We start from the raw sequence: 72,089 nt of genomic DNA, 5'->3' as shown, positions 1-72,089 counted from the left end.
CAGTCAGTACAGTGACCATTCACAGTGGTGGTGTCCTCTGCTGTCTGCTGCCATATGCCCAGTGCTGCTGTATAATTAGCTGTGTTGTCCTGCATCAGACCAGTGGTAGTGTCCTGTGCATCAGTCAGTCCAGTGACCATTCACAGTGGTGGTGTCCTCTGTTGCCATATGTCCAGTGCTGCTGTATAAATCTAGTCCATTGCAGTGGTGCTGTGTTGTCCTGCATCAGTCCAGTGGTGCTGCCATATAAGTTTAGTGGTGCTGTCCTCTGCTGTATATTATTTAATCCAAATAAAGGGGTTATTAATATTTAATACAAATAATTTTTACAGGGTTTGCCCTGTGAGGTGTAGGGGTACGCTCTCCTGTGCCGCATATTGTGTTATAGTACTCCAGAAAAAAAAATGGAGAACAAAAATTTGGAGGATAAAATGGGGAAAGATCAAGAACCACTTCCTCCTAGTTATGAAGCTGCTGCCACTAGTCATGACATAGATGATGAAATGCCATCAATGTCGTCTGCCAAGGCCAATGCCCAATGCGATAGTAGAGGAGATGTAAAATCCAAAAATCCAAATTTAGGTAAAAAGACCCAAAAAAAGAAATTTAAATGGTCTGAAGAGAAACGTAAACTTGCCAATATGCCATTTACGACACGGAGTGGCAAGGAACGGCTAAAGCCCTGGCCTATGTTCATGACTAGTGGTTCAACTTCACATGACGATGGAAGCCCTCATCCTCCCGCCAGAAAAATGTAAAGAATTAAGCTGGAAAAAGCACATAATAGAACGGTGTATTCTAAGATGGTATCACAAATCCCAAGGAGAGTCCAAGTGGGTTGGGGGTTGCGATGCCTGACCTTTCGAACACTGGACGGGAAGAGGTGGCTCCTTCCACCATTTGCACGCCCCCCGCAAGTGTTGAAAGGAGCACCCACAGTCCAGTTTCTGATACTGAAATTGAAGATATCACTGTTGAAGTACACCAGGATAAGGATATGGCTGTTGCTTGCGCTGAGGAGGAAGTTGATGATGAGGATTATGATGGTGATGTGGTTTGTTTAAATGAGGCACCGGGGGAGTTACCTGTTGTCCATGGGATGAAGAAGACCATTGTGATGCCTGGGCAAAATACCAAAAAAGCCACCTCTTTGGTGTGGAATTATTTCTCCCCAATTCCGCACAACAGGTGTCAAGCCGTGTGTTGCCTCTGTCAATCTGTAATAAGTAGGGGTGAGGATGTTAACCACCCAGGAACATCCTCCCTTATACGTCACCTGCAGCGCATTCATCAGAAGTCAGTGTCAAGTTGTGAAACTTTGGGTAAGAGCATAAGCAGTCCATGACACCTAAATCCATTCTTCCTCTTGTACCCAAGCTCCTGTAAGCCACACCAGCAACTCCCTCAACGTCAACTTCCTCCTCAGCCATGCACGTCAGTAGTCCTGCAGGCAATGTCCCTGGCATGACTGACGAGTCCTCTCTTAACCGGGATTCCTCCGGAGGATCCTTGAGTGATACGCCTGCTGTTGCTGCTACTGCTGTTGTTGCTGCTGGAAATCGATCGTCATCCTAGAGGGGAAGTTGGAAGACCACTTGTACTGCTTCAACTAAGCAATTGACTGTCCAACAGTCCTTTGTGAGGAAGATGAAATATGACAGCAGTCATCCTGTTGCAAAGCGGATAACTGAGGCCTTGACACTTACGTTGGTGTTAGATGTGCATCCGGCATCCACCATTAGTACAGTGGGATTTAGACAATGGATGGAAGTATTGTGCCCCCGGTACCAAATCCCATCTAGGTTCCACTTCACTAGGCAGATGATACCGAGAATGTACAGAGACGTCAGAAAAAGTGTCACCAGTGTCCTAAAAATGTGGTTGTATCCAGTGTCCACTTGACCACGGACATGTGGACAAGTGGAAAAGGGCAGACTAAGGACTATATGACTGTGACAGCCCACTGGGTAGATGTATTGCCTCACGCAGCAACAACAGCAGCAGCGGCACCAATAGCAGCATCTCGCAAATACAAACTCATTTCTAGGCAGGCTACACTCTGTATCACCGCTTTCTGTAAGAGGCACACCGCTGACAACCTTATACGGAAACTGAGGGACATCATTGTGCATTGGCTTACCCCACTTAGACTCTCCTGGGGATTTGTGCTATCGGACAATGCCACCAATATTGGGGGTAATTCCAAGTTGATCGCAGCAGGAAATTTTTTAGCAGTTGGGCAAAACCATGTGCACTGCAGGGGGGGGCAGATATAACATTTGCAGAGAGAGATAGATTTGGGTGTGGTGAGTTCAATCTGCAATCTAAATTGCAGTGTAAAAATAAAGAAGGCAGTATTTACCCTGCACAGAAACAAAATAACCAACCCAAATCTAACTCTCTCTGCAAATGTTATATCTGCCTCCCCTGCAGTGCAAATGGTTTTGCCCAACTGCTAAAAAATGCTGCGATCAACTTGGAATTACCCCCATTGTGCATACATTACAACTGGGTAAATTCCAGCATGTCCCATGTTTTGCACATACAATTAATTTGGTGGTGCAGATTTTTTTTTTAAAATAACAGGGGTGTACAGGAGATGCTGTCGGTGGCCTGAAATTGTGGGCCACTTTCGACATTCTGCCACTTTGTGCCGAAGACTGGAGCACCAGCAAACACTCCTGAACCTGCCCTGACATCAACTGAGGCAAGAGGTGGTAACGAGGTGTAATTCAACACTCTATAGGCTTCAGAGGATGGAGGAGCAGCAAAAGGCCATTAAAGCCTATACATCCTCCTACGATATAGGCAAAGGAGGGGGAATGCACCTGACTCAATTGAAGTGGAGAATGATTTCCGTCTTGTGCAAGGTTCTCCAACCCTTTGAACTTGCCACACATGAAGTCAGTTCAGACACTGCCATCTTGAGTCAGGTAATTCCCCTCATCATGCTTTTGCAGAAGCAGCTGGAGAAATTGAAGAAGGAGCTAAGACAGAGCGATTCCGCTAAGTATGTGGGACTTGTGGATGAAGCCCTTCATTCACTTTGCCAGGATTCAAGGATGGTCAATCTGTTGAAATCAGTGCACTACATTTTGCCCACCATGCTCGATCCTAGGTTTAAAGCCTACATTGTATTGCTCTTTCTGGCAGACACAGGTGTGCAGAGGTGCAAAGACCTGCTGGTAAGTAAATTGTCAAGTCAAGCGGAACGTGACACATCAACAGCTCCTCCTTCAATTTCTCCCACCATGGGGCTGCGAGAAAAATGATAAGATTTCCTAACCCACCCACTGGCGGTGATGCAGGGCAGTCAGGAGTGAAAGCTGACATCTGGTCCGGACTAAAGGACCTGCCAATGATTACTGACATGTCTACTGTCACTGCATATGATTCTGTCACCATTGAAAGAATGGTGGAGGATTATATGAGTGACAGCATCCAAGTAGGCATTTCAGACAGTCTGTATGTATACTGGCAGGAAAAAGAGGCAATTTGGATGCCCTTGCACAAACTGGCTTTATATTACCTAAGTTGCCCCCCCTCCAGTGTGTACTCTGAAAGAGTGTTTAGTGCAGCCGGTAGCCTTCTCAGCGATCAGCGTAGGAAGTTACTTCCACAAAATGTGGAGAAGATGATGTTTATCAAAATGAATTATAAATTCCTCCAGTTAGACCTTGACCAGCAATTGCCTCCAGAAAGTACATAGGGACCGGTGATGGTGGATTCCAGTGGGGACGAATTAATACTCTGTGAGGAGGATGTACAAACTGAAAGGGGTGAGGAATCGGAGGATGAGGATGAGCTTGACATTTTGCCTCTGTAGATCCAGTTTGTGCAAGGAGAGATTGATTGCTTCTTTATTTGGTGGGGGCCCAAACAAACCAGTCATTTCAGTCACAGTCGTGTTTCAGACCCCGTCGCTGAAATGATTGGTTTGTTAAAGTGTGCATGTCCTGTTTATTAGAGATGAGCGCCTGAAATTTTTCGGGTTTTGTGTTTTGGTTTTGGGTTCGGTTCCGCGGCCGTGTTTTGGGTTCGAACGCGTTTTGGCAAAACCTCACCGAATTTTTTTTGTCGGATTCGGGTGTGTTTTGGATTCGGGTGTTTTTTTCAAAAAACACTAAAAAACAGCTTAAATCATAGAATTTGGGGGTCATTTTGATCCCAAAGTATTATTAACCTCAAAAACCATAATTTACACTCATTTTCAGTCTATTCTGAATACCTCACACCTCACAATATTATTTTTAGTCCTAAAATTTGCACCGAGGTCGCTGTGTGAGTAAGATAAGCGACCCTAGTGGCCGACACAAACACCGGGCCCATCCTGTCACGCAGGATGGCCCTTCCAAAAAACCCTCCCCAAACAGCACATGACGCAAAGAAAAAAAGAGGCGCAATGAGGTAGCTGTGTGAGTAAGATTAGCGACCCTAGTGGCCGACACAAACACCGGGCCCATCTAGGAGTGGCACTGCAGTGTCACGCAGGATGGCCCTTCCAAAAAACCCTCCCCAAACAGCACATGACGCAAAGAAAAAAAGAGGCGCAATGAGGTAGCTGTGTGAGTAAGATTAGCGACCCTAGTGGCCGACACAAACACCGGGCCCATCTAGGAGTGGCACTGCAGTGTCACGCAGGATGTCCCTTCCAAAAAACCCTCCCCAAACAGCACATGACGCAAAGAAAAAAAGAGGCGCAATGAGGTAGCTGTGTGAGTAAGATTAGCGACCCTAGTGGCCGACACAAACACCGGGCCCATCTAGGAGTGGCACTGCAGTGTCACGCAGGATGTCCCTTCCAAAAAACCCTCCCCAAACAGCACATGACGCAAAGAAAAAAAGAGGCGCAATGAGGTAGCTGACTGTGTGAGTAAGATTAGCGACCCTAGTGGCCGACACAAACACCGGGCCCATTTAGGAGTGGCACTGCAGTGTCACGCAGGATGTCCCTTCCAAAAAACCCTCCCCAATCAGCACATGATGCAAAGAAAAAGAAAAGAAAAAAGAGGTGCAAGATGGAATTGTCCTTGGGCCCTCCCACCCACCCTTATGTTGTATAAACAAAACAGGACATGCACACTTTAACCAACCCATCATTTCAGTGACAGGGTCTGCCACACGACTGTGACTGATATGACGGGTTGGTTTGGACCCCCCCCCAAAAAAGAAGCAATTAATCTCTCCTTGCACAAACTGGCTCTACAGAGGCAAGATGTCCACCTCATCATCACCCTCCGATATATCACCGTGTACATCCCCCTCCTCACAGATTATCAATTCGTCCCCACTGGAATCCACCATCTCAGCTCCCTGTGTACTTTGTGGAGGCAATTGCTGCTGGTCAATGTCTCCGCGGAGGAATTGATTATAATTCATTTTAATGAACATCATCTTCTCCACATTTTCTGGATGTAACCTCGTACGCCGATTGCTGACAAGGTGAGCGGCGGCACTAAACACTCTTTCGGAGTACACACTTGTGGGAGGGCAACTTAGGTAGAATAAAGCCAGTTTGTGCAAGGGCCTCCAAATTGCCTCTTTTTCCTGCCAGTATAAGTACGGACTGTGTGACGTGCCTACTTGGATGCGGTCACTCATATAATCCTCCACCATTCTATCAATGTTGAGAGAATCATATGCAGTGACAGTAGACGACATGTCAGTAATCGTTGTCAGGTCCTTCAGTCCGGACCAGATGTCAGCATCAGCAGTCGCTCCAGACTGCCCTGCATCACCGCCAGCGGGTGGGCTCGGAATTTTGAGCCTTTTCCTCGCACCCCCAGTTGCGGGAGAATGTGAAGGAGGAGATGTTGACAGGTCGCGTTCCGCTTGACTTGACAATTTTGTCACCAGCAGGTCTTTCAACCCCAGCAGACTTGTGTCTGCCGGAAAGAGAGATCCAAGGTAGGCTTTAAATCTAGGATCGAGCACGGTGGCCAAAATGTAGTGCTCTGATTTCAACAGATTGACCACCCGTGAATCCTTGTTAAGCGAATTAAGGGCTCCATCCACAAGTCCCACATGCCTAGCGGAATCGCTCCGTGTTAGCTCCTCCTTCAATGTCTCCAGCTTCTTCTGCAAAAGCCTGATGAGGGGAATGACCTGACTCAGGCTGGCAGTGTCTGAACTGACTTCACGTGTGGCAAGTTCAAAGGGCATCAGAACCTTGCACAACGTTGAAATCATTCTCCACTGCGCTTGAGACAGGTGCATTCCACCTACTATATCGTGCTCAATTGTATAGGCTTGAATGGCCTTTTGCTGCTCCTTCAACCTCTGAAGCATATAGAGGGTTGAATTCCACCTCGTTACCACTTCTTGCTTCAGATGATGGCAGGGCAGGTTCAGTAGTTTTTGGTGGTGCTCCAGTCTTCTGTACGTGGTGCCTGTACGCCGAAAGTGTCCCGCAATTTTTCTGGCCACCGACAGCATCTCTTGCACGCCCCTGTCGTTTTTTGAAAAATTCTGCACCACCAAATTCAAGGTATGTGCAAAACATGGGACGTGCTGGAATTTGCCCATATTTAATGCACACACAATATTGCTGGCGTTGTCCGATGCCACAAATCCACAGGAGAGTCCAATTGGGGTAAGCCATTCCGCGATGATCTTCCTCAGTTGCCGTAAGAGGTTTTCAGCTGTGTGCGTATTCTGGAAAGCGGTGATACAAAGCGTAGCCTGCCTAGGAAAGAGTTGGCGTTTGCGAGATGCTGCTACTGGTGCCGCCGCTGCTGTTCTTGCGGCGGGAGTCCATACATCTACCCAGTGGGCTGTCACAGTCATATAGTCCTGACCCTGCCCTGCTCCACTTGTCCACATGTCCGTGGTTAAGTGGACATTGGGTACAACTGCATTTTTTAGGACACTGGTGAGTCTTTTTCTGACGTCCGTGTACATTCTCGGTATCGCCTGCCTAGAGAAGTGGAACCTAGATGGTATTTGGTAACGGGGGCACACTGCCTCAATAAATTGTCTAGTTCCCTGTGAACTAACGGCGGATACCGGACGCACGTCTAACACCAACATAGTTGTCAAGGCCTCAGTTATCCGCTTTGCAGCAGGATGACTGCTGTGATATTTCATCTTCCTCGCAAAGGACTGTTGAACAGTCAATTGCTTACTGGAAGTAGTACAAGTGGGCTTACGACTTCCCCTCTGGGATGACCATCGACTCCCAGCAGCAACAACAGCAGCGCCAGCAGCAGTAGGCGTTACACGCAAGGATGCATCGGAGGAATCCCAGGCAGGAGAGGAATCGTCAGAATTGCCAGTGACATGGCCTGCAGGACTATTGGCATTCCTGGGGAAGGAGGAAATTGACACTGAGGGAGTTGGTGGGGTGGTTTGCGTGAGCTTGGTTACAAGAGGAAGGGATTTACTGGTCAGTGGACTGCTTCCGCTGTCACCCAAAGTTTTTGAACTTGTCACTGACTTATTATGAATGCGCTGCAGGTGACGTATAAGGGAGGATGTTCCGAGGTGGTTAACGTCCTTACCCCTACTTATTACAGCTTGACAAAGGGAACACACGGCTTGACACCTGTTGTCCGCATTTCTGGTGAAATACCTCCACACCGAAGAGCTGATTTTTTTGGTATTTTCACCTGGCATGTCAACGGCCATATTCCTCCCACGGACAACAGGTGTCTCCCCGGGTGCCTGACTTAAACAAACCACCTCACCATCAGAATCCTCCTGGTCAATTTCCTCCCCAGCGCCAGCAACACCCATATCCTCCTCATCCTGGTGTACTTCAACACTGACATCTTCAATCTGACTATCAGGAACTGGACTGCGGGTGCTCCTTCCAGCACTTGCAGGGGGCGTGCAAATGGTGGAAGGCGCATGCTCTTCACGTCCAGTGTTGGGAAGGTCAGGCATCGCAACCGACACAATTGGACTCTCCTTGTGGATTTGGGATTTCGAAGAATGCACAGTTCTTTGCTGTGCTGCTTTTGCCAGCTTGAGTCTTTTCATTTTTCTAGCGAGAGGCTGAGTGCTTCCATCCTCATGTGAAGCTGAACCACTAGCCATGAACATAGGCCAGGGCCTCAGCCGTTCCTTGCCACTCCGTGTCGTAAATGGCATATTGGCAAGTTTACGCTTCTCCTCCGACAATTTTATTTTAGGTTTTGGAGTCCTTTTTTTTCTGATATTTGGTGTTTTGGATTTGACATGCTCTGTACTATGACATTGGGCATCGGCCTTGGCAGACGACGTTGCTGGCATTTCATCGTCTCGGCCATGACTAGTGGCAGCAGCTTCAGCACGAGGTGGAAGTGGATCTTGATCTTTCCCTAATTTTGGAACCTCAACATTTTTGTTCTCCATATTTTAATAGGCACAACTAAAAGGCACCTCAGGTAAACAATGGAGATGGATACTAGTATACAATTATGGACTGCCTGCCGACTGCAGACACAGAGGTAGCCACAGCCGTGAACTACCGTACTGTACTGTGTCTGCTGCTAATATAGACTGGTTGATAAAGAGATGTCTATGTAACTATGTATGTATAAAGAAGAAAGAAAAAAAAACCACGGTTAGGTGGTATACAATTATGGACGGACTGCCTGCCGAGTGCAGACACAGAGGTAGCCACAGCCGTGAACTACCGTACTGTACTGTGTCTGCTGCTAATATAGACTGGTTGATAAAGAGATGTCTATGTAACTATGTATGTATAAAGAAGAAAGAAAAAAAAACCACGGTTAGGTGGTATACAATTATGGACGGATTGCCTGCCGAGTGCAGACACAGAGGTAGCCACAGCCGTGAACTACCGTACTGTACTGTGTCTGCTGCTAATATAGACTGGTTGATAAAGAGATGTCGTAGTAGTATGTATGTATGTATAAAGAAGAAAAAAAAACCACGGTTAGGTGGTATACAATTATGGACGGACTGCCTGCCGAGTGCAGACACAGAGGTAGCCACAGCCGTGAACTACCGTACTGTGTCTGCTGCGACTGGATGATAAATGATATAAAAAATATATATATATCACTACTGCAGCCGGACAGGTATATATTATATATTATATAATGACGGACCTGCTGGACACTGTCTGTCAGCAGAATGAGTTTTATTTTTATAGAATAAAAAAAAAAACAACACACAAGTGAAGTCACACGACGAGTGTTTAACTTTTTCAGGCAATCACAATATAAGTATACTACTAACTATACTGGTGGTCAGTGTGGTCAGGTCACTGGTCAGTCACACTGGCAGTGGCACTCCTGCAGCAAAAGTGTGCACTGTTTAATTTTAATATAATATTATGTACTCCTGGCTCCTGCTATAACCTATAACTGGCACTGCAGTGCTCCCCAGTCTCCCCCACAATTATAAGCTGTGTGAGCTGAGCAGTCAGACAGATATATAATATATATAGATGATGCAGCACACTGGGCTGAGCCTGAGCAGTGCACACAGATATGGTATGTGACTGAGTCACTGTGTGTATCGCTTTTTTCAGGCAGAGAACGGATATATTAAATAAACTGCACTGTCTGGTGGTCACTCACTAGTAAACTCTCTGCACTCTCTACACTTCTACAGTACTCCTCCTAGTCCTAATTTCCAGTAAATCTCTCTCTCTTATAATCTAAATGGAGAGGACGCCAGCCACGTCCTCTCCCTATCAATCTCAATGCACGTGTGAAAATGGCGGCGACGCGCGGCTCCTTATATAGAATCCGAGTCTCGCGATAGAATCCGAGCCTCGCGAGAATCCGACAGCGTCATGATGACGTTCGGGCGCGCTCGGGTTAACCGAGCAAGGCGGGAAGATCCGAGTCGCTCGGACCCGTGGAAAAAAACATGAAGTTCGTGCGGGTTCGGATTCAGAGAAACCGAACCCGCTCATCTCTACTGTTTATACAACATAAGGGTGAGTGGGAGGGCCCAAGGACAATACCATCTTGCTCCTCTATTTCTTGTTATCATCATGTGCTGTTTGGGGACTATTTTTTTAAAGTGCCATCCTGTCTGACACTTCCATATATGTCCAGTGGAACTGCCATTTAATTCCAGTGATTTTGCCGTATAATTCCAGTGATTTGGACGTATAATTCCAGTGATTTTGCCGTTAAATTCCAGTGATATTGCCATTTAATTCCAGTGATTTTGCCGTATAATTCCAGTGATTTGGATGTATAATGCCAGTGATTTTGCCATTGAATTCCAGTAATTTGCACGTATAATTCCAGTGATTTGGACATATAATTCCAGTGGGAATTGTTTGTGTCTCTTGGCTTAGTCATACAGGTACCTCATTGCACCTTTTCGACATCTTTGCATGAGGTGCTGTTTGGGGCCTAGTTTTTGAAAAGTGCCATCCTGTCTGACACTGCCATATGAGTCCAGAGGTACTGCTGTATTAGTCCTGGGGTACTGACATATAAGTCCACCAATTGCAGAATTTTTGAAAAATGACAGGGGCGTGCAGGAGATGCTATCAGTGGACCGAAAAATTGCGGCCTACTTTCGACATTCAGCCACTGCGTGACACTACTAGATGGGCCAGGTGGTTGTGTCGCTTAGCTAATCATACAGCAACCTCAGTGTACCTCTTTTTCTTCTTTGCACCATGTGCTGTTTGGGGCCTTTTTTTATATCTGCAATCCTGTCTGACACTGCAGTGCCACTCCTAGATGGGCCAGGTGTTTGTGCCGCACACTTGTGTCGTTTAGCTTAGTCATACAGCCACCTCGGTGCAACCTTTTGGCCTAAAAACAATATTGTGAGGTGTTCAGAATAGACTGGAAATTAGTGGAAATGTATGTTATTGAGGTTAATAATACCGTAGAATCAAAATTACCCCCAAATTCTGTGATTTTAGCCATTGTTATGCTTTTTTCAAAAATCATCCAGATCCAAAACCAAAACACAAAAAGGGTGGTTTTGACAAAACCAAGCCAAAACCAAAACAAGAAAGTGGAATTAGAAGCAAAACCAAAACACGAAAAAGCGACAGCCGCACATCTCTAGTTATTTTGTTTCTGTGCAGAGAAAATACTGGTTGCTTTATTTTTACACTGCAATTTAGATTCCAGTTTGAACACACCCCACCCAAATCTATCTCTCTCTGCACATGTTATATCTTCCCTGCCTGCACTGCACATGGTTTTGCCCATTAGAGAAAGATTTTGCTTTTGCGATCCATGCTGAATTAGGCCCTGTACTCTCACAGTCACTGCGTACAAATTTGAAGCTGTGTATACATTTGCGCACATCTCTAAATCAGGCACAGAGTGTTTGGGATTAAGGTCTTGAAAGCCAAGAATACTACTCTTCTCATTGATATGTGAACTTCCATATCATATGCTGACCCAGTGCCCAAATTCCTTGAAGTTCTGTGGAAAGTCGCAGACCCTGAAATTATTCCCCACCATGCAGGTCAAATTTCTTTTAGAAGTAAAATAAATAGAGATATATCATAGGCTGTAAAGACCACATTACAATGTATTCAGGTCTCCTAAATACAGTATTTGTTCATAATAATATGCTGTATAATTTGAATCTAATATTTTCCTTCTGATGTATAGATGTGTCCTCATATACCATACTGTTATTGAGGTTAGGGACTAGAAGCACCATATTTACCTAGTAAGTATGGGGATCCTGAATGTTGGGATGCCGCAGTTGTATTCTGACCGCCATCATCCCAAGTGCCGGAATTCTGATACCATCCCTTTCTAAGTAGAGTAGCTAAGTAGCTAATACATGATAAGGTCCCTGAGCCCAACTGATTAGCAATGGTGTCACAATGGTGTAAACCTTTCCCAGAAACTTAGTGGAAACAGATAGTTTAAAGTACTGTATTGGACCCTTAGATTCTGCACCATAAATTTATGGTATCAAGTCTCTAGGTCGACCCCTCTTAGGTTGACAGTCACTAGGTCAACCACTACTGGTTGACATGAATTAGGTCGACAGGGTTTCTAGGTTGACATGGTCACTAGGTCGACATGTTCTAGATCAACATGAAAAAAGGTCAACATGAGTTTTTCACAATTTTTTTCATTTTTTAAATTTTTTTCCTACTTTACGATCCACGTGGACTAAAATTGGGAACGGTAACCTGCCCGAAGTATGGCTAGCGAAGCGAGCCATGTGAGGGGACACGGTGCACTAATTAGGGTTCCCAGTCACTCTACGAAGAAAATGACACCAACAAAATAAAAAAAAGTTTGTTATTTATTATACACTAGGTGATTCATCGCGCCCTACGGGTGCTCTTCACACCGTCGTGAGGGGCTCTGCCCCCTTAACCCTTGCACGCTCTTGTGGCGTGCAATAGTTGTATTATATGGAGTATTACGCGGATGGGGGAGGGGTGGTTGTGGGGGTGATGCGGGTGGGGGAGGGTCTGGTGTGGTGGTGGGGGAGGGGCGGGTGCTGCATGTGGGGCTCCAGAGCCACCGCGGGTGTGGGAGGGGTGGGTGCAGGGGTGCTGCGGGTGGGGCCCGGAGGTACTGCCAGTGGGGGAGGGGCGGTAATGCTTCTCCTGCTTCTCCTCCTGGAAGCAGCTAGGCTGCTGTCCTCCTTTTGGCAGTGGCTCTCCCGGAGACTCGCACAGCAGCCAATCACTATTGTTAGCGCCGGTGTCCCAACGCACCACATTACAGGGAAGAAGATGCACTCAATAAACTACAGCTCCCAGCAGCCTTTAGCGCCTGAATGCTTCAACGCTAAGGGTTGCTGGAAGCTGTAGTTTATTTAGTGCATATACTTCCCTGTAATGTGGCGCGTTGGTACACCGGAGCTAACAATAGTGACTGGCTGGCAGAACTGACTGACTCGCTGAATCAATGAAAAAAGGTAAGAGTGCTGTGCAGTGTCAGTGTCAGCATCCAGACATTACTAGTGATGAGCGGGTTCGGTTCCTCGGAATCCGACCCCCCCCCGAACTTCACCCTTTTTACACGGGTCCGAGGCATACTCGGATTCTCCCGTATGGCTCGGTTAACCCGAGCGTGCCCGAACGTCATAATCCCGCTGTCGGATTCTCGCGAGATTAGGATTCTATATAAGGAGCCGCGCGTCGCCGCCATTTTTCACTCGTGCATTGGAAATGATAGTGAGAGGACGTGGCTGGCGTCCTCTCACTTTGTTTCAGGGGGCTGCAGTGCAAATATCTTTATTCTGGGGACCAGCAGTATTATAGGAGGAGTACAGTGCAGAGTTTTGCTGACCAGTGACCACCAGTATACGTTGTCTGCCTGAAAAACGCTCCATATCTGTGCTCAGTGTGCTGCATATATCTGTGCTCACACTGCTTTATTGTGGGGACTGGGGACCAGCAGTATTATATAGGAGGAGTACAGTGCAGAGTTTTGCTGACAACCTCTTACGGAAAATGAGGAACATCATCGCAGAATGGCTTACCCCAAATGGACTCTCCTGGGGATTTGTGACATTGTACAACGCCAGCAATATTGTGCGTGCATTACATCTGGCCAAATTCCAGCACGTCCCATGTTTTGCACATACATTGAATTTGGTGGTGCAGAATTATTTAAAAAACGACAGGGGCGTGCAAGAGATGCTGTCGGTGGCCCGAAGAATTGCGGGCCACTTTCGGCATTCAGGCACCGCGTACAGAAGACTGGAGCACCACCAAACATTCCTGAACCTGCCCTGCCATCATCTGAAGCAAGAGGTGGTAACGAGGTGGAATTCAACCCTCTATATGCTTCAGAGGATGGAGGAGCAGCAAAAGGCCATTCAAGCCTATACATCTGGCCACGATATAGGCAAAGGAGGTGGAATGCACCTGACTCAAGCGCAGTGGAGAATGATTACAATGTTTTGCAAGGTTCTGCAACCCTTTGAACTTGCCACACGTGAAGTCAGTTCAGACACTGCCAGCCTGAGTCAGGTCATTCCCCTCATCAGGCTTTTGCAGAAAAAGCTGGAAACATTGAAGGAGGAGCTAAAACAGAGCGATTCCGCTAGGCATGTGGGACTTGTGGATGGAGCTTTTAATTTGCTTAACCAGGATTCACGGGTGGTCAATCTGTTGAAATCAGAGCACTACATTTTGGCCACCGTGCTCGATCCTAGATTTAAAACCTACGTTGTATCTCTCTTTCCGGCAGACACAAGTCTGCAGAGGTTCAAAGACCTGCTGGTGAGAAAATTGTCAAGTCAAGCGGAACGTGACCCGTCAACAGCTGCTCCTTCACATTCTCCCGCAACTAGGGGTGTGAGGAAAAGGCTAAGAATTCCGAGCCCACCCGCTGGCGGTGATGCAGGGCAGTCTGGAGCGAGTGCTGACATCTGGTCCGGACTGAAGGACCTGCCAACGATTACTGACATGTCGTCTACTGTCACTGCATATGATTCTCTCACCATTGAAAGAATGATCCCATAATACTATGGGATCAAAATGACCCCCAAATTCTATGATTTAAGCTGTTTTTGAGGGTTTTTTGTAAAAAAACACCCGAATCCAAAACACACCCGAATCCGACAAAAAATTTTCAGGGAGGTTTTGCCAAAACGCGTCCGAATCCAAAACACGGCCGCGGAACCGAATCCAAAACCAAAACACAAAACCCGAAAAATGTCCGGTGCACATCACTAGACATTACCCTCCGCGATATCACCCACTCTATCTGTTACATTAGCCATCTCGGGGCTTCCAGGCCGGCCGGCCAAGTGCTGTTTTGCGGAGTCAGGGCCTCTGGGGATCTGGGCGCCGCTGTGGCAGGGAGGCACTTCTGTGACATACCGCGCAGAGGAGGCTCCAAGGCTCAGAGACTATGCGGCGCTGGGAGGGCTATGAAAGCCTTCCGCTGTGCCACTTTTATACACATCTATGCCGATGGCCACAGCAGCTTTTGTTCCATGTGTGCCGCGGCTAGGGAGTGGGGATTGTTGATGCCGGAGGGGGCAGGCGGAATGGCAGCAGGACATAGGGGGTCATTACGACCTGATCATAGCTGTGCTAAATTTAGCACAGCTACGATCACTTTCACTGACATGGGGGGGACGCCCAGCACAGGGCTAGTCTGCCCTGCATGTCAGGCCGGCCCCCCACCTCGCACTAGTACAGAAGCATCACACAGCGGCAATGCTTTTGTACTTGAAGAGTAACTCCCAGTCATTGCAGCTCCTGGGTCGAAGCCGCTGCGTGTGACGTCACACAGCCGCTGCGGCCCGCCCACCTCATTGTCCGGCCACGCCTGCGGACACAAAACGGCGAGCAAACTAAGGCAGAGGTGATCGCTTGGCAATGACAGCCGTTGGCTGTCAGCCATGTGCCGGCGCACTGCGGCATCGGCGCATGTGCAGTTCTGACCTGATCGCTGCACTGCGATGAACTGTAGCGAGTGATCAGGTCAGAATGACCCCCATAGGATGCTACAGTAAAAGGTTTTTTTTTTCCCCATCTACAGCGCAGAGACTTGCTGCAGATGCAGTGGCATACCCTCCAGCTGTAACTTTTTGGCAGGTGCAGTACCTTTTTTTATGGTCTGTACCGATGTTTGGCTCTCCAAACTTCCAGTGAAAGTTTAGGAAAAGGTTTTTGAATTTGTCCCGATTTTTATATGTAAATTGTTGGAGGGTATGTTGCATGTATATGCAGTGGGCTTATTTTGGGGTGTGGAGCTGGAGTTGGAGCTGCAGCTCCATCAGCCCTGTTAATCCTGCTCTGGGAAAACAGCAGCCATAGGGCAGAGCCTCCCATTGGATGTAACCTGTGTGGGAGGGCGTTTCTCGCCCAATCAGCTGTGGACTGGGTGTGATAGACCTGCTGCCAACCCAATGAGAGCTCCTAGCCACGCCCAACGTTAGCCACACAGTCACAGAGTGACAGATCTGGGCAATTATATAGGAGATAGGAGCTTCAGACTACACTATAGATTTACTCCAGGTTTAGAGGGCAGCCTGTTTAATGAAGTTTTAATAAAGAATGTAATTTCCTCTGACTATAATGTAATAGCTGCTTGAATGATAAATATTATCAGGCTGCTATGTTTACTTGTGATCCTGACTGTTATCCTAGGTGGAATCCTTGCAGTTCTCCTGTATTGCAAAAGTATTACTTGTCTCTCTCTTGTCAGGCATCCTCCACATTAACAGATACCCTTAGTTGTTATGATGATGATGATTATTATTATTATTATTATTATTATCCTTTATTGTTTTTTTAAGCTACAGTAGCGGTAAACTACCAGTAAATTCAGTGCTTTGTCACTAGATAGCACTAGACTTGAACGTATTCTGCAGCATAGTAATAGAAGCTGTCTCACTCCAAGGATTTAAACTCTTGCTTGTGTCCCTATATTTTGTTTAGGTTTTCTGTTTTAACTTGGCTAGCAGGCATACAGTGAAGTAAATGGTTAATCTGCCAACTGCACATGGGGGGTAATTCAGAGTTGATCGCAACAGCAAATTTGTTAGCAGTTGGGCAAAACCATGGGGGTAATTCCAAGTTGATCGCAGCAGGATTTTTGATAGCAACTGGGCAAAACCATGGGGGTCATTCCGAGTCGTTCGCTCTGTAATTTTCTTCGCATCGCAGCGTTTTTCTGCTTAGTACGCATGCGCAATGTTCGCACTGCGACTGCGCCAAGTATTTTTGCTATGAAGATAGTTTTTTTACTCACGGCTTTTTCTTCGCTCCGGCGATCGTAATGTGATTGACTGGAAATGGGTGTTACTGGGCGGAAACACGGCGATTTATGGGCGTGTGGATAAAAACGCTACCGTTTCCGGAAAAAACGCGGGAGTGGCTGGAGAAACGGGGGAGTGTCTGGGCGAACGCTGGGTGTGTTTGTGACGTCAAACCAGGAACGACAAGCACTGAACTGATCGCAGATGCCGAGTAAGTCTGAAGCTACTCTGAAACTGCTAAGTAGTTTGTAATCGCAATATTGCGAATACATCGTTCGCAATTTTAAGAAGCTAAGATTCACTCCCAGTAGGCGGAGGCTTAGCGTGTGTTACTCTGCTAAAATCGCCTTGCGAGCGAACAACTCGGAATGAGGGCCCATGTGCACTGCAGGGGACGCAGATATAACATGTGCAGAAAGAGTTAGATTTGGGTGGGTTATATTGTTTCTGTGCAGGGTAAATACTGGCTGCTTTATTTTTACACTGCAAATTAGATTGCAGATTGAACACACCACACCCAAATCTAACTCTCTCTGCACATGTTAAATCTGCCTCCCGTGCAGGTATTCTATATAAAGAGCCGCGCTTCACCGCCATTTTCACTCGTGCATTGGAGATTGAACGGAGAGGACGTGGCAGCGTTCTCTCCCTGAAAAGCTCCGTAATCTGTGCTCAGTGTGCTGCAAATATCTGTGCTCAGTCTGCTGCAAATATCTGTGCTCAGTGTGCTTAAAATATCTACGTTCTCGGCCTGAAAACGCTCCATATTTGTGCTCAGTGTGCTGCAAATATCTGTGCTCAGTGTGCTTTATTGTGGGGACTGGGGACCACCAGTATATAATTAATTATACTTATAGTAGTACAGGACAGTAGGCCATTGCTGTATCTTGCAGCTCTGTGTCACTGCAAGTATCCATTCCATATCTGTACTGCATTTTTGTGAGCAGTATATATAGTATTACAGTGCAGCATTTTGGTGACCCAACAGTATATAGTTGTGTATAGTAGGCCATTGCTGTATCTTGCAGCTCTGTGTCACTGCAAGTATCCATTCCATATATGTGCTGCATTTTTGTGAGCAGTATATAGTATTACAGTGCAGCATTTTGGTGACCCAACAGTATATAGTTGTGTACAGTAGGCCATTGCTGTATCTTGCAGCTCTGTGTCACTGCAAGTATCCATCCATTCCATTTTCTTCCAGTGATTTGGACCAATAATACCACTGATTAGAATGAATAATTCCAGTGATTTTGTAATTTTCTTCCAGTGATTTGGACCAATAATACCATTGATTAGAACGAATAATTCCAGTGATTTTGTCATTTTCTTCCAGTGATTTGGACCAATAATACCATTGATTAGAACAAATAATTCCAGTGATATTGAGGTGTTTGTGTCGCTTAGCTTAGCCGTCCAGCGGCCACAGTGCACCTCTTTTTCTCTTTTCTTTGCATCATGGGCTGTTTGGGGCCAATTTTTTTAAGTGCCATCCTGTCTGACACTGCAGTGCCACTCCTAGATGGGACAGGTGTTTGTGCCGCCCTCTTGGGTCGCTTTGCTTAGTCATCCAGTGACCTCGGTGCAAATTTTAGGACTAAAAATAGTATTGTGAGGTGTGAGATGTTCAGAATAGAATGGAAATGAGTGGAAATTGTGGTTATTGAGGTTAATAATACTATAGGATCAAAATTACCCCCACAATTCTATGATTTAAGCTGTTTTTGAGGGGTTTGGGGAAAAAAACACCCGAATCCGACAAAAAATTTTCAGGGAGGTTTTGCCAAAACGCGTCCGAATCCAAAAACACGGCCGCGGAACCGAATCCAAAACCAAAACACAAAACCCGAGAAATTTCTGGTGCAAATCTCTAATATATAATGACTAAACATAATATTACCAGTTATGCATATGTAATTATATTACCCTAGTCAGAAGGAATCATTATGTGTTACCGGCAGATGATATGCCAGCTGTCAGTATAATGACAGTGCAGTGGCATGCTGTCTGTCGGAATCCCAGCTGGGAGGCAGCTAGTCCCCTTGCGGGCTCACTGCATTTACCACGCTTCAGGCCCGGTGGCTCGCTTCACTCACCACAAGTTATATTCCCACTCGGTTGGTGGCATGGACATACCATCCGAGTGGGAATATTCCGTGTTTGTTGGGATTCTGGCAGGCGGCAGTTCACCGGCTTTCGGGATTCTGGAGTCGATCTTCTGAACGCTGGGATCTCCAGAGCTGATATTTTTACTGCATCCCATGAGAAGTTACAACAACTTCTGAAGTTTTAGACACAGGCTGTCATATAACCTTATTCTTGCATTCCAAGCAGTAGCGGCTCTTGCCACGGGTAAGCAGGCTTTTTGCCCAGGGTGCCGCTACCCTGAGGGCGCCGCCGTGGCAAGAGCCGCTACTATTATCCTCCCTCCCCACTCCCTGGCTCTTGGCCCCCGGCTGCAGCGAGCGCCGTGTACGCCCGCTGCAGCCGGCGTCGCTAACTCTGGCTAGAGTTCAATATTGACCTCTAGTGTCAGTGCAGTACTGCTATGGGCTAGACGTCATGACGTCTCTCCCATAGAGAGGAGTCGGCGCCCGGAGACAGCAGAAACAGCAGAAGCATCGGTCCGGAAACAGGAGCGAGGCTGGTAAGTATTGTGATTTTTCTTTTAGGTTTCAAAGCGGCTACAGGGGGCACATACTGGGGGCACAACTACTGGGGGCACTGCTACAAGGGGCACATACTGGGGGCAAATCAACTGGGGGCACTACTACAGGGGGCACTACTACAGGGGCACTGCTACAAGGGGCACAACTACTAGGGGAACAACTACAGGGGCACTGCTACAGGGGAAACAGCTACTGGGGCACAACTACTGGGGGAAAATCTACAGGGGGCAAATCTACAGGGGGCAAATCTACAGGGGGCAAATCAACAGGGGGCACAGCTACTGGGGGCACTACTACAGGGGCACAACTACTAGGGGAACAACAACAGGGGGCACTGCTACGGGGGAAACAGCTACTGGGGGCAAGTTAACTGGGAGCACAGCTGCTGGGGGCACAACTACTGGGGGCAAATCTACATGGGGGCACAACTACTGGGGGAAAATAAACTAGGGGCACAGCTACTGGGGGCACTACTACATGGGGCACTACTACAGGGGCACTGCTACAAGAGGCACAACTACTAGGGGAACAACTACAGGGGGCACTGCTACAGGGGCACAGCAACTGGGGGCAAATTTACTGGGGGCACAGCTGCTGGAGGCACAACTACTGGGGGCAAATCTACAGGGGGGCACAACTACTGGGGGCATAGCCAGCTAAAGGGGGCAAATCTACTGCGGGGCACAACACTTGGGGCGAATGTGGGGGCACAGCTACTGGGGTAATATCTGTGACCACGACCCTCCCCTATGAAGCCATGCCTCTGTTTTGCAGCGCGGGGGGGGGGGCGCCAGTGGAAACTTTTGCACTGGGCGCCACAAGGTGTAGAACTGGCCCTGATTCCAAGGGCCCATCTCCCACCATCACAGATATAAATGATGATATGTTTCAGTGTGTTAATGTTCCATCCAAGTGTTTCTCTAGTTCAAATATCCTGGCCTCCACACCAAAAAATACTGTGGGCTCTATGTACTAAGACTCCAATTACCATGGAGAAAAAGCCATTCCTGCTTTGCCTGTTATTGTTGCTAAACAGGAGCCGACTAATGCACTATGGACCTGATTCAGTAAGGATTGCAAATTCTGCTAAGTAGCAGAATTTGCAATCCTTTGGATCGGATCGCATGCTGGGGGTCGCCCATCGCGGGTCAAGGCCGCCCAGAATGCTAACTGCTGCCTCCCCCCCTCCCCAAGCACGCTAAAATTGTGGTTGCACCGCAATTTAAGCGTGATCACTAAAAATGGGGTAGCCTTCTACCAGTGCAGCCTGACTGTGACCGCAGGAGGCCCTGCACCATTTTTGTGATCACAGGGGCTGCATGTGATGTCACACAGCAACCCTGATCACGCCCCATTCGCCCCCGTCACACCCCTGTTTATCTGCCATGCCCCCGCAATGCTCCATCTCCACCTTAGAAATGGAGCGTTGACCCCCCTTTGCAGACGCATCCGCAGCATGGGTGCTGCGCATGCGCACAGGGGGAAATCATTAAAATTCAGGTTTGATCGCTCTTTGCGATCCAACCTGAATTAGACCCTATGTACTAATAATAGACCCATTGTGGGGAGTGAACATTAAGTCACCCCCTCAGCGGTGTTAGCAGACAGCAGAGACTGTGGACTCACCCTCTCTCCCATTCAGCGGTAGCAGTGACTGCCAACGAGACTTTTATATTTAAAAAACTTTATTGACAACAGGCTAAAGTGACAGAGAGCTCCTGCTTCTTCCCTGAGTACTGGCAGATAATGGTAGCTAGTGGTGATAAAGCAAGTCCTCGAGAAGAGAGCTGATGGTAAGTGTCCCCTCCCCTTAGTAAATAGCTTGCCATAAGTGCCTACAGCCACACAATAATCTAATTTGCTCTTAGCACTAGCAAGCAGAAGACAGAGAAAACTTTTTAGGACATATCAAGAGGCAATACAGTATGTACAGGGATTTTCTGTCTTTTCATTTGGCCCCCTTATCTCTCCTTTGTACATGGACCCTTGTGTCTGTGACTTTTATATCTATAGTGAATACGGGATCCAAATTATCAAAGTAGCTTGAAACAAAATTCAAGATGTAATGGGCCAAGGTGCTTAGGGCCTGGCTGTGTAAGTCTGAAGGTGGGATCAATCATCGTGAGTTTCAAAGATGTGGTTCTATTCACTCAAAGTTACCCTCCCAATAAGGAAATTACTTTTCAGATCGGAAGTCAAATATTTCACTTAATGGCTTACTGTACTTAATTGCAGTATTTGTTTTTCTTTTTTTGTTAGCTGTTTTCTATTTGTCTATATATGAATGTTTGCAATGTTAATTCTATGAAGTAGTTCAGTTGTTTTTTTTAGCCGTTCATTGAATATAACAAGCAAGAAAACAGAAACAGCAGAATAATTTGACATTGTTTATTTAAACTTCTCATGTAGTCGGGAAAGAAATCTCCTTCCATCAGGATTTGTCTTTGGACTAATGACAAAATGAAAATAAATGAATAGGCTCAAAAATTAGGTAAGCAAAACAGTGAAAATCTCTTGGGCACATTTGTAAATTACTCAGCAGTGTTTATGTTTGCCACCTACAGTTACCATATCAACAAAATCTGAATAAACCCTCTCACACATGGTGTAAGTAAAACTGCCTAGTGATATAATTAACTTTTTTAGATTAAGTTCTAAAGACAGATGTTATATTATATCACAAACTTGCACAGTGGTGCTTCAAAGTTTGTGAACCCTTCAGAGTTTTATATATCTATGCTGAAATTTGGCCTAAAACTACCTCAGTTTTCCACACAAGTCATAAAAGTAGATAAAGACAACTAAATCAAACAAATGAGACAAAAAAGTAGACATGCTCATTTTTTATTGAGGAAAATGATCAAATATCACATATTTGTGAGTGGCAAAAGTATATGAACCTTTGCTTTCAATATCTGGAATGACCCCCTTGTGCAGCAATAACTGAATGTAAATATTTCCAGTAATTGTTGATTAGTCCTGAACATCAGGTTGGAGGAATTTACCCCCTACTCCATAAAAAATAGCTTTAACTCTTTTATGTTGGTGGGTTTCCTCCCATAAACTGTTCGCTTTAGGTCCATCCACAACATTTTGATATGATTAAGGTCAGGATTTTGACTTGGCTATTCCAAAACTTTAAATGTATTCTTCTTTAACCATTCTTTGGTTGAATGACTCTTGTGCTTTGGGTCGTTGTCTTGCTGCATGACCCACGTTCTCTGTAGATGCAGCTCATGGACATATGTCCCGACCGTTTCTTTTAGAATATTCGGGTATAATTCGGAATTCATTGTTCCATTAATTATGTCAATTTATCCTGGGACAGATGCAGCTAACAGGCCCAAACCACATTACCACCACCGTGTTTCACAGATGGTATGAGGTTTTTTTTTGTTTTTTTTTTGCTGGAATGCAGTGTTCTCCTTTCTCTAAACATAGTGCTTCTCATTTAAACCAAAAAGCTCTATTTTTGACTCATCTGTCCACAAAACATTATTCCAATAGACTTCTGGCTTGTCCAGTTGATCTTTAGCAAACTGCAGACGGGCAGCATTGTTCTTTTTGGAGAACAGCAGCTTTCTCCTTGCAATCCTGCCATGCACACCAATGTTGCTCAGTGTCCTCCTGATGGTGAACTCATGAACATTAGCTAATGTGAGAAAGACCTTCAGTTGCTTAGAGGTTACCTTTGGTTCCTTTTTAACCTTGCAAACTATTAGATGCCTTGGTCTTGGCGTGATCTTTGTTGGTTGACCACTCCTGGGAGGGTAATAATGGTCTGGAATTTTCTATATTTGTGCACAATATGTCTGACTGTTGATTAGTGGAGTCCAAACTCTTTAGAGATGGTTTTGTAACCTTTACAGCCTGCTAGGATCAACAACTCTTCTTCTGAAGTCATCAGAAATCTCCTTTGTTTGTGGGGCATGATACACTTCCACAAACATGTTGTGTACATCAGACTTTGATAGATCCCTGGTCTTTTAAAAAGACAGGTTGTCCACTCATACCTGGTTGTCATCCCATAGATTAAAAATACCTGACTCTAATTTCACCTTCAAAATATCTGCTAAGCCTAAAGGTTCACATACTTTCGCCAATCATAGATATTGAACCCTTTTTCTCAATAAAAAAAATGAGCACATCTTTTTTTTGTCTCATTTGTTTGAGTTTGTTCTCTTTATTTACTTTTAGGACTTGTGTGAAAATCTGAGGTAGTTTTAGGCCAAATTTCAGCAGAAATATAGAAAATTATAAAGGATTCACAAGCTTTCAAGCACCACTGTACATAAATGAAAATCTCAAACTTGAACCTTAAATATCGAAATAATCTGACAATATGTTCAGATATGAATGGAGTTGCTATCGCTGCTGCATGGAAATAGCAGCGATAAAACTTACGTGTTTATGCAGCAGGAGGTGTCACACCTTCTGTTTGCATTAGTGATCCAAATTGTGTCCTAGGATGCAGCATCGAATCATCTGCTACACCATCGGCCAACTGCGTGACGCATGGGGTTGTGCAAGTCCGCCACTTCAGATCCAACAAAGAGGCCAGGAAATCTCCGTCATGTGACAGGGATCCTGGCCCTGTCACTCCTTCATAACTGCAATGACACACCTCTGTTTTGGGAAATGGATGCTGTCACCACCACCTCCCCGTCACCAAATGGAAGAAGACTGCATATCACTGACAGTCTGCTGCCGATCTGCACCCAACATCGCAGACCCATACTGCACATGCACAGTATGGGTCTAGTGCATGCATGCAGTACCAAACATCGGTACTTTGTGGCATAGCACAGACACCATGAGTCATTGAACCCTAGTTGTCAACAAGACACCATGCAGGCTGATGGTAATTCCATAATTGTGTGGGATGTATTCACGTGGCATGGGTTGGGTCCACATGTCCACTTGAACATGTCATTGACTGGTAACCACTATGTTCTATTAGTCGTTGACCATTAGCAACCATTCGTGAACTTCATGTACTGTACCTTCACTATGATGGAATATTCCAGCAGGATAATGCACCATGTTATTGGTCCCAAGTTGTCCAGAATTGCTTCGAGAGTATTCTGTAAAGTTTCTATGAATGGTGTGGCCACCACAATCATCTGACATGAACCGTTACCCAATCAAACATTTATGGGACCTGGAGAGGTCCATACGCACCCAAGTTATTGCACCTATGAATACATGGGAGCTGTGGGAATCTATCCAGATGGCATGGGTCAACATCTGTCCACTTGTGGAATCGATGCCTGTACTGCCAGCTTCATTCATGGGTCTTCTCAGTGCAGCAACCAATATGAGGTTTGCTTTATGTTCATATTTCATCTTCTCTAGTAATATCATTTAATCTCCTTTATGACTTGGCAGAATCTTTCTCCATGCTCCTCACTAAGGGATTCAAGATTTTCAAAAAAGTATTCCAACAGGCCATTCAGAAAGTGCACTTTCAAGCTCATTAAACAATGTAACGCTTTTGTATTTTTCTAGCATGTTTTCAACTATTTGCTTGTTGTTTGGATGTTTGCAGGTTCATAAGAACTTCTGTACAACTTCCTTAACAGCATTCCTCTTTCAACAGTTTCCATTTTTTCTTTCAAACTCATTGTTGGAGTTTTTGAATGTCTGGTCCAACAGAAATACATTTGGCTTCCAATTTAGCTTCCACCAGTCACAAAACTTTTAGACAGATAATTCAAATACTACTTTTTTTTGGCAAAACTTTAACAAACTGTTTCATAACAAGTTTGAAGAGGGGATAATAAGGCCTTATGGAGATAGACCAAACTTTGTGAGAGACCATTTTTGTATTCAGGATGTAAATCAGTCCTGCTTGGCTACCCACTGTGACTGGGTTCTGGATGATAGCGTGATAGTCAAAAAGTCGACATTCAGTAGGTTGACCCCATATGGTTGACATGCAGTAGGTTGACAGGTACAAAAGATCAACATTGTCAAAAGGTTGATATGTAAAAGGTTGACAGTGCTAAAGGTCAACATGTACAAAATATCAATAGGTTCAAATGGCTATCATGACAATGGTCAACACATATATGGTCGACAAGTTTTTCATCATTTACCATCTATGTGGGCTACAATTGGGACTAGTAACCTGGCAAGCAAAGCGAGCAACACGAGGGGGCGAAGTACACAAATTGTGGTCACATTTGCTTAATATAGAAAATGATACACCCCCCAAAAAAAATGTTCACCATTTTCATGCCAACCATTTCACTCTGCAGACCTTTTGTATCTGTCAACCTTATTATGTGTCTAACTTTTTCATGTCAACCCATTGGCCCTGTAGACCTTTTGACCCTATCGACCATGTGGTGTCGACATATTAATTGTCAATCTAATTCTGGCTGACCCAGTGATCAACACACACTGTCACTTACTGACCCCATGTCTTCTTTTTGCTTACAAAATAATACTTTTTACAGTAGATTTATCACATGATAGTAAATTCTGTAAACGAAGGGGCTACAATTAAAATAACAGGTTTAAACTCACAAACACTGTAGTTAAATTAATGGATAGTGAGAATAAATGTCAATCTTTTGGAAAAATGGTACATGATGATATTTTTTTAGTGTTTTGCTGAGCACTGCACCCAAACATCTATGGAAAAGTGTGAACAATTTTTTACTCTGTTTTTCTATTGCAGACCTGTGTAATGCATGAAGGAGGATTGAAGGGGGGTTGTTGTTTGAAATGGCTCCTACTGAGACAGATAACAAATGTATTTTGGGCAGTGGGCATCCTTTCTCCCTTTAGTTGTGCATCTCTATGCATATCGTTTAATGTCATGTTTAGTGATGCTTGCATCTCATATGTAACTCCAAGTGGGTAGGTAGCATCATAGACACACTATAGATGTAGAAATTTGTTTACAAATTTGTAGCTGAAAACAAGGTTATTTAGGCTCTGATGTTATTAAAGCTATTGTAGTTGAAGCAGAGTGTACAAAAGAAAAATTAGGTCTCACAGTTCCAAAATTCTAGTACTAAACAGGAGAGCCATGTTGACATAGGTCCTGTGACTGCTAGGAACAGTGACACTGAGCAAATCCTAGCCCTCGGGTTGCAACCGGCAGGGAATAATACAATGTACATCTGGTGCCTGGTACCTTGTTGTGGCTAAAGTCATTCCCTGGGAGCCAACCTTAGGAAGAATGTGTAGGGTAGACAGGTGAGTAATGGGGGAGAGCTGGTTGGAACAGTACAGGAGCACTGACAGCTGGAAGTCACAGAGAGATGGTAAACGCTGGAGAATGAAACACCTGGAGCTGAATTAACAGTGGAAATTTGAAATTCCCATTGAGCTGGATTAACACTGGAGATTTGAAATCACAGTGAGCTGGAACATACTGGAGACTTGGCTATCACTGTGAGTGGGAAAAACACTGGAGACTTGGAAATCACACAGTGAGCTGGAACATATTGCAGACTGTGAAATCTCACTGAGTTTGATCATACTGGTGACTTGGAAATTGCAGTGAGCTGGAACAATTAAGACTTCTAAATCACTGTGAGCTGGAATATACTGGGACTTGTAAATCACTGAGAGCTGGAACATACCAGAGACTTGAAAATCACTATGAGCTGGTAAACATTGGATGCTTGGAAATCACAGTGACCTGGAACACACTGGATACTTGGAAATCACAATGAGCTCGAACACTCTGGATACTTGGAAATCACTGTGAGCTGGAACACACTGTGTACTTGGAAAACACAATGAATTGGAATAACACTGTAGACTTGGAGATCACAGTAATTTGAGACACAGTGGATACTTGAGAATTGCAGACAGCTGGATTAACACTGGAGATTTGGAAATCACAGTGAGCTGGAATTACACTTCAGACTTGGATATTACCGTGGGTTGGAATAACACTGGAGACTTTGAATTCACTGTGAGCCTGAACACACTAGGGACTTGAAAATCACAGTGAGCTGGAAGCCTCACACACACTGGAGGCTTAAATAGGTTGTCCTGGTGAGTGGCCAGGACTCTGGAACTTCTGATTGGCTGGTGTCACATTGGTAGCTAATTGTGGATCCGAATTAGAATCAGAGATATCAGGAGAATTAGATTAATTAAATATAAGATGACCTGGTCGGATAAAAGTTCTTCTCATGGGTTTATTATCCTTTAGACACAAGCATAGAATAGGATTTGAGAATGAATATTGGAGTTCTGGGAAGCGGAGAATAGCATCCGTGATCCGGAACAGACGAAGGAGTTTAGGTGGGTTTGGTGTTGAGCCGAATGACAGGTTAGGCCGCAGGGTCTTCAGCTGACTGCTAAACCAAGAACGACAGTGGTAGCTTCAGGGACAAGGATTTGACTGGCAGGTACTGATGGCAGGTTCAGATGAAGAGGATAGTATTCAGGAGCTGTATTGAGGCTCAGAGAAACACAGAAGATCTGCTGCTAAGCACATAACTAAGCAGGTACTGCTGCGAATCACAGAGAACTGTGGGACACAGTATGACTGTGTGAGACATTGCGCCAGCAATTTCTGCTGCCTCAGCTTCCTGATTAAACCTACTGACCTCACAGGATTGGCTACTGGGGTCAGCTGAGCCCTCCTGCAACTGGATTGGCTCAACCAGTCACATGACTTGTCCAGTTAGATCAAGTGTTTAAAACGTACACCCATTAAGCAGTATATAAAAGGACAGGCTGTAAATTGATGCTTCCTGTTTGAGCAAAAAGATACTAGGTGCACAGACAGTCAATAGTTGGACAGTTCAAACTTAAATGAAAGGCTCAAGCAAGAAAATCCAGCTATGGTGCAATTACCAGTTCCGTGTTCCAGTAAATAGAATCCAAATGGATAAATGGCTTTTACGGCAACGGCAGATGGTGATGAGGGGATCCTGATTCACAGAAGGCAAGCTGGAGCTGAGCAGACTGCCCTTGATATTGGTCCTGTATAAGTATATGTGGTGTTATCTGAATCGGTCCACTAGCCTAGTCCAAGGTGGCTGACGCGTTTTGCTGCTCCAGGCAGCTTTGTCAAAGGTGACGCTTGGTTAGACTGACCCCCCCTTTTATAGGGGAAGTGATGTAATCAGTTGAAAACACATGGTTCCGAAATCATATGACAGTAACCCTTATATATAAAATGCCAGATCTAGCTGGTAATGGACAATCAATTATTTGCTCCCAAAAACCGAGAAACAGACAAAACCTGTCGTTCATACAAATTAGTCAAATCCATGATTTAACCAATTTGTCTGAACAACAGATTTTGTCCATTTTCCAGTGTTTTGGAGCAAATGGTAAATTTTCATTTGCTCTCATCCATTACAAGACTTTTCTTCCAACCAGCCAGATCTGCCATATTATCTGTGAGATTATTATGTGAGTTGTATGCTTACGATTTTGACTATATAGTCCAAATCGTAAGGAAAGTTAGTCAATATCGCACCATGTGTAAACAACTTGCGATACCGATGCATGCTCACGTGGGGTCGGTGTCGTAAGAAAAACCAGACTGTGCAGACAAGGCAATTTTGACTATCTAGTACAAAGTATAGTACAGTCAAAATCGCACATAGCCAATATCTCAAGTAAAGATAGTCAAAATCAGAGACAGTCAATATCTCACCGTGTATAGGAACCTTTAGTCTTTTTCTGTCAAGTGAGTGCCTCTCCCTCCTTTTTGCCATGGAAAGGTGATTCAGTTGTCTAATAAATAAATGGAGTATGTACCATGCTGCATCAGAAGCATTTGACATTCAAGTGTGCTGCTTGCTTATACTTCACTGTATATATTTATGAGTGTTGACAAAGTTAAAAAATTTTAGACAAAACATTTTGTCTACATCCTATAGATACAGCTACATAGCAATTATCAAGATCTGTAATTTTACTTGAAGTCCACAATAGGATACATCAGTCTACAATACTGGACATCTGATATTTTTACAAATAAGCTGAAGCCTAACTTAAATAAAAATGTTTATTGGTTAAAAGCATCATCTTGATAGTCTACGGTTCTGTGCATATACAAATCTATACAGACCAAACATGAAGTACTACACTACATAAAAAAGTACTAAAAATATACTAGGAAAATATTTTAAAAAAACTAATTTTCATAATTTTGCCATAATGTTTTATTCATGATTTTTTTAATTCTGTACATATTTACCTCCTGGTCAACTGCACATATATTTTTTCCATGTGGTAATATGTTGAACTAGCCAAAATGTAGTCTAGGATCCATAATAAAATTGCAATTGTAGCAAATGGCTTCACAACAAGAACACCAGTGCCGGCAGTGTGTGCCAAGAATGCTGGGAAAGGAGCAGCTGCAATGGCTGCACATCCAGAGCCAAAACGTAAAGTGGCTGTGGAAGTAATTTCATTCTCTGGCTTACAAATAAATGAATTGCTAGAGTTGTTGACATGTAAATATTTGTTGAGTTGGCTCATGAACCTGTATAAGTGAACCTGTAGGAATTTCATAAGTATATAGGTATTTTTTTCATTGTAAAAGAAAACTATTTTTCCCAGTGATAAACAGCTGGATTTTCTACAAAAATATCTTTTTGTTTTATATTTATATTTTATTTGTATCCCCCTACTGACTAATATTTATACATATCAGTTTACAGGAAAACACATTCCAGCTGTGGATTAATACTAGAGAAAATATAGATGTGAATTTTCAGCAAGTATTTTGTTGCTTATTGAGGAAGAAAAGAGGATATTATACAAATAAAACATTTTCAATGTGCGTTATAACTGTCTAATTTCTGGGGCTGTCTGAAGGCTCCCACAGGCCCCCAGGAGAGCAGGTTCACCTCCCGCATCCCACGCACATTGTAATGCAATGAACAGGACAGGTATGTGATGCTGCAATTCTCATGGAATCTCCTCATCATAGTAGGCAAATGTATTTGTGGAAATATAGATTTATAGACCATTATGCTCAATTGTTGTTGTTTTTTGGGGGGGGAATGAATCGGCATTGCACCTTCAATATTAATAATTAATAATATTGTTCAAAATTAAAGATTATCTTTGGCAATACTATCCCCTCTGTGTAATGGCGAAAAATGTATTCTGCCCACACCCTACAAACATTTCAGTCTTTACAATGTTACAAGCTACAATACACTTTCTGTATTGGTGCAAGCAGTTTGGTTTTAGAAGTCACAGAATAGCCTACTACTTTACCGTGATGATTTTCATGTCTCTATTGTAAATGAGAAGACTGAAGGCCTGATGCACTGTTTGTTGTTTTTTTGGTTTAGAAATTGATAGCCGCAATGGATATTGTTCTTTTTTTCCCAGGGCAAGGTGGTTAAACTATTTATTACCACTGATTTGTGTTTAGCTCCTGTGAAAATCACTCTGTGTCAATCTCAGTCATTGTTGGGTTTACTCAATTTGGCACACAGACTGGAAACACTTTTCTAATTCGAAAGAGCTGGGTTCTTGTGTTCTGCATTATGGTCTGATAAATAGGCCTCTAGGAAATTGGTTAAGGTTCTTCTTTTTGAACTGTTGCTGTTTATTGTTAGGTTGGAGCTGAGGGGGAACAGATGCTCAAGAAAAGTATAGTGCTGCAATGTGACAACCTCAGAATTGTATGCCATTAACCGGAAGCAGGTCTCATCTCTGTTGATTGTGCATTTGCTTGTGCAGCTAGTGTTGAGGTACTCACAGTACAAGGTAGATTTTAAGGCCTCTCATGTGCTTGGGATAATGGATGCCTTTTCTAAGTGTTTAATGGTCTATATTTAGGTCTTTGGCACCTAAAGCAAATGAAGTTGGTGAGCTTTGCCCTTTTTATGTTTGGCTCATGATCAAGCCAGAATGGAAGGCTTATCAGTAAAGGTTATCGGATTGGCAGGTATGGGAACAGTTTGCATACAGTCACAGAAATAGAGCTAATAGTCCTTTGTATGTGGGTCTCTATGTTTCTGGCTATGGCACTTTTAGGATTTCAGAGCTACTCGCACCCTCCAAGCCAGTTTTAGAATCTGTAATAAGCACAGTTTAGTCAATCATAGTTAGGTTACTTCTGTCTGCTCCAATCAGTCTACTGGTAACCAGTTACCTGTGCAGACTCATTGTCCTGAGTTCTGACTCCTGATTGCTGCTGCTCTAGCTTGGTTCTTTGACTGGTGCTGATTGGATGTTTCAGCCCTTATACCATGTTTCCCTGGACACTCCTGCTCAGCAAAGTTCCTCTCCCGGCATCATTCAGAAAGCCTGCTACCTGCTGATATTTCTCAATGGAGAAGCTGAGATAGACTCTATAAAAGAACATCTAAGTATATTGCTACAGTGCTGTGATTTGTATCTGTTGAAATTAACTGTGTGGCATTTCATAATAGTGCAATTAATCTGGAATAGTCTATCCATTAGCTGTTTGCAAATTGCTGCTATGGAATAAACATGTGCTATTTGAAAAAACTGTGCAATATTTCTATACAAGGTATTTATCTGTGCATGCACAAAAAATATTACTTCTCATAAATTCTCTATTATGGAAAAGACTGGTATTATTTGAGATGATCATACAGTAAATCATTTATTAGTACTGTTTGGAAAACTGAGAAACATACTCTTCAAAGAAGAATGTCCATGCTATCCTGAAGATCTGCCATGCTGTTTTCTAAAGATCTGTCATGCTGAGTGGTGGCTCTTTGCTGATCTATTATGATGGCATGTCAACAACAAAATATTAGTTTTGGTGGGTGCACGGTGTCTGCTGCCTTGAGATTTTGGGTATCCATTCATTTTGTATTTGTGTTGGTGGAGATTGGCAATTTTTTCAGCTAATCTTGAGTTTTAATTAGGTGGCAATTGTCTTCAGAAAATAACATCTTTCGACATAAAGTCTTCTATTGTTAACAATCTTAGCTAAATTTTTCACTGCTTGGGCAACCTGTACAGTGGCATTGTCATACATTATCTCAAAGCAAGGTAGTAGAGAGTTTGCAGGCATAAAAGTTTACAACTGTTTTGTTGACCAATGGTGGTTATGTTGTTCATTAACATTTAATACTTATATAACTGCTCTAAAGGTTTTCATTTAAGTGCAGATGGGTTTCATTTATTTGTTAAAGAACTGTTTAGAGTCACCTGTTAGGTAGGTTATATGTAATTTTCACATTAAAATGATACTACAGTATGTAATAGCATTTGTCAGCAATTTGTAGTATTTCTGATTAGATAAATAATAAATTATGTTGATTATGTTCTATGATATAAAATGCCTCAATATTGGGTAACTTTCTAATATGAGTTACTTACTGTAAACTACAAATGGATAAATGGCATTAGTATGTTGGGTGAGAAATGTGATCTAATCTCTGGTTAAAGAAGGAGAGAAAGACAAAAAAAACTTTTTTTGGGAGCACTCTTTTATATATGTTCGAAGTAATTTGTGTGGTAAGAAATGTTAAAACATAACCTTTAATCAAACCTCGAATAAAAAAACATGATGTTGTCAAGAAAATTAGAAACTCGTGTCTAATGTTGTATGTGTAAAAATCTTATAAATGAGGTATAAGATGAATGAATAGGTGAAAATATCAAAAAGTAGTGGAGGATACCAAGTGGTTTCTTAAAGTCCCGGGTATCCAAGAAATCACTGTGTATGCCTAAATTATGGGTATCATTGATGGAAAATATGAGCAGAACTGCTAAGGTTTAAAGTAAAGCTTGGGATGGAGCTGAAAGAGTGATTGGATTCCCCTGTTAATGGGGGGGGGGGAAGGGGGGAGGGAGGCGAGAGGAAAATGAGGAAAATAAGGGCCCACTGCACCTGGTATTCTCAGGAAGTTGACCGTCCTAATACTGACCAGGCCATGCCTGCTTAGCTTCCGAGATCGAACAAGATCGGGCGTATTCAGGGTAGTATGGCAGTGGGCCAGAGAAGAAGAAGAAAGAGGAAAAAGGGAAAGGAGAAAAAAAAGGAAAAAAGAGAAAGAAACCACCACTGATTCTGTACTCTAATGGATCGGTGCCATAATAGTCTGAAAATGTTTTTCCAAATAAGAGTGTGTGAAAATGATCTGAGTTGGAGTCAGCTCTTATCCTTAAAAATGGCCCACTGCACCTGGTATTCTCAGGAGGTTTCCCTTCCTAATACTGACCAGGCCATGTCTGCTTAGCTTCCGAGATCGGACAAGATCGGGCGTATTCAGGGTAGTATGGCCGTGGGCCGTTGTTTAAGGAAAAAGATGGGTCACACTCTAATTATTGTACTTTACTTGAATCAGAACTAAAATATAGGCCCTCATTCCGAGTTGATCGGTCGCAAGGCGAATTTAGCAGAGTTACACACGCTAAGCCTACGCCTACTGGGAGTGTATCTTAGCTTCTTAAAATTGCGACCGATGTATTCGCAATATTGCGATTACAAACTACTTAGCAGTTTCAGAGTAGCTTCAGACTTACTCTGCCTGTGCGATCAGTTCAGTGCTTGTCGTTCCTGGTTTGACGTCACAAACACACCCAGCGTTCGCCCAGACACTCCTCCTTTTCTCCAGCCACTCCTGCGTTTTTTCCGGAAACGGTAGCGTTTTCATCCACACGCCCCTAAAACGCCGTGTTTCCGCCCAGTAACACCCATTTCCTGTCAATCACATTACGATCGCCGGAGCGATGAAAAAGCCGTGAGTAAAAATACTATCTTCATTGTTAAATTACTTGGCGCAGTCGCAGTGCGAATATTGCGCATGCGTACTAAGCGGATTTTCATTGCGATGCGATGAAAAATACCGACCGATCAACTCGGAATGAGGGCCATAGTCCGAGAGATATTTCCAGATAAGAGTGTGTGGTGGATAAGTGGAATAGAGAGTGAAAGAGGGAGGGAAAGGGGGGATAATGATGGAGAGGTAATGAATATAAATGCGTCAAAGATGGGAGATCTGAAAAGTGAATAATGCTAAAAAAAATGATCAAAACAAAGCCCTAATACTTGCTGGATGATTGTGCAAGGAATATACTCTCAACAAAAACAAGTTGTGTATATATAGCAGGTTTTTGCACACACAGGTAAATTAAGAGCTCAGGGCTGGCTCGCAGGAAATTTGCAAATCAAACACTAGTAATGTGAGCACTAAAGAATGTGCACAGTTGTTTGCTCCATATATACAAGAATATAGCACTGAAAAATGAGCACTGCTGTTTGCTACCATGAATATAGGAGCAAAACATGATCAGAGGGTATGGGTTTAGAGCTCAAGGCTGGCTCACTGGAAACTTGAATTAATCCTTATAACCTCCTGATAACGAGTGACAAAACATATGGAATGTATGAAATATATAGGTCACAAAAGTATTGATTTAGAGCTCAGGGCTGGCTCCACAATATTTGATATTAAAGCTCAGGGCTGGCTCCCAAAAAATTAATTACTTAAACCATAGGAAATGACAGGACATATGATCAAATCGCTGATAAAAAACATGCTCTGGAAAGTTACATTGTCATGAAACTCAATTTGCATAAAGCTAGTTGATATCCGTAATGGCATAGGCGGGGAAACAGTGCAAAATAATGGTACTTAGCACAGTCTTCCTGCAGATGTGAAGTATCGCTGCAGGAGTGAAAATATTGGTGGGGGAGAAGAAATATAGTCAAATGTTGGTAATCCAAAATATACTACCGTGACCGCGCTATGTGCGGCCAGTGTTGATCAGTCATCCCCCATGCATGCACCCGCTGGCAGTGAAGAACGCGGCCACCCGCTTCCGGACTGGGCGTTGCCGCGATGACGTCACAGAGGACGCCGCTCGACGTACGTTTCACCTAGGTAGGCTTGGTCACGAGAGCCTCTCTCTGTTGCTCTCCTGTGACCCGTAGATGAGTACCAGTTTGTCCAATGATAGTCATTAGAAGAAAACAGGTGACCGGGTTGACCAATGGGATCCTTGTGTATGAAGATTGTTTCGGCCATATTGGAAAAGGGCAAGAGTAAGTGAGAGCGGATCGGGAGAAGAGGGAAAGAAAAGGCACATGGGAGGATGTGAATAATGAGTAAAGAGAATGTGTATTGAATTTTGAATTTTATGGGCTAGAACAGGTGGGAAATGAGGGAATGGTTCGAGGGAGGGAGGCTTTTTTAGCACGTAGAAACGGGATGATTAAAATGCAGCACAAAGTGGACAGGAGGGGAGTGAGTGTGTATGGGTCTGGGAAGGGAGACTGTGTGTATGGAATGAAGTGAAAGTCTGGAAAATGGATTGGGATATGTGTATAGAAGTGAAATGATAGTGAAGAAGTGTAAATGAGGAGGGAATGAAATGAAATAAAATAAACATATATATATGAAATGAAGAATATAAATGTATAAAAAATATTGAAGATGGATATAAAAATAAATAATAAATAAAATAAATATAAAAATGAAAATAAATATAAAAATAAAAATAGAAATAAAATTTCAATATAAAAATAAAGATAAAAATGTGAAATAAATGAATATAATAATGGAATGATTGGAATGAGGGGATGTGTGGACGGATGAAAATAGGAGTGAAAGAAGGGAGTGTGAGGGGAAGGAAAGAATAGAAATGTGGGGGGGGGGGGAAGAGAAAAAAGAGTGCCTGGGGGGTGTGGAGTGATAGAAAATGACTGTGGAAAACGTGTGGTGTGATGGACTGAAAAGAAACTAATGTAAGGGGGAGCAAGCGGTGTGTGGATATGAAATTTAATGGAAGATGGTTGGGGGTAAAGTGAATGTGATGAGGGAATATGAAATGTGAGTGTGGTGTGGAGAAAATGAAGGTAGGGTGGGGGACAAGGTAAAGGAAGGGGGAGGAGGAAAAGGGGGAAAAAGGGGATGTGAGAAAAGTGAAGGAAAGATGAAAAGAAGGGGTGTTGATAGTGAGGGTGGGGAAAATGAGGGGGGGGGTTGTTTTTGGGGGGGAGGGGGGGAGAGGGAGGATTGGTGAGAAAAAGTGGAGGAAGGAGAAGTAAAGAAAAGTAAAGAAAAGAGGGTTTTTGGAGTTAAGGTAGATCTTCAAGTAAACCATTCAAGTATGCAGAAAAATGCTGTAGTTGATGTTTTCGTTCAAGCCTTTGGGCATATGAGAGTGTCCAGTTTAAAGATCCATTCTGATTCCTTCTTCTGAAGTGTCACGTTGTAATCTCCTCCTCTCAGGCCCATTTTGATGTGTTCCAGGCCTGAAATGTTCAAATCCTCTACTCGGCTGTCATGGAATCTTAAGAAATGCCTGGCGACTGTAGTGAGCTTCTCGAACTGAGCTGAATCAGATTTGGCGTTCCTTACTGTACTCATGTGTTCAAGTGCCCTAACTTTAAGCATGCGAGATGTCATGCCCACATACCTCAGGTTGCACGTGCAAGTAATGCAATAAATTACATTCTCCGTCCTGCAATTGAAAAAGTCCTTAATTGAGATCAGTTGATTGAATCTGTCTGTTACTTCTGTTAGGTTTGTGATATGAGGACACAGTTTGCAATTGCCACACGGATGGCTGCCTTTCAGAGGTCTTGGCTTTTGTGGGTATGAAAAATAGCTTTTTACAAATTTGTCTTTTAAGTTTGGTGACCTTCTCCAACTCATATTGATATTCTGGCCTATAAGTTCCGAGAGATCAGCATCCATTTTTAGGATATGCCAGTGTGTTTGTAAAATCTTTCTGGCATCTTTCCAATTTGTGCAGAAATCCCCAATAAAGCGTAGGGTGTTCTTGTCTGCTTTAATTTTCTCAGTCGGAAAAATCAAAGAGTCCCTTTCCACTTTTTGTACTTCGGATTTAGCTTTTTTAATAAGTCTGTTGCTGTATCCTCTCTCCTTGAGTCTAGCTGCCAATTCAATGCTTTTGGTCTGAAAGGTGGATTCTTCTGTGCAGTTTCTTTTTAATCTAAGGAATTCACCTTTAGGAATATTATGGATAGTGGGTGGAAAGTGACTGCTGGTTGAATGGAGCAGACTGTTGGTTGAGGTTGCTTTTCTGAAGATTTCTGTTGCTATGGTGTTGGTCTCATCTCGGTATATCCTGAGGTCAAGAAATGGGATGCTGGATTTACTGCTAGTATATGTAAACATCATATTGATCTGATTATCATTGAGGGATCGGATGTACAGGTCCAGTTCTTCTTGTGTGCCATCCCAGATCATGAAGATATCGTCGATGTAAAGTATCCAGATAACAATATGGTCAGTGTACTCTTCTTGGCTGTCACTGAAAACTAATTCTCATTCCCACCAGCCTAAAAAGAGATTTGCATACGTGGGGGCACAAGCCGCCCCCATAGCTTTGCCTCTAGTCTGTATATAGAAACGGTTGTTAAATAAGAAATAGTTATGATGTAGGACAAATTTGAGTAATTCGAAAAGGAATTCTTGAAAATCCCCAAAGTCTCCCATTTGTAAGAAGTATTTCACTGCTGTTAGACCCAGGTCATGTTTGATGGATGTATATAGGGATTCAACATCTAGTCCCACTAGTATGTGGGAATCTTCCAGCTGTATACCTTGAATCTTCTTCAGAACATCTGTTGTGTCCTTTACATATGACGGTAGGCTGAGGACATGTTGTCGCAAGTGGGCGTCGAGGAAACAGCTGGCTTTTTCCAAAAGACCGCCGTTACCAGATATAATAGGTCGTCCAGGTGGATTGTTCAAATTTTTGTGGACCTTAGGTAACAGGTACAATGTTGGTGTTCTGGGATGCGGGGTATTAAGATAGTCCCATTCGGTTTTGGTAATGGTGCCTTGTTGCAGATGTTTGTCAATGATCCGGGAGTAAAGAGTTGAAAAATTCTGTGTTGGATCAAACAAAGTTTAATTGTAACAGGAGGTGTCCTTTAGTTGTTTGTTGGCCTCTTTGAGATATAATGTGGTAGGCCATATGACTATGTTTCCTCCTTTATCAGACATTTTTATCTGTACATCATCCCATTTCTGTATTTCTTTCACAGCTTCCTTCTGATTTCTAGAAAGGTTGCCAATGGTTCTGTGTGATTTCTGACGTCGGTAAAGTGTGTCAAAGTCTCGTGACACCAGATCAAGGAATACCTTAATTTCCGGACATTGATGATCTTGGGGATAGAATGTTGACTTATTTTTGCAGATGGGGCGAGCAGATGTGGAGGGCTGTTCATCGGAAAGTTCTTCTAAGATGGCTAACGCATCCAGTTCCTGTTGTGATAGATTACAAGTATCATTACTGGCCAAAGGTGTATCTTTTTCTTTTTTGGAAAAATGTTTCTTAAGTAGGAGTTTCCGTCCAAAGAGACGAAGGTTTATTTCCCACTTGAAACAATCAAAATGGTTGGTTGGTGAGAAAGAGAGGCCTTTTTCAAGGACACTGGTTTGGTCTTGTGTAAGAACATGTGTAGAAAGATTGATTATTCTGAGCTTATTAAGGCTCCCATTGGTTATTTCTGTTTCCTGGAGGGATATCGTCTCTGCTGGGGTGATCGCCATCTTTGTCTTGGTGCTCTTCCTACCGCCCCACCTGGTTTTTGTTTTGCAGGGTATCCACGGGCTCTGCCCCTGCTTTCCTCTAAAAAAGAGGCCGAAGACGAAGTAGAATGGAGGCTGGAGTCCCTCCTACGGTTGAAAGGATCTCTTGAATCTGTATTAGAGCCAGGGTAATCCTCAGTATCTGAGGGTTCGACTTCGGAGGATGATGGTGTGTACTCCCGTCTCGTCACATCCCTTCTACGGATTTGTTGGGTCCATTTAAAAATATGTCCAGTTGTGAAATCTCGCTTACCTCTTGCGAACTTTGTCTTCTTTCTTTCAATAATAGTATCCTCATAGTTCTCCAGATCCTTTTTTATTTTTCCAATAAGATCTTGGAAAGCAGTATTTCCTTCCCATTGTTCCAATTTCTGACCCAAGTTGTCGATTTCTTTGGTGCATTCTTCCATTATTAGAGGGTTATGTTTTATCAGGATACCCATCAGGTCCTGAGAGCATTTTAGGAGACATTGCTCCCAATCTTTTCGTAGATTTTCAGTGGAGAGTTCAAAGGAGGGAAAGAGTTTAGGTCGTAGACCTCTAGGGGATATTTTTTGTCTACAGTAATGTTCTAGACTGGTTAAATCCCAATCAACTCTAATGCGTCTCTGGAGAGTTCTTTTAAGGTGAGAGAGGTCATTTTCCCAGTTCGCCTCAGGAATGGGATCTGGAATCTTGATGGGGAAAATGATATCCAGGTCATCTATTGATCTTTTATTCTTCAATTCTGTTTTTAGACTGAAGGTACTCATTTAGTCGTGGTTGTTGGGGCCGTGAGAGAGAGAGGGGCCTATGTTTCTTTAAAGCGAAATTTTTTAAAGGGAAGAGCCCAATTATGACAATAATGGGAGAACAAAAAAGTTCTGATATTGGCCTGGACTATGGCCAAAGTGACTGTGCTGGGTCCAAAGAGCTGAGGAAAGAACCTCAGTACCAAATATTGTACAGAAAGTTATTTTTTGTGGAACCGCACTAGTCTGAGAATTATAGTGAATACTGTTATAAATATGGAATGAAATACCAATAGACAAGCAGTTAAACAGTTAACAAATGATTCTTAGACTGCAAATGATTGGCGGTGCTCCCAGGAATTTTGTAGGTGAACTACAATTGAAAAGAAGGAGAGAAAGACAAAAAAAACTTTTTTTGGGAGCACTCTTTTATATATGTTCGAAGTAATTTGTGTGGTAAGAAATGTTAAAACATAACCTTTAATCAAACCTCGAATAAAAAAACATGATGTTGTCAAGAAAATTAGAAACTCGTGTCTAATGTTGTATGTGTAAAAATCTTATAAATGAGGTATAAGATGAATGAATAGGTGAAAATATCAAAAAGTAGTGGAGGATACCAAGTGGTTTCTTAAAGTCCCGGGTATCCAAGAAATCACTGTGTATGCCTAAATTATGGGTATCATTGATGGAAAATATGAGCAGAACTGCTAAGGTTTAAAGTAAAGCTTGGGATGGAGCTGAAAGAGTGATTGGATTCCCCTGTTAATGGGGGGGGGGGGGAAGGGGGGAGGGAGGCGAGAGGAAAATGAGGAAAATAAGGGCCCACTGCACCTGGTATTCTCAGGAAGTTGACCGTCCTAATACTGACCAGGCCATGCCTGCTTAGCTTCCGAGATCGAACAAGATCGGGCGTATTCAGGGTAGTATGGCAGTGGGCCAGAGAAGAAGAAGAAAGAGGAAAAAGGAAAGGAGAAAAAAAAGGAAAAAAGTGAAAGAAACCACCACTGATTCTGTACTCTAATGGATCGGTGCCATAATAGTCTGAAAATGTTTTCCAAATAAGAGAGTGTGTGAAAATGATCTGAGTTGGAGTCAGCTCTTATCCTTAAAAATGGCCCACTGCACCTGGTATTCTCAGGAGGTTTCCCTTCCTAATACTGACCAGGCCATGTCTGCTTAGCTTCCGAGATCGGACAAGATCGGGCGTATTCAGGGTAGTATGGCCGTGGGCCGTTGTTTAAGGAAAAAGATGGGTCACACTCTAATTATTGTACTTTACTTGAATCAGAACTAAAATATAGTCCGAGAGATATTTCCAGATAAGAGTGTGTGGTGGGTAAGTGGAATAGAGAGTGAAAGAGGGAGGGAAAGGGGGGATAATGATGGAGAGGTAATGAATATAAATGCGTCAAAGATGGGAGATCTGAAAAGTGAATAATGCTAAAAAAAATGATCAAAACAAAGCCCTAATACTTGCTGGATGATTGTGCAAGGAATATACTCTCAACAAAAACAAGTTGTGTATATATAGCAGGTTTTTGCACACACAGGTAAATTAAGAGCTCAGGGCTGGCTCGCAGGATAATTGCAAATCAAACACTAGTAATGTGAGCACTAAAGAATGTGCACAGTTGTTTGCTCCATATATACAAGAATATAGCACTAAAAAATGTGCACTGCTGTTTGCTACCATGAATATAGGAGCAAAACATGATCAGAGGGTATGGGTTTAGAGCTCAAGGCTGGCTCACTGGAAACTTGAATTAATCCTTATAACCTCCTGATAATGAGTGACAAAACATATGGAATGTATGAAATATATAGGTCACAAAAGTATTGATTTAGAGCTCAGGGCTGGCTCCACAATATTTGATATTAAAGCTCAGGGCTGGCTCCCAAAAAATTAATTACTTAAACCTTAGGAAATGACAGGACATATGATCAAATCGCTGATAAAAAACATGCTCTGGAAAGTTACATTGTCATGAAACTCAATTTGCATAAAGCTAGTTGATATCCGTAATGGCATAGGCGGGGAAACAGTGCAAAATAATGGTACTTAGCACAGTCTTCCTGCAGATGTGAAGTATCGCTGCAGGAGTGAAAATATTGGTGGGGGAGAAGAAATATAGTCAAATGTTGGTAATCCAAAATATACTACCGTGACCGCGCTATGTGCGGCCAGTGTTGATCAGTCATCCCCCATGCATGCACCCGCTGGCAGTGAAGAACGCGGCCGCCCGCTTCCGGACTGGGCGTTGCCGTGATGACGTCACAGAGGACGCCGCTCGACGTACGTTTCACCTAGGTAGGCTTGGTCACGAGAGCCTCTCTCTGTTGCTCTCCTGTGACCCGTAGATGAGTACCAGTTTGTCCAATGATAGTCATTAGAAGAAATCAGGTGACCTGGTTGACCAATGGGATCCTTGTGTATGAAGATTGTTTCGGCCATATTGGAAAAGGGCAAGAGTAAGTGAGAGCGGATCGGGAGAAGAGGGAAAGAAAAGGCACATGGGAGGATGTGAATAATGAGTAAAGAGAATGTGTATTGAATTTTGAATTTTATGGGCTAGAACAGGTGGGAAATGAGGGAATGGTTCAAGGGAGGGAGGCTTTTTTAGCACGTAGAAACGGGATGATTAAAATGCAGCACAAAGTGGACGGGAGGGGAGTGAGTGTGTATGGGTCTGGGAAGGGAGACTGTGTGTATGGAATGAAGTGAAAGTCTGGAAAATGGATTGGGATATGTGTATAGAAATGAAATGATAGTGAAGAAGTGTAAATGAGGAGGGAATGAAATGAAATAAAATAAACATATATATATGAAATGAAGAATATAAATGTATAAAAAATATTGAAGATGGATATAAAAATAAAGAATAAATAAAATAAATATAAAAATAAAAATAGAAATAAAATTTCAATATAAAAATGTGAAATAAATGAATATAATAATGGAATGATTGGAATGAGGGGATGTGTGGACGGATGAAAATAGGAGTGAAAGAAGGGAGTGTGAGGGGAAGGAAAGAAAAGAAATGTGGGGGGGGAAGAGAATAAAGAGTGCCTGGGGGGTGTGGAGTGATAGAAAATGACTGTGGAAAACGTGTGGTGTGACGGACTGAAAAGAAACTAATGTAAGGGGGAGCAAGCGGTGTGTGGATATGAAATTTAATGGAAGATGGTTGGGGGTAAAGTGAATGTGATGAGGGAATATGAAATGTGAGTGTGGTGTGGAGAAAATGAAGGTAGGGTGGGGACTTTTTCAATTGCAGGACGGAGAATGTAATTTATTGCATTACTTGCATGTGCAACCTGAGGTATGTGGGCATGACATCTCGCATGCTTAAAGTTAGGGCACTTGAACACATGAGTACAGTAAGGAACGCCAAATCTGATTCAGCTCAGTTCAAGAAGCTCACTACAGTCGCCAGGCATTTCTTAAGATTCCATGACAGCCGAGTAGAGGATTTGAACATTTCAGGCCTGGAACACATCAAAATGGGCCTGAGAGGAGGAGATTACAACGTGACACTTCAGAAGAAGGAATCAGAATGGATCTTTAAACTGGACACTCTCATGCCCAAAGGCTTGAACGAAAACATCAACTACAGCATTTTTCTGCATACTTGAATGGTTTACTTGAAGATCTACCTTAACTCCAAAAACCCTCTTTTCTTTACTTTTCTTTACTTCTCCTTCCTCCACTTTTTCTCACCAATCCTCCCCCTCCCCCCCCCCCCAAAACAACCCCCCCCCCCCCTCATTTTCCCCACCCACACTATCAACACCCCTCCTTTTCATCTTTCCTTCACTTTTCTCACATCCCCTTTTTCCCCCTTTTACTCCTCCCCCTTCCTCTACCTTGTCCCCCACCCTACCTTCATTTTCTCCACACCACACTCACATTTCATATTCCCTCATCACATTCACTTTACCCCCAACCATCTTCCATTAAATTTCATATCCACACACCGCTTGCTCCCCCTTACATTAGTTTCTTTTCAGTCCATCACACCACACGTTTTCCACAGTCATTTTCTATCACTCCACACCCCCCAGGCACTCTTTTTTTCTCTTCCCCCCCCCCCCCACATTTCTTTTCTTTCCTTCCCCTCACACTCCCTTCTTTCACTCCTATTTTCATACGTCCATACATCCCCTCATTCCAATCATTCCATTATTATATTCATTTATTTCACATTTTTATCTTTATTTTTATATTGAAATTTTATTTCTATTTTTATTTTTATATTTATTTTCATTTTTATATTTATTTTATTTATTATTTATTTTTATATCCATCTTCAATATTTTTTATACATTTATATTCTTCATTTCATATATATATGTTTATTTTATTTAATTTCATTCCCTCCTCATTTACACTTCTTCACTATCATTTCATTTCTATACACATATCCCAATCCATTTTCCAGACTTTCACTTCATTCCATACACACAGTCTCCCTTCCCAGACCCATACACACTCACTCCCCTCCCGTCCACTTTGTGCTGCATTTTAATCATCCCGTTTCTACGTGCTAAAAAAGCCTCCCTCCCTCGAACCATTCCCTCATTTCCCACCTGTTCTAGCCCATAAAATTCAATACACATTCTCTTTACTCATTATTCACATCCTCCCATGTGCCTTTTCTTTCCCTCTTCTCCCGATCCGCTCTCACTTACTCTTGCCCTTTTCCAATATGGCCGAAACAATCTTCATACACAAGGATCCCATTGGTCAACCCGGTCACCTGTTTTCTTCTAATGACTATCATTGGACAAACTGGTACTCATCTACGGGTCACAGGAGAGCAACAGAGAGAGGCTCTCGTGACCAAGCCTACCTAGGTGAAACGTACGTCGAGCGGCGTCCTCTGTGACGTCATCGCGGCAACGCCCAGTCCGGAAGTGGGCGGCCGCGTTCTTCACTGCCAGCAGGTGCATGCATGGGGGATGACTGATCAACACTGGCCGCACATAGCGCGGTCACGGTAGTATATTTTGGATTACCAACATTTGACTATATTTCTTCTCCCCCACCAATATTTTCACTCCTGCAGCGATACTTCACATCTGCAGGAAGACTGTGCTAAGTACCATTATTTTGCACTGTTTCCCCGCCTATGCCATTACGGATATCAACTAGCTTTATGCAAATTGAGTTTCATGACAATGTAACTTTCCAGAGCATGTTTTTTATCAGCGATTTGATCATATGTCCTGTCATTTCCTAAGGTTTAAGTAATTCATTTTTTGGGAGCCAGCCCTGAGCTTTAATATCAAATATTGTGGAGCCAGCCCTGAGCTCTAAATCAATACTTTTGTGACCTATATATTTCATACATTCCATATGTTTTGTCACTCATTATCAGGAGGTTATAAGGATTAATTCAAGTTTCCAGTGAGCCAGCCTTGAGCTCTAAACCCATACCCTCTGATCATGTTTTGCTCCTATATTCATGGTAGCAAACAGCAGTGCACATTTTTCAGTGCTGTATTCTTGTATATATGGAGCAAACAACTGTGCACATTCTTTAGTGCTCACATTACTAGTGTTTGATTTGCAAATTTCCTGCGAGCCAGCCCTGAGCTCTTAATTTACCTGTGTGTGCAAAAACCTGCTATATATACACAACTTGTTTTTGTTGAGAGTATATTCCTTGCACAATCATCCAGCAAGTATTAGGGCTTTGTTTTGATCATTTTTTTTAGCATTATTCACTTTTCAGATCTCCCATCTTTGACGCATTTATATTCATTACCTCTCCATCATTATCCCCCCTTTCCCTCCCTCTTTCACTCTCTATTCCACTTACCCACCACACACTCTTATCTGGAAATATCTCTCGGACTATATTTTAGTTCTGATTCAAGTAAAGTACAATAATTAGAGTGTGACCCATCTTTTTCCTTAAACAACGGCCCACGGCCATACTACCCTGAATACGCCCGATCTTGTCCGATCTCGGAAGCTAAGCAGACATGGCCTGGTCAGTATTAGGAAGGGAAACCTCCTGAGAATACCAGGTGCAGTGGGCCATTTTTAAGGATAAGAGCTGACTCCAACTCAGATCATTTTCACACACTCTCTTATTTGGAAAAACATTTTCAGACTATTATGGCAACGATCCATTAGAGTACAGAATCAGTGGTGGTTTCTTTCTCTTTTTTCCTTTTTTTTTCTCCTTTCCTTTTTCCTCTTTCTTCTTCTTCTCTGGCCCACTGCCATACTACCCTGAATACGCCCGATCTTGTTCGATCTCGGAAGCTAAGCAGGCATGGCCTGGTCAGTATTAGGACGGTCAACTTCCTGAGAATACCAGGTACAGTGGGCCCTTATTTTCCTCATTTTCCTCTCGCCTCCCTCCCCCCTTCCCCCCCCCCCATTAACAGGGGAATCCAATCACTCTTTCAGCTCCATCCCAAGCTTTACTTTAAACCTTAGCAGTTCTGCTCATATTTTCCATCAGTGATACCCATAATTTAGGCATACACAGTGATTTCTTGGATACCCGGGACTTTAAGAAACCACTTGGTATCCTCCACTACTTTTTGATATTTTCACCTATTCATTCATCTTATACCTCATTTATAAGATTTTTACACATACAACATTAGACACGAGTTTCTAATTTTCTTGACAACATCATGTTTTTTTATTCGAGGTTTGATTAAAGGTTATGTTTTAACATTTTTTACCACACAAATTACTTCGAACATATATAAAAGAGTGCTCCCAAAAAAAAGTTTTTTTTGTCTTTCTCTCCTTCTTTTCAATTGTAGTTCACCTACAAAATTCCTGGGAGCACCGCCAATCATTTGCAGTCTAAGAATCATTTGTTAACTGTTTAACTACTTGTATATTGGTATTTCATTCCATATTTATATCAGTATTCACTATAATTCTCAGACTAGTGCGGTTCCACAAAAAATAACTTTCTGTACTAATCTCTGGTTAGCCTGCAAGTAATGTTTTCAGGTTTATGTGTTGTATACTTGGTCACTGAAGTATGCTAATTTGCTACAGTGAACAATGAGTTAATCTACTGTAATTCTGTTTCACCAAATCATTTTATATCAAGAAAACATTTTTCGTTTGTACATCTAAAAATTATAAAACATTTGTGTTTAAAGAGAAAGTCGTTTTAATATAATTTTGAACTTTTTATATAAAAAGTGATCCAGAATTCATAGCCTGGGCTGGTTGCGGTAATTACTTTTGGGATGACAGCTTAGGTTGCCCCATAAAAAATAGAATCAGCATCAGATTATGACAGGCTGGGGCAGGGGCGGATTTATGGATAAGGGCGCCCGTTTCCTTAAAAAAGGCACATCAAAAAAGGCCACTTCTCCCTGCCTAAATGTATTATTTTCATTGATTGGTTATAAGCTCTTATTTAATGATAGTAAATTTAATAGAATAATGAAAAAAAGCCACTATGACATAATTTTTTAAAAATTACTGTATGTATGCATATTTACTATGTCCGATATCTTAAAAGGGCAGTATGTGTATGTCCTACCTTTTTACACTCCATTAAAGATGGCATATGGTACAGTGGAAATATTTAGCAGTTACTGGTACATTTTGGGCTAACAGTACCAACACAAGCATCGAAGTTCTGCCCCCAAACAAGTGCTGCCCTTAATGGGAAACTCGCCACTGGGCTAAGGTAATTACATTACTCTATATCAGGGAAAGTCCACATTGGCTTCTCCTGTTATAATGTTACACAGCCTCAGCTAGTTCAGCTTTGTGCTGAATTCTACAGGGGAATGATTCAGCCCAAAATATGTAAGGGTAATGAATAGTTAAATGTAACAAATCAGTATTAGTATATGTGATGCTACAAATACCAGCATGCCCATTCAACCATACATTTCCTGGTTATGCTGGCATGCAACAAATGGGCAGGAGTACTCTGCAAGACCTAGAAGTGCCAATATACCCATGACTACATGAGTATGCTCTCACTTGTATAAGTACAAAAACTATCAGCGCTATCAGAAAGCTGCTCCAATTGCTTAATATGGTTACTATGTAGTTCACTGATAAAATAAAATATATTTGTATGTTTATTTTGAATTAAAAGTACTGCAGAATACTCACTATAAATACGGGATGCGGTTATGATCTTGGCGGTCAGGATCCCGGCGGTCAGCATACCAACGCCGGGATCCCAACCGCCATAATACTGGCAGGGGGCCCAAGGATATTCCCACTCGTGGCTCAGGCTTTGTTGCGCTTGGGCCCCTGCCGGCATTCTTTCGGCCAGGATCCCAGCATCAGTATGCTGACCGCCGGGATCCCGACCGCCAGTAAAGAATACCCAATGCAAATACAAATGTACTTTTTACGCAACAAAACTGCTCTTCCGACTGTAAATTACCATAATAAATAAATACATAAATAAATTGCAATGCAGCAGAGATTAAAAACATCATGCACAGTGCTTAATACATACAAATGTCAGGTGGCTTTGTAAACTGCTCACAATTGTCACTCTTCCAGCTGCAAACATCTCTCTCAAGCCCTCACTCTTCCCATCCATACAGTATCACCTAGTTTGTTATTTTTTGTGTGTGAAGGCTTGATATTTAAACTTTAATATCTATCCCGAATCCTTGATATTTAACCTTCATCTACTGTTTTATACTGTATTCTAACTTCTTTTGCAATCTTTAATTACTAAATTCTGCACAATTATTTTTGCTAATTCCTACTATTGTAACAATTATTAATTATTATCAACAATAATTATAATAAACAATTATTATCATGCCCAGTGGGAGCAGATTTTTCTACCCAGTCTGCTCTGTGTGTGTCTGTGGATCAGAGAACTTGGTCATGGCAACAGAGAGAGAATCTGGTAAGTGGCTTACTGTGATCATTGGGCTTGCATACAGTAAGTATTGTATTACTGAAACTGCATGTTGTTTGGGGCAGAGTATAGCTTGTTACATGCCAATTATGCATCCTTCATGGGTGACCATCGCTCTTATATCAAGTATTTGATACCTACCCCTTATTTGTATGAACCTTTATCATGAGGCCTTACTGTAGACAAATCACATGGCCCTATGTGGGCACTGCTATTATGTAGTGTAGGACTGCTGATATCGGAGAAGCCTTGAAGTGGCTCAGCAGCTTCCCATGTATTTGTAAATTCTTGTAACAAATATCTCTGAAATTCTATTACCAGATAGGATTAAGTATTGTTTCAGGTATTAGTCAGTGTGCTGGGGGATACTCCCCTTTCTGTTTGCTGTGACCTCTCCCCTTTTTTAGCACCTGATAAGTATCTACAGAGTGATTGAGCTGCTATGACTGTTTTATTTGCATGTGTGGAAGGCATTGAATAGGAGCAGCATTTGGAAGGCATGCTGGTCCTTGTAGTGCTAATGGGAGATCTTAGGGGTAGCTCTCAAGTAAGCTAGCCCTCAATATGGATGTATTTTTGTATGGGCCTATATCTTGAGGTCTTACTGTAGACAAATCACATGGCGCTCTGTGGGCAATGCTATTATGTAGTGTAGGACTGCCGATATTAGAGAAGCCGTGAAGTGGCTCAGCAGGTTCCCAAGTACAGTATTTGCAAATTCATAACAAATAACTCTGAAAATAGGATTTTAATTACCTACCGGTAAATCCTTTTCTCGTAGTCCGTAGAGGATGCTGGGGTCCACATTAGTACCATGGAGGATATAGACGGGTCCACCAGGAGCCATTGGCACTTTAAGAGTTTGAGAGTGTGGGCTGGCAACTCCCTCTATGCCCCTCCTACCAGACTCAGTGTAGAAACTGTGTCCGAGGAGACAGACATCTTCGAGAGAAGGATTATACACAGATAGTGGCGAGATTCATACCAGCTCACTAATACAAGGCAAACCAAGCTAACGAGCTTGAAACTCGGCAAAAGCTGAAACATTACTTACCAAGTAACAAAGGCAGTACTCAACCAAGAACAAAGTTAAACTGAACCAGATAACCACTTCAGGATCACGAAGCGCTGGGCGGGCGCCCAGCATCCTCTACGGACTACGAGAAAAGGATTTACCGGTAGGTAATCAAAATCCTATTTTCTCTACATCCTAGAGGATGCTGGGGTCCACATTAGTACCATGGGGACGTACCAAAGCTCCCAGAAGGGGAGGGAGAGCGCGGAGGCTCCTGCAGAACTGACTGACCAAACTTTAGGTCCTCAGAGGCCAAAGTATCAAACTTGTAGAATTTAGCAAACATGTTCGACCATGACCAAGTAGCTGCTTGGCAAAGTTGTAAAGCCGAGACACTCCGGGCAGCCACCCAGGAAGAACCCACCTTATGAGTAGGGTGGGCCTTAACAGATTTTGGACACAGCAATCCTGCCGTAGAATATGCATGCTGGATAGTGAACCTAATCCAGCGAAAAATCGTGTGCTTAGAAGCAGGACACCCAATTTTCTTGGGATCATAAAGGACAGACAAAGAGTCTGATTTTCTGTGACGAGCAGTCCTCTTCACATAGATCTTCAAAGCCCTCACCACGTCCAAGGACTTTGATGTAATTGAGGCGTCAGTAGCCACTGGCACCACAATAGGTTGGTTGATATGAAAAGCCGACACAACCTTTGGAAGGAACTGCTGACGTGTCCTGAGCTCAGCCCTATCTTCATGGAAGATTAAATAGGGGCTTTTACAGGATAAAGCCCCCAACTCCGACACACATTGAGCAGAAGCTAAGGCCAACAAAGTGACAGCCTTCCACGTGAGAAACTTTACCTCAACCTCCTGTAGAGGCTCAAGCCAATCTGATTGCAGGAACTGCAACACCACGTTAAGATCCCAGGGTGCCATCAGCGCCACAAAGGGAGGCTGGATGTGCAGAACCCCTTTCAAAAAGGTCTGAACCTCAGGGAGGGCAACCTATTATTTCTGGGAAAAAATAGATAAGGCCGAAATCTGGACCTTTTTGGATCCCAAACGCAGACCCATATCCACACCTGCTTGCAGGAAGAGGAGAAACCATCCAAGTTGAAACTCCACCATAGGAAATTTCTTTGATTCACATCAAGACAAATATTTTTTCCAAATGCGATAGTAATGTTTAGACGTTACCACTTTCCTAGCCTTTATCAGGGTAGGAATAACTTTGCTCGGAATAACCTTTACGGGCTAAGATCAGGTGTTCAACTGCCATGCCGTCAAACGTATCCGCGGTAAGTCGTGATCAGCGAATGGCCCCTGTTGCAAAAGGTCCTCGGGAAGAGGAAGAGGCCACGGTACTTCCAGCAGTAGATCCAGAAGATCTGCATACCAAGATCGCCTTGTCCAGTCCGGAACAATGAGAATTGCCCAAACCCTTGTTCTCTTTATGAGCTTTAGGATTCTTGGAATGAGTGTAAGTGGAGGGAACACAAACACTGATTGGAACACCCATGGAGTTACCAGGGCATCCACCGCTACTGCTTGTGGGTCTCTGGATCTGGAACAGTATCTCCAAAGTTTCTTGTTGAGACATGAGGCCATCATGTCTATTTGAGGCACGCCCCAATGACTGGTCACGTCTGTGAACACCTCCGGATGGAGGCCCCATTCCCCTGGATGGAGATCGTGTCTGCTGAGGAAGTCTGCTTCCCAGTTGTCCACGCCTGGTAGGAAGATCACTGACAGCACCAACGCGTGCCTTTCTGTCCAGAGTAGGATTCTTGTCACCTCTGACATTGCAGCTCTGCTCTTTGTTCCTCCCTGTCGGTTTATGTAGGCCACCGCCGTTACATTGTCCGACTGTACTTGAATGGCCTGATCTTGTAGAAGATGAGCCGCTTGGAGAAGACCGTTGTACACGGCTCTTAATTCCAGAATATTTATTGGAAGAATGGCTTCCTGATTTGACCATCTTCCTTGGAAGGTTTCCCCCTGGGTGACTGCTCTCCAACATCTGAGACTTGCATCTGTGGTTAGAAGGATCCAGTTCTGAATATCGAACCTGCGGCCCTCCAGAAGGTGAGGCATTTTCAGCCACCACAGGAGCGAAATCCTTGCCTTCGGTGACAGACGTATCCTCTGGTGCATGTGCAGATGAGACCTTGACCATTTGTCCAGGAGATCCAGTTGGAAGGGTCGAGCATGGAATCTTCCGTACTGTAGAGCCTCGTATGAGGGCACCATCTTCCCCAGAAGGCGAATGCACTGATGAACCGATACCCGGGCAGGCTTCAAGACATCCCGGACCATAGACTGTATCACCAATGCTTTCTCCCTTGGAAGAAACACCCTCTGCACTTCCATGTCGAGGACCATCCCCAGGAAAGACAATCTCCTTGTCTGCTCCAAATGTGATTTCGGAAGGTTCAGGATTCAACCGTGATTCCTGAGCAGTTGAGTCATAAGAGTAATCGACTGTAACAACCTCTCCCTGGGTACTGCCTTTAGCAGCAGATCGTCCAGGTATAGAATTATGTTTACTCCCTGCCTGCGGAGGAGAACCATCATCTCCGCCATCACCTTGTTGAACACCCTCGGTGCTGTGGAGAGGCCGAATGTCAGAGCCTGAAACTGATAGTGACTGTCTAACAGTGCAAATCTGAGATAAGCCTGGTAAGACGGCCAAATCGAAATGTGGAGGTATGCATCCTTGATATCCAGGGATACCAGAAACTCCCCCTCCTCCAGACCTGAGATTACGGCTCTTAGAGATTCCATTTTGAACTGGAACTCCCTCAGATAGGGGTTTAACGATTTCAAATTCAAAATTGGTCTGACCGAACAATCCGGTTTCAGTACCACGAAAAGGTTTGAATAGTAACCCTTGTTGTGCATATGAAGTGGAACTGGGACAATGACCTGTGACCCTGCTAATTTTTGGATGGCTTCCTGTAGGATAGCCCTGTCTGGCAGCAAAGCTGGCAAGCCTGATTTGAAGAATCGGTGAGGCGGGAGCTCCTGAAATTCCAGCCTGTACCCCTGGGACACAATATCTTGCACCTAGGGGTCCAGGCCCGATGTCACCCAAATGTGACTGAACCTTCTGAGCCTCGCCTCACCGGTCCTTCCTCCAGGCCATGCGGTCCACCGTCATGCTGAGGATTTTGAGGTACCAGAAGCAGGCTTCTGGTCCTGGGAGCCTGCAGCAGCAGGTTTTTTGGATTTTGCCCGCCCTCCTCTAAAGAAGGTGTTATGCAGATTTTTTTATCTCGTTTTAGGAGTCCTAAAGGACTGTGACATAGCTGAAGAAAAAGGTTTATTCATGGCAGGCGCAGCTGAAGGAAGAAAGGGTTGCTGTGGAGATCCGCGCATTTAGCACTTCCCCAAATAGGGCCTGACCTGTGTAGGGTAGATTCTCCACGCCTTTCCTGGATTCCGTGTTGGCAGTCCATTGGCATGACAGAGCCCTCTACGAGCTGAGACTGACATGGAAGATATCCCAGCAGCCATCGAACCCAGGTCCTTCATGGATTCCACTGTAAATCCCACAGAATCCTGTATGTTACGTAAGAACAATTCAACGTCACATTTATCCATTGTATCCAATTCCTCAAGTAACGTGCCGGACCACTTTACTATAGCTTTAGAAATCCATGCATAGGCAATAGTAGGCCATAATATTGCCCCTGAAGCCATGTATATGGATTTGAGCGTAGTGTCAATTTTGCGATTAGCCGGTTCTTTCAACACAGCAGATACCGGGACAGGTAAAACCACCTTTTTTGACAGTCTGGATACTGATGCATCAACTATGGGTGGGGTTTCCCATTTCTTTCTATCCTCCTCGGGTAAGGGGAATGCAACCAGAACCTTTCTTGGGATCTGGAATTTTTTCTCTGGGTTTTCCCAGGATTTTTCAAATATAGCATTTAATTCTTTAGACGCAGGAAAGGTTAGCGAAGCTTTCTTAGGACCGGTGAAGTAAGCCTCCTCAACCTGCTCAGGTATTGTGTCAACAATATTTAATACATCTCTAATGGCTTCAATCATTAACTGCACCCCTTTTGCAAGAGATGCCGCCCCCGACAGCACTTTCCCATCACCGTCTACCGTGTCGGTGTCTGTGTCATCTTGCATAATCTGGGCAAGAGCACGTTTTTGAGAGTGAGTGCCAGGGGGCCCGAAGGTGCAGATTTGGACCAAACAGCCATAGAGGTCTGTAAAACCTGAGTTGCATTTTCATTTTGTTCTACTCTAGTAGAAATCTGAGAAATCATACTCTTGATAGAGGTTAACCACTCCGGTTCACTTAATGGAATCTGTGCAAAAGCAGAGCAATCCTGATTACATGGAGTGGGATCATCCTGAGATGACATATCTTCCGCAGCATATGACACAGAATTCCTAGACATGGCTTATGTGAGACAGCAAGCACCCCCACACACACAGGGAAATGGCAGATAGAGTTCCCCTACTAAGAATGCCAAGAGAGACACAGAGTTTGGAGCCAACCCACACACAGCGCCTTGGGAGATAAGGACACCCCTTACCAGCACTAACTGTGTACCTTAATAGGTTACACAGTCTAAATCACAGCCTCCCCTCCTTCTACAACCCCCTGGAACTGTTACAAGGCAGCTGGAGTTGATGTGGAGGGACAGCTCTCCCCTGTCAGTGTCTGCATGCAGGAAAGGTAGCACTGAATGCTGCTGGGTCCGCTCTGAAGAGAAACTCTGCCCCCTTCCGTGGCGCTGGCTCCCGCTCATATTTGAATTTTTATACTGGCCTGAGGTGAATTGCTGGCGGTGATCTGGGGTCCCCGACAGGCTGTGTGACTAGTTTAAGGTGTAGGCGCTGGCTCAGGGCACCTCTCACAGTGCCACACCATGTATCCGCTGAGCCCCAGAGCTCAGTTAGTACTGCGCTCCCTACCCTGATGCCACCATCTTCACACCGGCTCCCCGCTTGTCAGGGGGACGGTGACTAACTCGCCACCGACGTCTTCTGGCTAAGTTAGGGGTTGATGGCATGCTGCTGGGGTGCTGCTGCTGTGGCGGCGATCGATCTGTCCCCTCAGGAGCTCAGTGTCCTGTCAGCGTAGATAGTGGCTCGCACCCCTCTGGGCGGACACTACTCCCCCCATAGTCCCACGAAGCAGGGATGCTGTTGTCAGCACTCTCCCTGTGCCTAAACTCTATTCAAAAAAATAAAACAAAAGAAACTCCTATGGAGCTCCCCTAGCTGTGACTGGCTCCTCCGGCCATATTTTCTAAACGGAGTCTGGTAGGAGGGGCATAGAGGGAGGAGCCAGCCCACACTCTCAAACTCTTAAAGTGCCAATGGCTCCTGTTGGACCCGTCTATACTCCCCGTGGTACTGTGGACCCCAGCATCCTCTAGGATGTAAGAGAAATTCTATTACCGGATAGGTTAGGTTCAAGTATTGTTACAGATATTAGTCAGTGTGCTGGGGGGATACGGGGGGAGGGGGGGTAGAGAGACCTTTCTGTTTGCCAGTACACCATGATCACAGATCGGTTTTGTGTCTCATGGGACATGCACATTAAGAAATATCCCCTGCGAAAGAGACATCCTATTTTGAGATGATACTGAGCAATCACTTATCACTTTTTTCTCCGTTTTATGATCTACAATGTGACAGCACCCTCCCCCCCCCCCCCCCCAAAAAAAAAAAAAAGAGAAACAAAGCAGTGATAGGCTATTTTATATTTGAAGGCAAAAACCAATAAAGCATTTTTTGCATGGAGTAACCAATTTTTCAAGTGTCATGAGGATACCTGTACTGCAATTTTATATATGTTCTATCAATGCTATGTCAGATGGACATTAATGAAAGACAAATGGTGGGAAAAATATTGACAGAATTGCAAGATAATTTTGGGCTGAAAGCTATTAAATAAATGGTGCTTTTGGCACTTCCATGAAACATAAATATTATCTTCTTGGGAAAGAGAGAGATAGAAAAAAATTTACATTTTAATTATAATGATCAGTTCTTTTAGAAAGAGTTTAAAAAAATTGTGGAACTGAAGAGTCGGTTTCAGTTTCAGTCCCAAAGTTTAAACAAACAAAAAATGTATAAGGTTTTATTTTATTTATTTTTTTTTTACTAGGATGTTGTTACTCCTATTTTGAGATGATACTGAGCAATCACTTATCACTTTTTTCAAGTTTTATGATCTACAATGTGACAACACCCTCCCCCCAAAAAAAATAAAATTAAAAAAAAATAAAGAGAAACAAAGCAGTGATAGGCTATTTAATATTTGAAGGCAAAATACAATAAAGCATTTTTTGCATGGTGTAACCAATTTTTTAAGTGTCATGATGGTACCTGTACTGCAATTATACATGTTCTATCAATGCTATCTCAAATGGACATAAATGAAAGACAAATGGTGGCAAAATATTGATAGAATTGCAAGATAATTTTGGTCTAAAAGCTATTAAAATAAATGGTGCTTTTGGCACTTTCATGAAAAATAAATATTATTTTCTTGGGGGAGAGAGAGAGAGATAGAAAAAAAATTACATTTTAATTATAATGATCAGTTCTTTTAGAAAGAGTTAAAAAAAATTGTGGAACTGAAGAGTCGGTTTGAGTTTCAGTCCCAAAGTTTAAACAAACAAAAAATATATAAGGTTTTATTTTTTTTATTTTTTTACTTGGAGTTAGTTACTGTCTGCACTGTCTTTCTCAAACTACATCTTATAGGCCCTACACACATGCCGATTTTTTTGAAAGATATGAACGATCTCGTTCATAAATGAACGAGAACTCGTTCATATCTTTCAGTGTGGAGGCTCCAGTGATGAACGATGCGCGGCCCCGCGCTCGTTCATCGCTGGTCCCCCGTCGGCTGTGCATGCAGGCCAATATGGACGATCTCGTCCATATTTGCCTGCACGTCTATGGAGCCGGGTGACGGGGGAGTGAAGAAACTTCACTCCCCCCATCACTGCCCCCCCGCCGCCGGGTGGCCCGTCGGCCGTATCGGCCGTCGGGCACCTCGGCGGCACATCGCCATATGTGTAGGGCCCACAGCCGAAATGTGTCAATAGAAGATTAAGGGATGACGCTGGATAGGTGATATAAAAAAATAGTTGTATTTTTTATTTTCTGTATATATAATGCCACAAATGTGGGATTGTAATATAGTTGCAACTTAATAATTATTATGTATCAAGCTGTCCACTGGCAGATGTTTTATGTGGGCCAACATAAATGTAGCCAATTGATACACAGTGTTTATATATAAATCAAAAGGTAACAATAACATATAATATTGACAGTAATGCGACAACACTGATACTGTAGATGTTTAATGGCACAGAAATGTAGAACCTACTTTTTGGTTGGATAATACAGGAGTATGTCACATTTATAGTTCTGCATTCAAAAAGTCCTTCAATTTAGAAAAATAGCCAAATGTTAAACTAGGAATACCACAGCGGCTGAGGAGCAAACATACAGATATGAGTTCGCAGTCAGCAAGTGGGTGCATCCTGGGAAGAGATACGGACCAACTGTATTTTTTTTTTTTTGCTGTATATGGCCCATGTGACTTCTCCTTTCTTCCCTACTGTTATACATTTTTAGTTGTTGATAATATTGTGATGTCATCATTGGCTTATTTTCAGGAATGTCTAATGTTTTTATAATGAGGTGGTATGTAAGGAATAATACCCCTTTCACACCGAAGCCTCGGCTTCAGCCTGCTTCTGACCCGGTATACTGAATATGGGTCAGAGCCAGGGCTTCATTACTTACCCATTTCACACTGCCTTGATGGACCTGGGTTATTTCCATGTTGTTGCCATTAATACAGGATGCTTGGACATGACATCATCCCCCAGAATCCTGAGTCTGCCAATCAGTAGCCGTGTCTGCCTTTCACACTGCAGCCAGGCCCGGGACAGACCCAAGTTGAGTCGGCTTGCCCTGTCAAACATCCAGGACAGAGGCACGGTGTGAAAGGAGTATATGTAATAGAAGTGTTTGGACAGTGTAAGTGTGTACTATGCCGGAGCTTTCTGGTGGGAGGGATCAGTAACATCACTGATACTGGTGGGAGGGGTCAGATTTCAGCAAACTGTCATTACATTCCAACATGACTATATCATTTTGTCATTCTTCAGCTTTACATATGTAGGCAGTTTAACTGTGAGAATAAAGTAATGAAGGAGCACAGTTGAGAAAATAAATTAACAAAATAATGAACAGCTGCTGGTTTGATTAAAACAACACTATAAATAGTTTATTCAAATTGAATGTTTATCATATGCATACATAAGCAACAAGTAGAGATGGATGACATTGTGTGTCCCTATATGAAATAAGTAGCAATTTATAACTAGCTGGTTGCTGGCTTTCTTAAGTAGGTGTTAGTAAGCATGCACATGCAGTCTCTTAATAACAGTCACGTTTAGTTGGAAACAGCGCTTGGTATACAGTGTAGCTTATACTTCACCCTTTTGGATGTTAATTGGGAGTAGTCTAAAGATGTTCCTCCTAAAACAGGTGTGATACCATGCCTTCTCTGTTATGCTCCATGTTAGTATAGGAGTCCCAAAGTGCTTGTACAGAGACTGGAGGGCTAGTAAGCTTGGAGCGCTGTGTAAAGGCGCTGTGCAGCAGCTTGTGGAGACCAGGGGATGCTGGCTACAATTTCGTGCCACGACTTCCGGGTTCGGTGCTTTTGGCTTCCGGTAATGCGTTGCACCTGCGTTCCACTCGTTGTTTATGTCACCTGATGCATTTCTCTGACTGATTGGATGGTGGTTTCATCATTTTAACAGTCATTTCTATAGTGCACAGCACACATATTACACAATGAATTAGAGAGAATGTTTAGTCGTTCACACCAGTTCCTGCCCCAATGGAGCTTACAATCTATATTCTATAACCTACAGTATACTGCTCAATCACCTATACGTATACGTTCTTCTTTCAGACGGTTCTTCTTTCCTTAGTATGTCCCATCTCCATCACAGTGGGAGCCCCTATGGGAGCACCTCTCAAGGAGTTTGCAGAGCGGGGCAATAGTCCAAGCACATCACCGCCACATTAATGCAGATTTTAGATGACTGGCGGCACCCCAAGCAATGTCACTACTGCACACTGTCAGGAGCTGCCCCACTACCCTGAGCATTCGGAAACCCCCTGCCAATTGGATAACCCAAGTCACCGTGGATGCACAATGCCACAAGTGCAGTGTTGGACTGGGGCATGTAGGGCCCACTGGGGGAATGCAGTGGTAGAAGCCCATGTTTAGGGGCGTGGACAGTCTGCAGAGGGGGTGTGGCCTGCCACCTCATTGGTTTGACTAACCATTAGAGCAGGCTTTTTCAACCAGTGTGCCACGACCAGTTGCAAGGTGTAAACACACAGAGAAAGAGGCCTTTTTATAGGGTGCACCGAGATTTAAATAAATCATAAATTAATATATAACTTTTATTAGTGTCATTAAAATACATTTTTAGCCATATGAAATATAAAAAAGATAGGTGAAAATTAAAGTTAGAGATAGTGAAATTAAAATCTATTATTTTCCACACAGACTGCTGCTGCTGTGACGAAGATTTCTCTTTAATAAGGGCTCAATGGCCCCTGCTGCTATTATGAAATGTATTATTTGTGACCCTGCTGATTTTCAATATTTCTATTCAGCAATCACCTGTGATTCTCCAATCAATTTGAATCAAATACTTATTGTTGGAAATAAATTATTACTGGTGTTTAATTTCAATAAAACTTGATTGTTTGTGAAAATATATGTCTTTACTGCAGTCCTTATTGATGTACAAGAAAGCACTCACTTTTTACACACATATTTAATTGCACTGTTATTTTCACCAGTGTGTCTGCGTGGTTTATTCCATTTGTGGTGACTGTCAGTATGTAAGAATATTTGTTTATTATACTGATATCAAATGCCAGCAATATTCTCACTCATCTATATATAGGGTGCTAGACTGCTAGGCTACACTACCTGCGCCTTACTGTATAATCAATTACCAGTCATGGCATCTTTTGTTGTCTCAAATACTATATATATATATCGTACATATGCCTATGACCAAACAAAAAATAAGCACAGTATTTAAATGGTGTCTGTGACTTTAATCATATAGAGTGGCTTATGGTATCGGCCACGTGTAGCCAGCTAATTATCTTAGCCTACACGTCTTGGCACCTGTTCCTAACCCCACTACTATATTCCAATTAATAGTTCCCAAGCACTTTAAATGCTATAGCTAGCTTAGAATCAACACCAAGTAAAATAAACATAAATATATTTCTTGTATAATGACACTGTTCCTTTAACTCAGTCAGTATGTTCCTGTTATTTACTGGATGAGTTTTACTGGCTATATTTGTGTCTTACATGCCACCATTAATGCCACATAGATTACTGTGCTCACCATATATTTGTCTTTTATGGCACACATACACACCTAAACGAATGTTCGTATTGTATAAATAGTAGGAACCAGCAGTGCTCTCTATTACATCAAGCCGGGTGCTAGACCGTGTTTGTACCACCTGGTTATGTTACAAATTTCACATAAACCCACGTTCACTTTCCTATGCTTAAATATCTCAGTGGTGTGTTAATTATCTGACCAGGCTGAGTTAAAGGAACAGTGTCATTATACGAGAAATATATTTATGTTTATTTTACTTGGTGTTGATTCTAAGCTAGCTATAGCATTTAAAGTGCTTGGGAACTATTAATTGGAATATAGTAGTGGGGTTAGGAACAGGTGCCAAGACGTGTAGGCTAAGATAATTAGCTGGCTACACGTGGCCGCAGGGCCGTTTCTAGACAATTTGGCTCCCAGTGCGAGATTTCAAAATGCGCCCCCCCCCCCCCCCCCATTGCTATAAAAAAAAAATGCGTGCCCCCCCCCCCCCATATAGCCAGAGAAAAAGCATGCGCGCGCGCTCCCGACAAGGCTGTGTGGCCTGATTGAAATGGGCATGGTCTCATTACAGTGGGCGTGGCCTCGTCTGATATCACACCCACCACAGGGGGAAAAAATAAAAATAAAAAAGTCCCCTTTTTACACATTACACCAGGCAAGTGTCCCCATATTACACAGCGCGGCAGGCAGGTGTCCCCATTTTACAAAGTGCGGCAGGCAGGTGTCCCCATTTTACAAAGTGCGGCAGGCAGGTGTCCCCATTTTACACAGTACGCAGGCAGATATCCCCATTTTACACAGTACGCAGGCAGGTGTCCCCATTTTACACAGTACGCTGGCAGGTGTCCCCATTTTACACAGTACGCACGCAGGTGTCCCCATTTTACACAGTACGCAGGCAGGTGTCCCCATTTTACACAGTACGCAGGCATGTGCCCCCATTTTACACAGTACGCAGGCAGGTATCCCCATTTACACAGTGCGGCAGGTATCCCCATTTTACACAGTGCGGCAGGTATCCCCATTTACACAGTGCGGCAGGTGCCCCCATTTTACACAGTGCGGCAGGTATCCCCATTTACACAGTGCGGCAGGTGCCCCCATTTTACACAGTGCGGCAGGTATCCCCATTTTACACAGTGCGGCAGGTGCCCCCATTTTACACAGTGCGGCAGGTGTCCCCATTTTACACAGTGCGGCAGGTATCCCCATTTTACACAGTGCGGCAGGTATCCCCATTTTACACAGTGCGGCAGGTATCCCCATTTTACACAGTGCGGCAGGTGCCCCCATTTTACACAGTGCGGCAGGTATCCCCATTTACACAGTGCGGCAGGTGCCCCCATTTTACACAGTGTGGCAGGTATCCCCATTTTACACAGTGCGGCAGGTATCCCCATTTACACAGTGCGGCAGGTGCCCCCATTTTACACAGTGCGGCAGGTATCCCCATTTTACACAGTGCGGCAGGTGCCCCCATTTTACACAGTGCGGCAGGTGTCCCCATTTTACACAGTGCGGCAGGTATCCCCATTTTACACAGTGCGGCAGGTATCCCCATTTTACACAGTGCGGCAGGTATCCCCATTTTACACAGTGCGGCAGGTGCCCCCATTTTACACAGTGCGGCAGGTATCCCCATTTACACAGTGCGGCAGGTGCCCCCATTTTACACAGTGCGGCAGGTATCCCCATTTTACACAGTGCGGCAGGTGTCAAGTGGGGGGAGGGAGGGAGAGAGAGAGAGAGAGAGAGAGAATAGTATGCTTACAACTTGCCGCTCTTCGGGTCCCGCGCGCCGGCCGCCTCCTCTGTCGATGGTTATCTCCAGTCCTCCTCTCCTCCCTCTCTCTTCCCCCGAGCGCTCCTGCTCGGGGGGCGGGGCTTCGAGAAATGACGCGTTTGCGTCATGACGTCACGACGCAAACGCGTCATTCCGCGAAGCCCCGCCCCCCGAGCAGGAGCGCTCGGGGGATGAGAGAGGGAGGAGAGTAGTAGTCACAAAGTGCCGCGGCGGGCGCCCCGTGCGGTTGCACGGCTCGCCCGCCGCTAGAAACGGCACTGCGTGGCCGATACCATAAGCCACTCTATATGATTAAAGTCACAGACACCATTTAAATACTGTGCTTATTTTTTGTTTGGTCATAGGCATATGTACGATATATATATATAGTATTTGAGACAACAAAAGATGCCATGACTGGTAATTGATTATACAGTAAGGTGCAGGTAGTGTAGCCTAGCACCCTATATATAGATGAGTGAGAATATTGCTGGCATTTGATATCAGTATAATAAACAAATATTCTTACATACTGACAGATATCAAATGCCAGCAATATTCTCACTCATCTATATATAGGGTGCTAGGCTACACTACCTGCACCTTACTGTATAATCAATTACCAGTCATGGCATCTTTTGTTGTCTCAAATACTATATATATATATCGTACATATGCCTATGACCAAACAAAAAATAAGCACAGTATTTAAATGGTGTCTGTGACTTTAATCATATAGAGTGGCTTATGGTATCGGCCACGTGTAGCCAGCTAATTATCTTAGCCTACACGTCTTGGCACCTGTTCCTAACCCCACTACTATATTCCAATTAATAGTTCCCAAGCACTTTAAATGCTATAGCTAGCTTAGAATCAACACCAAGTAAAATAAACATAAATATATTTCTTGTATAATGACACTGTTCCTTTAACTCAGTCAGTATGTTCCTGTTATTTACTGGATGAGTTTTACTGGCTATATTTGTGTCTTACATGCCACCATTAATGCCACATAGATTACTGTGCTCACCATATATTTGTCTTTTATGGCACACATACACACCTAAACGAATGTTCGTATTGTATAAATAGTAGGAACCAGCAGTGCTCTCTATTACATCAAGCCGGGTGCTAGACCGTGTTTGTACCACCTGGTTATGTTACAAATTTCACATAAACCCACGTTCACTTTCCTATGCTTAAATATCTCAGTGGTGTGTTAATTATCTGACCAGGCTGAGTTAAAGGAACAGTGTCATTATACGAGAAATATATTTATGTTTATTTTACTTGGTGTTGATTCTAAGCTAGCTATAGCATTTAAAGTGCTTGGGAACTATTAATTGGAATATAGTAGTGGGGTTAGGAACAGGTGCCAAGACGTGTAGGCTAAGATAATTAGCTGGCTACACGTGGCCGATACCATAAGCCACTCTATATGATTAAAGTCATGGACACCATTTAAATACTGCGCTTATTTTTGTTTGGTCATAGGCATATGTACGATATATATATAGTATTTGAGATAGAGATGAGCGGGTTCGGTTCCTCGGAATCCGAACCCCCCCGAACTTCAGCCTTTTTTGCACGGGTCCGAGCAGACTCGGATCCTCCCGCCTTGCTCGGTTAACCCGAGCGCGCCCGAACGTCATCATCCCGCTGTCGGATTCTCGCGAGACTCGGATTCTATATAAGGAGCCGCGCGTCGCCGCCATTTTCACACGTGCATTGAGATTGATAGGGAGAGGACGTGGCTGGCGTCCTCTCCGTTTAGAGAGACGAGTGACATTTGATTTACTACTAATTTTGGGGAGCAGTTGTTAGGGAGTACTCAGTACAGTGCAGAGTTTTGCTGATAGTGACACTGACCACCAGTTTTATTATAATCCGTTCTCTGCCTGAAAAAAACGATACATACCATATCTGTGCTCAGCCTCAGTGTGCTGCATGATATATCATCTATGTATATCTGACTGTGCTGAGTGCTCACTGCTCACACAGCTTAATTGTGGGGGAGACTGGGGAGCAGTTATAGCAGGAGTACAGTGCACACTTTTGCTGCCAGTGACCACCAGTATATTGTCTGCCTGAAAAAGTTAAACACTCCTGTGGTTTTTTTTTTTATTTATTCTATAAACGCATTCTGCTGACAGTGTCCAGCAGGTCCGTCATTCATTATATTATATAAATATTTACCTACAGTAGTGTTATATTTTTTTTTTTCATCTCTATCATCTTTATCATCTCTATATTAGCAGACGCAGTACGGTAGTCCACGGCTGTGGCTATCTCTGTGTCGTCAGTGCTCGTCCATAATTGTATACCTACCTACCTGTGGTGGGGTTTTTTTTTCTATCTTCTTCATACTAGTAGTTTAGGAGTCTGCTGACAGTGTCCACCAGGTCCGTCATTATATTATATACCTACAGTAGTAATATATTTAGTATATTATCTATACTAGCAGACGCAGTACGGTAGTCCACGGCTGTGGCTATCTCTGTGTCGTCAGTGCTCGTCCATAATTGTATACCTACCTACCTGTGGTGGGGTTTTTTTTTCTATCTTCTTCATACTAGTAGTTTAGGAGTCTGCTGACAGTGTCCACCAGGTCCGTCATTATATTATATACCTATAGTATTAATATATTTATTATATTATCTATACTAGCAGACGCAGTACGGTAGGCCACGGCTGTGGCTATCTCTGTGTCGTCAGTGCTCGTCCATAATTGTATACCTACCTACCTGTGGTGGGGTTTTTTTTCTATCTTCTTCATACTAGTAGATTAGGAGTCTGCTGACAGTGTCCACCAGGTCCGTCATTATATTATATACCTACAGTAGTAATATATTTATTATATTATCTATACTAGCAGACGCAGTATGGTAGGCCACGGCTGTAGCTACCTCTGTCTCGTCAGTCACTCGTCATCCATAAGTATACTAGTATCCATCCATCTCCATTGTTTACCTGAGGTGCCTTTTAGTTGTGCCTATTAAAATATGGAGAACAAAAATGTTGAGGTTCCAAAAATAGGGAAAGATCAAGATCCACTTCCACCTCGTGCTGAAGCTGCTGCCACTAGTCATGGCCGAGACGATGAAATTCCATCAACGTCGTCTGCCAAGGCCGATGCCCAATGTCATAGTACACAGCATGTAAAATCCAAAACACAAAAGATCAGTAAAAAAATGACTCAAAAATCTAAATTAAAATCGTCGGAGAAGAAGCGTAAACTTGCCAATATGCCATTTACCACACGGAGTGGCAAGGAACGGCTGAGGCCCTGGCCTATGTTCATGGCTAGTGGTTCAGCTTCACATGAGGATGGAAGCACTCAGCCTCTCGCAAGAAAAATGAAAAGACTTAAGCTGGCAAAAGCACAGCAAAGAACTGTGCGTTCTTCGAAATCACAAATCCACAAGGAGAGTCCAATTGTGTCGGTTGCGATGTCTGACCTTCCCAACACTGGACGTGAAGAGCATGCGCCTTCCACCATTTGCACGCCCCCTGCAAGTGCTGGAAGGAGCACCCGCAGTCCAGTTCCTGATAGTCAGATTGAAGATGTCAGTGTTGAACTACACCAGGATGAGGAGGATATGGGTGTTGCTGGCGCTGGGGAGGAAATTGACAAGGAGGATTCTGATGGTGAGGTGGTTTGTTTAAGTCAGGCACCCGGGGAGACACCTGTTGTCCGTGGGAGGAATATGGCCATTGACATGCCTGGTGAAAATACCAAAAAAATCAGCTCTTCGGTGTGGAAGTATTTCAACAGAAATGCGGACAACAGGTGTCAAGCCGTGTGTTGCCTTTGTCAAGCTGTAATAAGTAGGGGTAAGGACGTTAACCACCTCGGAACATCCTCCCTTATACGTCACCTGCAGCGCATTCATCATAAGTCAGTGACAAGTTCAAAAACTTTGGGCGACAGCGGAAGCAGTCCACTGACCAGTAAATCCCTTCCTCTTGTAACCAAGCTCACGCAAACCACCCCACCAACTCCCTCAGTGTCAATTTCCTCCTTCCCCAGGAATGCCAATAGTCCTGCAGGCCATGTCACTGGCAATTCTGACGAGTCCTCTCCTGCCTGGGATTCCTCCGATGCATCCTTGAGTGTAACGCCTACTGCTGCTGGCGCTGCTGTTGTTGCTGCTGGGAGTCGATGGTCATCCCAGAGGGGAAGTCGTAAGACCACTTTTACTACTTCCACCAAGCAATTGATTGTCCAACAGTGCTTTGCGAGGAAGATGAAATATCACAGCAGTCATCCTGCTGCAAAGCGGATAACTGAGGCCTTGGCATCCTGGGCGGTGAGAAACGTGGTTCCGGTATCCATCGTTACTTCAGAGCCAACTATAGACTTGATTGAGGTACTGTTTCCCCGGTACCAAATACCATCTAGGTTCCATTTCTCTAGGCAGGCGATACCAAAAATGTACACAGACCTCAGAAAAAGACTCACCAGTGTCCTAAAAAATGCAGTTGTACCCAATGTCCACTTAACCACGGACATGTGGACAAGTGGAGCAGGGCAGACTCAGGACTATATGACAGTGACAGCCCACTGGGTAGATGTATTGACTCCCGCCGCAAGAACAGCAGCGGCGGCACCAGTAGCAGCATCTCGCAAACGCCAACTCTTTCCTAGGCAGGCTACGCTTTGTATCACCGCTTTCCAGAATACGCACACAGCTGAAAACCTCTTACGGCAACTGAGGAAGATCATCGCAGAATGGCTTGCCCCAATTGGACTCTCCTGTGGATTTGTGGCATCGGACAACGCCAGCAATATTGTGCGTGCATTATATCTGGGCAAATTCCAGCACGTCCCATGTTTTGCACATACCTTGAATTTGGTGGTGCAGAATTATTTAAAAAACGACAGGGGCGTGCAAGAGATGCTGTCGGTGGCCAGAAGAATTGCGGGACACTTTCGGCGTACAGGCACCACGTACAGAAGACTGGAGCAACACCAAAAACGCCTGAACCTGCCCTGCCATCATCTGAAGCAAGAAGTGGTAACGAGGTGGAATTCAACCCTCTATATGCTTCAGAGGATGGAGGAGCAGCAAAAGGCCATTCAAGCCTAAACATCTGCCCACGATATAGGAGGTGGAATGCACCTGTCTCAAGCGCAGTGGAGAATGATTTCAACGTTGTGCAAGGTTCTGCAACCTTTTGAACTTGCCACACGTGAAGTCAGTTCAGACACTGCCAGCCTGAGTCAGGTCATTCCCCTCATCAGGCTTTTGCAGAAGAAGCTGGAGGCATTGAAGGAGGAGCTAAAACAGAGCGATTCCGCTAGGCATGTGGGACTTGTGGATGGAGCCCTTCATTCGCTTAACCAGGATTCACGGGTGGTCAATCTGTTGAAATCAGAGCACTACATTTTGGCCACCGTGCTCGATCCTAGATTTAAAACCTACGTTGGATCTCTCTTTCCGGCAGACACAAGTCTGCAGGGGTTCAAAGAACTGCTGGTGAGAAAATTGTCAAGTCAAGCGGAACGCGACCTGTCAACATCTCCTTCTTCACATTCTCCCGCAACTGGGGGTGCGAGGAAAAGGCTACGAATTCCGAGCCCACCCGCTGGCGGTGATGCAGGGCAGTCTGGAGCGACTGCTTATGCTGACATCTTGTCCGGACTGAAGGACCTGCCAACGATTACTGACATGTCGTCTACTGTCACTGCATATGATTCTCTCCCCATTGAAAGAATGGTGGAGGATTATATGAGTGACCGCATCCAAGTAGGCACGTCAGACAGTCCGTACGTATACTGGCAGGAAAAAGAGGCAATTTGGAGGCCCTTGCACAAACTGGCTTTATTCTACCTAAGTTGCCCTCCCACAAGTGTGTACTCCGAAAGAGTGTTTAGTGCCGCCGCTCACCTTGTCAGCAATCGGCGTACGAGGTTACTTCCAGAAAATGTGGAGAAGATGATGTTCATTAAAATGAATTATAATCAATTCCTCCGTGGAGACATTCACCAGCAGCAATTGCCTCCAGAAAGTACACAGGGAGCTGTGATGGTGGATTCCAGTGGGGACGAATTGATAATCTGTGAGGAGGGGGATGTACACGGTGATGAATCGGAGGATGATGATGAGGTGGACATCTTGCCTCTGTAGAGCCAGTTTGTGCAAGGAGAGATTAATTGCTTCTTTTTTGGTGGGGGTCCAAACCAACCCGTCATTTCAGTCACAGTCGTGTGGCAGACCCTGTCACTGAAATCATGGGTTGGTTAAAGTGTGCATATCCTGTTTATACAACATAAGGGTGGGTGGGAGGGCCCATGGACAATTCCATCTTGCACCTCTTTTTTCTTTCATTTTTCTTTGCATCATGTGCTGTTTGGGGACTATTTTGTGAAGTGCCATCCTGTCTGACACTGCAGTGCCACTCCTAGATGGGCTAGGTGTTTGTGTCGGCCACTTGGGTCGCTGAGCTTAGTCACACAGCTACCTCATTGCGCCTCTTTTTTTCTTTGCGTCATGTGCTGTTTGGGGAGTGTTTTTTGGAAGGGCCATCCTGCGTGACACTGCAGTGACACTCCTAGATGGGCCAGGTGTTTGTGTCGGCCACTTGGGTCGCTGAGCTTAGTCACACAGCTACCTCATTGCGCCTCTTTTTTTCTTTGCGTCATGTGCTGTTTGGGGAGTGTTTTTTGGAAAGGCCATCCTGCGTGACACTGCAGTGCCACTCCTAGATGGGCCAGGTGTTTGTGTCGGCCACTTGGGTCGCTGAGCTTAGTCACACAGCTACCTCATTGCGCCTCTTTTTTTCTTTGCGTCATGTGCTGTTTGGGGAGTGTTTTTTGGAAGGGCCATCCTGCGTGACACTGCAGTGCCACTCCTAGATGGGCCAGGTGTTTGTGTCGGCCACTTGGGTCGCTGAGCTTAGTCATCCAGCGACCTTGGTGCAAATTTTAGGACTAAAAATAATATTGTGAGGTGTGAGGTGTTCAGAATAGACTGAAAATGAGTGTAAATTATGGTTATTGAGGTTAATAATACTATGGGATCAAAATGACCCCCAAATTCAATGATTTAAGCTGTTTTTTAGGGTTTTTTGAGAAAAACACCCGAATCCAAAACACACCCGAATCCGACAAAAAAAATTCGGTGAGGTTTTGCCAAAATGCGTTCGAACCCAAAACACGGCCGCGGAACCGAACCCAAAACCAAAACACAAAACCCGAAAAATTTCCGGTGCACCTCTCTAATTTGAGACAACAAAAGATGCCATGACTGGTAATTGATTATACAGTAAGGCGCAGGTAGCGTAGCCTAGCAGTCTAGCACCCTATATATACATGAGTGAGAATATTGCTGGCATTTGATATCAGTATAATAAACGAATATTCTTACATACTGACAGTCACCACAAATGGAATTAACCACGCAGACACACTGGTGAAAATAACAGTGCAATTAAATATGTGTGTAAAAAGTGAGTGCTTTCTTGTACATCAATAAGGACTACAGTAAAGACATATATTTTCACAAACAATCAAGTTTTATTGAAATTAAACACCAGTAATAATTTATTTCCAACAATAAGTATTTGATTCAAATTGATTGGAGAATCACAGGTGATTGCTGAATAGAAATATTGAAAATCAGCAGGGTCACAAATAATACATTTCATAATAGCAGCAGGGGCCATTGAGCCCTTATTAAAGAGAAATCTTCGTCACAGCAGCAGCAGTCTCTGTGGAGAATAATAGATTTTAATTTCACTATCTCTAACTTTAATTTTCACCTTTTTTATATTTCATATGGCTAAAAATTTATTTTAATTACACTAATAAAAGTTATATATTAATGTATGATTTATTTGAATCTCGGTGCACCCTATAAAAAGGCCTCTTTCTCTGTGTGTTTGTACTGTAGTCTCCCAGGCCAGGGGTAGCACTCCCGGACGAGAATAATGTGTGTTGTTCACACTAAAAATAAGTCATAAGGGAAGGAGAATAACTATCTGGAAAAATCTTGGCTGATGCGGGAATATTTTTGCTCTATACAGTTGCAAGGTGTGCCGCAGAGCTAAAGCAGCTTCCTGCACCTTCAGAGTGAACTGTTGGCCCGGTTCTTCTTAAAGGATCAGTCGTGCTCCACCGTGACGTATGCCTTGAAGACAGTGTCGGACTGGGGAATGTAGGGCCCACCGGGGAAATGCAGTGGTAGGGGCCCATGTTAGCTGTGTGGCCAGTCTGCAGAGGGGGTGTGGCCAGCAACCTCATAGGTCTGACTAACCATTAGAGAGTGCAACGTCTGGGCCCCTTCATAAATATATACAGTAAATTCATCTGCTGCATGCATGATAATGTACCAGATTAACAACAGATTAATAACAGCAATGCACTGTAGAGAATACAATATAGTCCTGTATTGGTAACATATGTATAATGTATAATTCAAGTGCACAGTCTGGAACCTGATCCTTAGAGCATGAGGTGGGCCCCCACTGGCCCACCGGTGGTTTCCCCTGTACCCCTGTGGGCCAGTCCAAGCCTGCTTGAAGACGCGGTGGTGTGATATCATAGGTCACGGCCGCCGCTTCTCACCACCCAGCCAGCCGACACACCTGCACACACATCCTGCCTGCATACAAAGCTATCCTTGCCCACCCACATCCACACCTGCCCGACTGCCCACTGCTCAATATTTGCAGCACTCCACTATGAACAACCCCCACCACTGAGGGACAGGGAGGACGACAGCTGACCGGTAGGGGCTAATATTTGTTATTTTTTTTTCTCCTGTGGGGAACAATAGGATTTATGAGGGGAACAATGTGAATAATTCAGGTGGGGAGCAATAGGATTTATGTAGGGGGCAATATGATTTATGTGGGGAGCAATGTGATTGTTTTTTCTGTGCAGGCCAATGCAGTGGTGTAAGTTCGCCCCAGTCGCCCGGAGGCATGATAAATGTTGGTGCCCCCCCTACATACTGTATACACACACACCCTTCATATGTAGCTATCCGGCACTCATGTTGAACAGTATTAGCGTGCTCAGGTGCCTTTCCCAATAGTAATATAGATACACATACAAAGTGGACGGCACTCCAAGTCAGTCATCACAATAAAATAGACACCAGCATACCTTTATAGCACACCTACAGTACTCCCTCACCCACCAGCGTGTCACAATGTAGATGCTTTGGCGCAGCAGTGTGCTGATATACAGTATATACTGTATATAAAAAACACACAAACGCCACTTTCACTTAAACACACACACGCCTCTCACACTCATGCCTCTCACACACACGCCTCTCACTTACACAAACATCTCTCACTTACACATGCTTCCTTCACTTAAACTCACACACACGCCTCCTTCATTTAAACTCACACACACACGCTTTCTTCACTTAAACACACAAACATGCCTCTTTCACTTACACACACACACACACACACACACACACACACACATATACCTCTCTCACACATACACACACACACCTCTTTCACTTAAAAACACACACAAACAAAAACAAACATGCTTCCTACACACACACACACACACACACACACACACACACACACACACACACACCTCACTTAAACATGCACACATAAAACACAGTGCTGCCAACATTTATTAAAGACCCCCTAGCACCCCTCCCCTTTCTAACTACACACACCTCCACAGTGCAGCTTGAGGCAAGTGCTGCCAGTGCCTACCTGCTGCTATCAGCCCAATGGAGGAACAGAGAGCATCACTCGGCCAGCTCATTTGGAAGGGCCTGACAGGAGCCGTGTTCTGGAGCTCCCCCTAGCTTTAGCCACAGCCAGCTCTCTGTATATACTAGGAGGCAGCTTCCGTGTCACTAACACGAAAGCTCCTCGCAGCAAACGATATTCAGGGTCAGGCAGCGGGAGACATTGGAGGAGATCTGCCCCCTTGAGTTCAGGAGCCCGGCGGCAGCCGACTCCACTGCCTCCCAGAGTTCCGCCCCTGGGCCAATGTATGTGTAGATTTTTTTTTACTATGGGGAACTGATGTGTGCTTTGGCAGTTTTAAAATATTGGGGGTAATTCCAAGTTGATCGCAGCAGGAAATGTTTTAGCAGTTGGCCAAAACCATGTGCACTGCAGGGGGGACAGATATAACATGTGCAGAGAGAGTTAGATTTGGGTGGGTTATTTTGTTTCTGTGCAGGGTAAATACTGGCTGCTTTATTTTTACACTGCAATTTAGATTGCAGATTAAACTCACCACACCCAAATCTATCTCTCTCTGCACATGTTATATCTGCCCCCCCTGCAGTGCACATGGTTTTGCCCAACTGCTAAAAAATATCCTGCTGCGATCAACTTGGAATTACCCCCATTGTTCGGTGTGCCGCAAGTAAAAAAAGGTTGAAAATCACTGCATTAGAGAGTGCAACATCTA

At 43.8% G+C, this 72,089-nt stretch overlaps 6 pseudogenes; 2 read left to right on the top strand and 4 right to left on the bottom strand.

Moving 5' to 3' along the window:
• Nucleotides 1-33,108: 33,108 nt before the first annotated feature.
• LOC135051836 (5S ribosomal RNA) lies at nucleotides 33,109-33,226 on the bottom strand (annotated as a pseudogene).
• A 176-nt stretch (nucleotides 33,227-33,402) lies between these two features.
• On the bottom strand, nucleotides 33,403-33,520 carry LOC135051675 (5S ribosomal RNA; annotated as a pseudogene).
• Nucleotides 33,521-40,353: 6,833 nt separating this feature from the next.
• LOC135051835 (5S ribosomal RNA) lies at nucleotides 40,354-40,471 on the bottom strand (annotated as a pseudogene).
• Nucleotides 40,472-40,647: 176 nt separating this feature from the next.
• LOC135051674 (5S ribosomal RNA) lies at nucleotides 40,648-40,765 on the bottom strand (annotated as a pseudogene).
• A 4,696-nt stretch (nucleotides 40,766-45,461) lies between these two features.
• LOC135051673 (5S ribosomal RNA) lies at nucleotides 45,462-45,579 on the top strand (annotated as a pseudogene).
• Nucleotides 45,580-45,757: 178 nt separating this feature from the next.
• LOC135052135 (5S ribosomal RNA) lies at nucleotides 45,758-45,875 on the top strand (annotated as a pseudogene).
• The last annotated feature ends 26,214 nt before the right edge of the window (nucleotides 45,876-72,089 follow it).

Source organism: Pseudophryne corroboree, chromosome 2, assembly GCF_028390025.1.
Source record: "Pseudophryne corroboree isolate aPseCor3 chromosome 2, aPseCor3.hap2, whole genome shotgun sequence".
NCBI lineage: Eukaryota > Metazoa > Chordata > Amphibia > Anura > Myobatrachidae > Pseudophryne > Pseudophryne corroboree.
This window is presented reverse-complemented; position numbering and strand designations above follow the sequence as displayed.